This window comes from Arachis ipaensis, chromosome B4 (assembly GCF_059453495.1).
Source record: "Arachis ipaensis isolate K30076 ecotype BB chromosome B4, ASM5945349v1, whole genome shotgun sequence".
In the NCBI taxonomy this organism is placed as follows: Eukaryota; Viridiplantae; Streptophyta; class Magnoliopsida; order Fabales; family Fabaceae; genus Arachis; species Arachis ipaensis.
Genome location: NC_142439.1, coordinates 39428487 through 39500575, shown reverse-complemented (window position 1 = coordinate 39500575; position 72089 = coordinate 39428487). Strand labels below are relative to the sequence as shown.

Below are 72089 nucleotides of genomic sequence, written 5' to 3'. Positions count from 1 at the left end.
CATCTCTCTGTATCTCTCCCAGGCATCATAAAGAGATTCATTATCTCCTTGTTTAAAGCCTTGGATGTCCAGCCTTAGCTGTGTCATCCTTTTTGGAGGGAAATATTGATTCAGGAATTTTTCTGTCAGCTGTTTCCATGTTCTTATGCTGGCCTTAGGTTGGTTATTTAACCACCTCTTAGCTTGATCTTTTACAGCAAATGGAAACAGTAATAGTCTGTAGACATCGTGATCTATTTCCTTATCATGTACTGTGTCAGCAATCTGTAGAAACTGTGCCAGAAACTCTGTAGGTTCTTCCTGTGGAAGACCGGAATACTGGCAACTTTGCTGCACCATGATAATGAGCTGAGGATTCAACTCAAAGCTACTAACTCCAATGGAGGGTATGCATATGCTACTCCCACATGAAGCAGTAGAGGGTTTAGAATATGACCCCAGAGTCCTCCTGGACTGTTCATTTCCACTTATGTCCATGATGGATGTATGGATATAACTTGGACTGATTTATCTTTTTATTTATTTTATTTTATAAGAAGTAAACACTTAAATAAAATAAAATAACTAAAAAGAATTTGAATTTTGAAAATAAAATTTTTTTTTTCGTTTATATAAAAAAATTAATTAGTTAATAAAAAAGAAATTTTTGAAAAAAAGGAAGATATTTTCGAAAATTAGAGAGAGGGAGAGTTAGTTAGGTAGTTTTGAAAAAGTTAAGAAACAAACAAAAAGTTAGTTAGTTAGTTGAAACAAATTTTGAAAAGATAAGAAGTTAGGAAGTTAGAAGAGATATTTTGAAAAGATATTTTTTTGAATTTAGTAAGGAGAGAGAAAAACAATAAGATAGTACAAGATTTAAAATTTTTAGATCTAATGCTCCTTGTTTTCGAAAAATTTTGAGGGAAAACACCAAGGAACACCAAACTTAAAAATTTTAAGATCAAGACACAAGGAAACTCAAGAACACTTTGAAGACTCACAAGAAGACAAGAACATGAAGGAAGAACACCAAACTTAAAATTTTTAGAAAGCCAAACCAAAATTTTCGAAAATCAAAGGGAAATCAACAAGAAAACACCAAACTTAAAGTTTGGCACAAGATTTAATAGAAAAAATATTTTCGAAAAAGAAGGTTTTGAAAAGAGTATAAAATATTCTAACCCAATTACCAAGAACACAGATTAACGCTCTAGCCAAATGAGTTATGGGACCTTCAAAAATTTTAAGAAAGATTATTTTTGAAAACACCAAACTTAAAGTTTGGCACAGGATTTAATAGAAAAATTATTTTTGAAAAAGGTTTTAAAAAAAAAATATGATAGCCAATTATCATGAACATAAACACCACGTTCTAAATAACTGAGCTATAAAGTTAAAGTATTTTAACAAGGGATAAATAATAAAACACTCTAAACCAAAAAAAAGGAAAGATTTTTCCTAATCTAAGCAACAAAATAATCCGTCAGTTGTTCAAACACGAACAATCCCCGGCAACGGCGCCAAAAACTTGGTGCACGAATTGTGAATCACACTTTTCACAACTCGTACCACTAACCAGCAAGTGCACTGGGTCGTCCAAGTAATACCTTACGTGAGTAAGGGTCGAATCCCACGGAGATTGTTGGTTTGAAGCAATCTATGGTTATCTTATAAATCTTAGTCAGGAAGTCAATTATGTTTATCAGTTGAATTGTGAATAACCAAGAGAGCATAAATTAAAGGTTACTTGTTGTGCAGTAATGGAGAATATGTTGGAGTTTTGGAGATGCTTTGTCTTCTGAATCTTTGCTTTCCTCTGTCTTCTGATTCACGCACGCACGTCCTCCTATGGCAAGCTGTGTGTTGGTGGATCACCGTTGTCAATGGCTACCTTCCATCCTTCCAGTGAAAACTACGCTCACGCGCTCTGTCACAGCACGGCTAATCACCGGTTGGTTCTCGATCCGGTTGGAATGGGATTTACTATCCTTTTGCGTCTGTCACTAACGCCCAGCCTTCAGGAGTTTGAAGCTCGTCACAGTCATTCAATCCTTGAATCCTACTCGGAATACCACAGACAAGGTTTAGACTTTCCGGATTCTCATGAATGCCGTCATCAGTTCTAGCTTATACCATGGAGATTCTGATTAAGAAATCTCAGAGATACTCATTCAATCGGATATAGAACAGAGGTGGTTGTCAGGCACACGTTCATGGTTTGAGGAAGGTGATGAATGTCACGGATCATCACCTTCATCACAGTTAAGCGCGAATGAACATCTTAGATAGGAACAAGCGTGTTTGAATGGAAAACAGAAATACTTGAATTAATTCATCAAGACACAGCAGAGCTCCTCACCCCCAACAATGGAGTTTAGAGACTCATGCCGTCAGAGAATACAAAGTTTAGATCTGAAATGTCATGAGATACAAAATAAGTCTCTAAAAGTTGTTTAAATACTAAACTAGTAGCCTAGAGTTACAAAATGTGAGTGGACTATGATGGATGATGCAGAGATCCACTTCTGGGGCCCACTTGGTGTGCTGGGGCCCACTTGGTGTGTGCTGGGGCTGAGACTTTAAGCAATTCACGTGCGGAGGCCATTTGTGGAGTTGAACACCAGTTTTTATGCCAGTTTGGGCGTTCAACTCCAGTTTTTTATCCTTTTCTGGCGCTGGACGCCAGATTTGGGCAGAAGGTTGGCGTTGAATGCGAGTTTACGTCGTCAATTCTTGGCCAAAGTATGGACTATTATATATTGCTGGAACGCCCTGGATGTCTACTTTCCAACGCAATTGGAAGCGTGCCATTTCAAATTCTGTAACTCCAGAAAATCCACTTTGAGTGCAGGGAGGTCAGAATCCAACAGCATCAGTAGTCCTTTTTCAGCCTGAATCAAAATTTTGCTCAGCTCCTTCAATTTCAGCCAGAAAAATACCTGAAATTACAGAAAAACACACAACTCATAGTAAAGTCTAGAAATATGAATTTTTCCTAAAAACTAATAAAAATAGACTAAAAACTAACTAAAACATACTCAAAACTATATGAAATTATCCCCAAAAAGCGTATAAAATATCCGCTCATCACAACACCAAACTTAAACTGTTGCTTGTCCTCAAGCAACTAGACAAATAAAATAGAAGACTAATAGGTTGAGAAGCAATAATATCTCAGAGTTGTTGATTGAAGCTCAGATCCTAATTAGATGAGCGGGACTAGTAGCTTTTTGCTTCTGAACAGTTTTGGCACCTCACTTTATCCATTGAAGCTCAGAGTGATTGGCATCTATAGGAACTCAGAATTCAGATAGTGTTATTGATTCTCTTAGTTCAGTGTGATGATTCTTGAACATAGCTTCTTTATGAGTCTTGGCCGTGGCCCTAAGCACTTTGTTTTCCAGTATTACCACCGGATACATAAATGCCACAGACACATAATTGGGTGAACCTTTTCAGATTGTGACTCAGCTTTGCTAAAGTCCCCAATTAGAGGTGTCCAGAGTTCTTAAGCACACTCTTCTTTTTGCTTTTGACCTTGACTTTAACCGCTCAGTCTCAAGTTTCCACTTGACACCTTCACGCCACAAGCACATGGTTAGGGACAGCTTGGTTTAGCCGCTTAGACCAGGATTTTATTCCTTTAGGCCCTCCTATCCACTGATGCTCAAAGCCTTGGGATCCCTTTTATTTGCCCTTGCCTTTTGGTTTTAAGGGTTACTGGCTTTTTCTGCTTGCTTCTTTTTTTTTTTTTTTCTACAAGCTTTGTTCTTTGCTGCTTTTTCTTGCTTCAGGAATCATTTTTTTTTTATTTTTCAGATTATCAATAACATGTCTCATGTTCATCATTCTTTCAAGAGCCAACATATTTAAAAGTCTTAAACAACAAATTCAAAAGACATATGCACTATTCAAGCATTCATTCAGAAGACAGAAAGCATTGCCACCACATTTAACTAATTAGAATTTCTCTTATTAAACTCGAAATTTTATTGCCTCTTATTCAAAAGATCTACTATTTTATTCATGTTTGCTGATGATGAGAAAAATAGACTATAACTTAATTGGGGATAAAATCAAACTAGACACTAATTACTACTAATGATCATGTAATGAAGACACAGACATAGATAAGCACTTATCATAGAGAAAACGAAAAACAGAGAAAGTAAGAACAAGGAATGAGTCCACCTTAGTGATGATGGCATTTCCTTCTTGAGGCACCAATGATGTTCTTGAGCTCTTTTATGTCTCTTCCTTGCCTTTGTGGCTTGATTCCAAGTGATTTTTGGTATTTCTATCCTCAGTTGCTTCCAATAATTATGTGGAGGGAAGTGCATCCCCTGAGGTATCTCTTGATTTGCAGCCACAAGTTCTACCACTGAGCTATAGATCCTTTACATAATTGTTTTACCACACCAAACTTAGAATGTTGCTCGCCCTCGAGCAAAAGAAGAGGGAATAGATGAAGAAGAAGATGTGGAAAGAAAAAAACTAGGATTATGAGGAGGGAAGGTGGGGATCCTGTGGGGTCCACAGATCTTGAAATGATCCTGTGAGGTCCACAGATCTTGAGGTGTCAAGGCATTTACATCCCTGCACCAATGTGGGCATGCAAAATGCCCTTGCACACAACTCTGGGCGTTCAGCGCCAGGTTGGTGCCCATTTTGGGCGTTCAACGCCCATTTACTAGCCATTTCTGGCGTTGAACGCCAGAACCATGCTTGTTTTGGGCGTTCAGCGCCAGGATGTTGCCCATTTTGGGCGTTCAGCGCCAGAACCATGCTCTGTTCTGGCGTTGAACGCCAGACAGGTGCTTCCTCCAGGGTGTGATTTTTCTTCTGCCGTTTTTGATTCCGTTTTCAATTTTTAATATTTATTTTGTGACTCCACATGATCATGAACCTAATAAAACATGAAAAATCATGAGAATAAATAAAAATTGGGTTGCCTCCCAACAAGCGCTTCTTTAATGTCCTTAGCTGGACTTTGCTGAGCTTTTAATCTAGCTTCAGCCTTGAGCATTCTTGCTCATTGTTGCCTTCAAGATAATGCTTGATTCTCTGTCCATTGACAATGAACTTCTTATCAGAATCAATATCTTGAAGCTCCACATAACCATATGGTGATACACTTGTAATCACGTATGGTCCCCTCCACCGGGATTTCAGTTTCCCGGGGAATAGCCTGAGTCTAGAGTTAAACAACAGAACCTTCTGTCCTGGTTCAAAGATTCTAGATGACAGCTTTCTGTCATGCCACTTTTTTTATTTTTCTTTATATAGTTTGGCATTTTCGAAAGCTGTGAATCTGAACTCCTCTAGCTCATTTAGCTGGAGCAATCTTTTTTCTACTGCTAATTTGGCATCAAAGTTTAGGAATCTGGTTGCCCAGTAGGCCTTATGTTCCAGTTCCACGGGCAGGTGACATGCCTTACCATACACCAGTTGGTATGGAGAGGTCCCTATAGGGGTCTTGAATGCTGTTCTGTAAGCCCACAGAGCATCATCCAAGCTCCGTGCCCAATCCTTTCTACGGGTATTTACTGTCCATTCCAGGATTCTCTTTAATTCTCTATTAGAGACTTCAGCTTGCCCATTGGTTTGTGGATGATATGGAGTGGCCACCTTGTGGCGAATTCCATACCGAACCATGGCAGAGTAAAGATGTTTATTGCAGAAGTGAGTGCCCCCATCACTGATTAACACTCTAGGGACACCAAACCTGCTAAAGATATGTTTCTGGAGGAACTTCAGCACTGTTTTAGTATCATTGGTGGGTGTGGCAATAGCCTCAACCCATTTTGATACATAGTCAACTGCCACCAGAATATAAGTGTTTGAGTATGATGGTGGGAAAGGTCCCATGAAGTCAATTCCCCATACGTCAAACAACTCAATTTCCAAGATTCCTTGTTGAGGCATGGCGTAACCATGAGGCAGATTACCAGCTCTTTGGCAACTGTCACAATTACGTACAAACTCTTGGGAATCTTTATAGAGTGTGGGCCAATAGAAGCCACATTGGAGGACCTTGGTGGCTGTTCGCTCACCTCCGAAATGGCCTCCATATTGAGATCCATGGCAATGCCATAGGATTCTCTGTGCTTCCTCTCTGGGGACACACCTACGGATAATTCCGTCTGCACATCTCTTAAAGAGATAGGGTTCATCCCACAAGTAGTACTTTGCATCAGTGACTAATTTCTTCTTTTGTATTCTATTGTACTCCTTGGGTATGAACCGTGCAGCTTTATAGTTTGCAATATCGGCAAACCATGGTGCTTCCTGAATGGCAAATAGATGCTCATCAGGGAACGTCTCAGAGATCTCAAGAAAGGGGAGGGACGTCCCTTCCACTGGCTCTATCCGGGACAGATGATCAGCCACTTGGTTCTCTGTCCCTTTTCTGTCTCTTATTTCTATATCAAACTCTTGCAGAAGCAATACCCATCTGATGAGCCTGGGTTTTGAATCCTGCTTTGTGAGTAGATATTTAAGAGCAGCATGGTCAGTATACACAATCACTTTTGATCCTACTAAGTATGATCTGAACTTGTCAATGGCGTAAACCACTGCAAGTAGTTCTTTTTCTGTGGTTGTGTAATTTTTCTGGGCATCATTTAGAACGCGACTGGCATAATAAATGACATGCAGAAGCTTGTCATGCCTCTGTCCCAATACTGCACCAATGGCATGATCACTGGCATCACACATTAACTCAAATGGCAATGTCCAGTCTGGTGCAGAAATGACTGGTGCTGTGACCAACTTAGCTTTCAGCATTTCAAACTCCTGCAGGCATGCTGTGTCAAACACAAATGGCGTGTCAGCAGCTAGCAGATTGCTTAGAGGTTTTGTGATTTTTGAAAAATCCTTTATAAACCTCCTATAGAATCCTGCATGCCCCAGAAAGCTTCTGATTGCCTTAACATTGGCAGGTGGTGGTAATTTTTCAATTACCTCTATTTTTGCTTGATCCACCTCTATTCCCTTGTTTGAGATTTTATGCCCAAGAACAATTCCTTCAGTCACCATGAAGTGACACTTTTCCCAGTTTAAAACTAGGTTGGTTTCTTGGCATCTTTTCAGAACAAGTTTCAGGTGATCAAGACAGGAGCTGAATGAGTCTCCATATACTGAGAAGTCATCCATGAAAACTTCCAGAAATTTTTCCACCATGTCAGAGAAAATAGAGAGCATGCATCTCTGGAAGGTTGCAGGCGCATTACATAGCCCAAATGGCATCCTTCTATAAGCAAACACTCCAGATGGACATGTGAATGCTGTTTTCTCTTGATCCTGGGGATCCACTGCAATCTGGTTATAGCCTGAATAGCCATCCAAAAAGCAGTAATAATCATGACCTGCTAGTCTCTCTAGCATCTGGTCTATGAATGGTAAAGGAAAATGATCCTTTCTGGTGGCTGTATTGAGCCTTCTGTAGTCAATACACATGCGCCACCCTGTAACTGTTCTTGTAGGAACCAGTTCATTTTTTTCATTATGAATCACTGTCATGCCTCCCTTTATTGGGACGACTTGAACAGGGCTCACCCAGGGGCTATCAGAAATGGGATAAATAATCCCAGCCTCTAGTAATTTGGTGACTTCTTTCTGCACCACTTCCTTAATGGCTGGATTTAGCCGCCTCTGTGGTTGAACCACTGGTTTGGCGTTATCCTCCAATAGGATTTTGTGCATGCATCTAGCTGGGCTTATGCCCTTAAGGTCACCTATGGACCACCCAAGAGCTGTCTTGTGTGTCCTTAGCACTTGAATAAGTGCTTCCTCTTCCTGTGAATTTAAAGCAGAGCTTATGATCACTGGAAAAGTGTCACCTTCTCCCAGAAATGCATATTTCAAGGATGGTGGTAGTGGCTTGAGCTCGGGTTTAGGAGGTTTTTCCTCTTTCAGAAGAAAGTTCAGAGGCTCTTTCATGTCCTCTGAATCCTCCAAATCAGGCTGAACATCTTTAAAGATGTCTTCCAACTCTGATTCGAGACTCTCAGCCATGTTGATCTCTTCTACCAAAGAGTCAATGAGATCAACTTTCATGCAGTCTGTTGATGTGTCTGGATGCTGCATGGCTTTGACAGCGTTCAACTTAAACTCATCATCATTGACTCTCAGGGTTATTTCCCCCTGTTGGACATCAATGAGGGATCGTCCAGTTGCTAGGAAGGGTCTTCCTAGAATGAGAGTAGCACTCTTGTGCTCCTCCATTTCCAGCACAACAAAGTCAGTGGGAAAGGCGAATGGCCCAACTCTGACAATCATGTCCTCAATCACGCCTGATGGGTATTTAGTGGAACCATCAGCAAGTTGGAGACATATCCGGGTTGGTTTAACTTCTTCAGTTAAGCCAAGCTTCCTGATAGTGGATGCAGGTATCAGGTTGATGCTTGCTCCAAGATCGCATAAAGCTGTCTTGGTGCAATCACCTTCTAATATGCATGGTATCAGAAAACTCCCAGGGTCTTTAAGCTTTTCAGGAAAGCTTTTCAGAATGACTGCACTGCATTCTTCAGTGAGGAGAACTCTTTCTGTTTCTCTCCACTCCTTTTTATGACTCAAGATTTCTTTCATGAACTTGGCATAAGAAGGTATTTGCTCAAGTGCCTCTGCAAATGGAATCTTTATTTCAAGAGTCCTTAGATAATCTGCAAAGCGAGCAAATTGCTTATCCTGCTCCTCTTTCCGGAGTTTTTGAGGATAAGGTATCTTGGCTTTATATTCCTCAACCTTAGTGGTTAAAGAAGCCTTTTTAGAGGGGTTGTTATCAGCACTTGTGTGTGTCTGATCCCTCACTGGCAATTGAGTGCCAGAGTCAGAAGCTGGAGTGACGTTAGACGCCAGCTCACTGTCTGTTCCTGGCGCCTGAACGCCAAAAATGTGCCCATTTTGGGCGTTCAACGCTGGATTCTGCCCCATTTGGGCGTTCAACGCCAGATTCTTGCCCATTTCTGGTGTTGAACGCCAATCCTGCCTTGTTTCTGGCGTTGAACGCCAGTTTTGGGCATGGTCTGGGCGTTCAGCACCAGCCTTCCACCCATTTTCTGGCGTTTTAGTGCCAGAATTATTTTTCCCTGGGCTCTTACTGTCCTCAGGTGAATCTTTGGTGGATCGCTCATTTCTTGAATTTTTGATGCCTTGAGGTGGGGTATTTAATGTTTTCCCACTTCTTAATTGAACTGCTTGGCATTCTTCTGCTATTTGCCTTGATAGCTGCTGCTTTGTTTGCTTAAACTGTTCGTCCATATGTATATTAGCTATCCTTGTCTCCTGTAGCCTATCCTTGAATTCAGCTAGCTGCTTTGTTAGAAAATCCAATTGCTGATTGAATTCAGCAGCTTGTTTTACAGTACTGAATTCAGCAGTTACTGTTTTAACCTCTTCATTCATGGAAGGGTTGCTGCTTAGATACAGATGCTGATTCCTGGCAACTGTATCAATGAGCTCTTGAGCCTCTTCAATTGTCTTTCTCATATGGATAGATCCACCAGCTGAGTAATCTAGAGACATCTGAGCTCCTTCTGCAAGCCCATAGTAGAAGATGTCTAACTGAACCCACTCTGAAAATATTTCAGAGGGGCATTTTCGTAGCATCTCTCTGTATCTCTCCCAGGCATCATAAAGAGATTCATTATCTCCTTGTTTAAAGCCATGGATGTCCAGCCTTAGCTGTGTCATCCTTTTTGGAGGAAAATACTGATTCAGGAATTTTTCTGTCAGCTGTTTCCATGTTCTTATGCTGGCCTTAGTTTGGTTATTTAACCACCTCTTAGCTTGATCTTTTACAGCAAATGGAAACAGTAATAGTCTGTAGACATCCTGATCTATTTCCTTATCATGTACTGTGTCAGCAATTTGTAAAAATTGTGCCAGAAACTCTGTAGGTTCTTCCTGTGGAAGACCGGAATACTGGCAACTTTGCTGCACCATGATAATGAGCTGAGGATTCAACTCAAAGCTACTAACTCCAATGGAGGGTATGTATATGCTACTCCCATATGAAGCAGTAGAGGGGTTAGAATATGACCCCAGAGTCCTCCTGGACTGTTCATTTCCACTTATGTCCATGATGGATATATGGATATAACTTGGACTGATTTATCTTTTTATTTATTTTATTTTATAAGAAGTAAATACTTAAATAAAATAAAATAACTAAAAAGAATTTGAATTTTGAAATTAAATTTTTTTTTCGTAAAAGAAAATAAAAATTAATTAGTTAAAAAAAAAAGAAATTTTTGAAAAAGAGGGAAGATATTTTCGAAAATTAGAGAGAGAGAGTTAGTTAGGTAGTTTTGAAAAAGTTAAGAAACAAACAAAAAGTTAGTTGGTTAGTTGAAACAAATTTTGAAAAGATAAGAAGTTAGGAAGTTAGAAGAGATATTTTGAAAAGATATTTTTGAATTTAGTGAGGAGAGAGAAAAACAATAAGATAGTACAAGATTTAAAATTTTTAGATCTAATGCTCCTTGTTTTTGAAAATTTTGGAGGGAAAACACCAAGGAACACCAAACTTAAAAATTTTAAGATCAAGACACAAGGAAAACTCAAGAACACTTTGAAGACTCACAAGAACACAAGAACATGAAGAAAGAACACCAAACTTAAATTTTTTAGAAAACCAAACCAAAATTTTCGAAAACCAAAGGGAAATCAACAAGAAAACACCAAACTTAAAGTTTGGCACAAAATTTAATAGAGAAAATATTATTTATGAAAAATAAGGTTTTGAAAAGAATATAAAAGACTCTAACCCAATTATCAAGAACACAGATTAACGCTCTAGCCAAATGAGTTATGGAATTTTCGAAAATTTTAAGAAAGATTATTTTTGAAAACACCAAACTTAAAGTTTGGCACAGGATTTAACAGAAAAATTATTTTTGAAAAAGGTTTTTAAAAAATATGATAGCCAATTACCATGAACATAAACACCACGTTCTAATTAACTGAGCTATAAATTTAAAGTGTTTTAACAAGGGATAAATAATAAAAGACTCTAAACCAAAAAGAGAAAATTTTTCCTAATCTAAGCAACAAAATAAGCCGTTAGTTGTCCAAACACGAACAATCCCCGACAACGGCGCCAAAAACTTGGTGCACAAAATTGTTACTCTCTTACAATTTCGCACACATGACCAGCAAGTGCACTGGGTTGTCCAAGTAATACCTTACGTGAGTAAGGGTCGAATCCCACGGAGATTGTTGGTTTGAAGCAATCTATGGTTATCTTGTAAATCTTAGTCAGGAAGTCAATTATGTTTATCAATTGAATTGTGAATAACCAGTAGAGCATAAATTAAAAGTTACTTGTTGTGCAGTAATGGAGAATATGTTGGAGTTTTGGAGATGCTTTGTCTTCTGAATCTCTGCTTTCCTCTGTCTTCTTGTTCACGCACGCACGTCCCCCTATGGCAAGCTGTGTGTTGGTGGATCACCATTGTCAATGGCTACCTTCCATCCTTCCAGTGAAAACTACGCTCACGTGCTCTGTCACAGCACGGCTAATCACCGGTTGGTTCTCGATCCGGTTGGAATAGGATTTACTATCCTTTTGCATCTGTCACTAACGCCCAGCCTTCAGGAGTTTGAAGCTCGTCACAGTCATTCAATCCTTGAATCCTACTCGGAATACCACGGACAAGGTTTAGACTTTCCGAATTCTCATGAATGCCGCTATCAGTTCTAGCTTATACCACGGAGATTCTGATTAGAGAATCTAAGAGATACTCATTCAATCGGATATAGAACGGAGGTGGTTGTCAGGCACACGTTCATGGTTTGAGGAAGGTGATGATCAGTGACATCAAGCCTATAGCTAGAGGATGGTTGGAGTTTATTCAATGCTCAATCATTCCCACTAGCAACCGGTCTGAAGTTACTATAGACCGGGCCATCATGATCCATAGCATCATGATTGGAGAAGAGGTGGAAGTTCATGAGATTATACCTCAAGAACTCTACAAGGTGGCTGACAAGTCCTCCACTATGGCAAGGTTGGCCTTCCCTCACCTCATTTGCCATCTATGTTACTCAGCTGGAGCTTTCATAGAAGGAGATATCCTCATCCAAGAGGACAAGCCCATCACTAAGAAGAAGATGGAGCAAGCAAGAGAGCCCAGTCATGGAGCTCAAGAGGCGCAGGAAGCTCATCACAATGAGATCCCGGAAATGCCTCAAATGCACTTTCCTCCACAAAACTACTGGGAGCAAATCAACACCTCCCTAGAAGAATTGAATTCCCATATGGGACAATTAAGGGTGGAACATCAAGAGCACTCCATCATGCTTCATGAAATAAGAGAAGATCAAAAAGCAATGAGGGAGGAGCAACAAAGACAAGGAAGAGACATAGAAGAGCTCAAGGACATCATTGGTTCCTCAAGAAGGAAACGCCACCATCACTAAGGTGGATTCATTCCTTGTTCTTCTTTCTTCTATTTTTCATTTTCTATGTTATGTGCTTATCTATGTTTGTGTCTTCATTACATGATCATTAGTAGTTAGTAACTTTGTCTTAAAGATATGAATGTCCTATGAATCCATCACCTCTCTTAAATGAAAAATATTTTAATTCAAAAGAACAAGAAGTACATGAGTTTCGAATTTATCCTTGAACTTAGTTTAATTATATTGATGTGGTGACAATGCTTATTGTTTTCTGAATGTATGCTTGAACAGTGCATATGTCTTTTGAAGTTGTTGTTTAAGAATGTTAAATATGTTGGCTCTTGAAAGAATGATGACTAGGAAACATGTTATTTGATAATCTGAAAAATCATAAAAATGATTCTTGAAGCAAGAAAAAGCAGCAAAGAACAAAGCTTGCAGAAAAAAAAAAATAGGCGAAAAAAAAATAGAAAGAAAAAGAAAAAGCAAGCAGAAAAAGCCAATAACCCTTAAAACCAAAAGGCAAGGGCAAATAAAAAGGATCCCAAGGCTTTGAGCATCAGTGGATAGGAGGGCCTAAAGGAATAAAATCCTGGTCTAAGCGGCTAAACCAAGCTGTCCCTAATCATGTGCTTGTGGCGTGTAGGTGTCAAGTGAAAACTTGAGACTGAGCGGTTAAAGTCAAGGTCCAAAGCAAAAAAAAGAGTGTGCTTAAGAATCCTGGACACCTCTAATTGGGGACTTTAGCAAAGCTGAGTCACAATCTGAAAAGGTTCACCCAATTATGTGTCTGTGGCATTTATGTATCCGGTGGTAATACTGGAAAACAAAGTGCTTAGGGCCACGGCCAAGACTCATAAAGAAGCTGTGTTCAAGAATCATCATACTGAACTAGGAGAGTCAATAACAATATTAGAAATCTGAAGTTCCTATAGATGCCAATCATTCTGAACCTCAATGGATAAAGTGAAATGCCAAAACTATTCAAGAGGCAAAAAGCTATAAGTCCCGCTCATATGATTGAAGCTCTGTTTCATTGATGGTTTGGAATTTATAGTATATTCTCTTCTTTTTATCCTATTTGATTTTCAGTTGCTTGGGGACAAGCAACAATTTAAGTTTGGTGTTGTGATGAGTGGATAATTTATACGCTTTTCGACATTGTTTTTAGTATGTTTTTAGTAGGATCTAGTTACTTTTAGGATGTTTTCATTAGTTTTTATGTTAAATTCACATTTCTAGACTTTACTATGAGTTTGTGTGTTTTTCTGTGATTTCAGGTATTTTCTGGCTGAAATTGAGGGACTTGAGCAGAAATCAGATTCAGAGGTTGAAAAAGGACTGCTGATGCTGTTGGATTCTGACCTCCCTGCACTCAAAGTGGATTTTCTGGAGCTACAGAATTCGAAATGGCGCGCTTCCAATTGCGTTGGACAGTAGACATCCAGGGCTTTCCAGCAATATATAATAGTCCATACTTTGGCCAAGAATTGACGACGTAAACTGGCGTTCAACGCCAGCCTTTTGCCCAAATCTGGCGTCCAGCGCCAGAAAAGGATCCAAAACCAGAGTTGAACGCCCAAACTGGCACAGAAACTGGCGTTCAACTCCACAAATGGCCTCTGCACGTGCTACACTTAAGCTCAGCCCAAACACACACCAAGTGGGCCCCGGAAGTGGATTTATGCATCAATTACTTACTCATGTAAACCCTAGTGACTAGTTTATTATAAATAGGACCTTTTACTATTGTATTAGACATCTTTTGATCATCTTAGGATCTTAGGATCAGCTGGGAACGCATTGTTCTTAGACCATGGGGGCTGGCCATCTCGGCCATGCCTGGACCTTCACTTATGTATTTTCAACGGTAGAGTTTCTACACTCCATAGATTAAGGTGTGGAGCTCTGCTGTTCCTCAAAGATTAATGCAAAGTACTACTGTTTTCTATTCAATTCTTCTTATTTCGCTTCTAAGATATCCATTCGCACCCAAGAACGTGATGAAGGTGATGATTATGTGTGACGCTCATCATCCTTCTCCCTCATGAACGCGTGCCTGGCAAACACTTCTGTTCTACATGAAATAAGCTAGAATGAGTATCTCTTAGATCTCCTAACCGGAATCTTCGTGGCGTAAGCTAGAATGATGGCGGCATTCAAGAGAATCCGGAAGGTCTAAACCTTGTCTGTGGTATTCCGAGTAGGATTCAATGATTGAATGACTGTGACGAGCTCCTAACTCGCGATTGTAGGGCGTTAGTGACAGACGCAAAAGGATAGTAAATCCTATTCCGGCATGATCGAGAACCGACAGATGAATAGCCGTGCCGTGACAGGGTGCGTGAGCATATTATTCACTGAGAGGATAAGATGAAGCCATTGACAAGGGTGATGCCTCCAGACGATTAGCCGTGCCGTGATAGGGCATTGGATCATTTTCCCGCGAGATGACCGAAAGTAGCCATTGACAGTGGTGATGTATCACATAAAGCCAGCCATGGAAAGGAGTAAGACTGATTGGATGAAGATAGCAGGAAAGCAGAGGTTCAGAGGAACGAAAGCATCTCCATTCGCTTATCTGAAATCTCTACCAATAAATTACATAAGTATCTCTATCCCTATTTTATTATATAATATTCGAAAACACCATTATCACTTTATATCTGCCTGACTGAGATTTACAAGGTGACCATAGCTTGCTTCATACCAACAATCTCCGTGGGATTCGACCCTTACTCACGTAAGGTATTACTTGGACGACCCAGTGCACTTGCTGGTTAGTTGTATCGAAGTTGTGACAATCATGAATTAAGATCAGAGCACCAAGCTTTGGAGCCATTACCAGGATTTGTTCGAGCCTGGAGATCACAATTTCGTGCACCAAGTTTTTGGCGCCGTTGCCGGGGATTGTTCGAGTTTGGACAACTGACGGTTCATCTTGTTGCTCAGATTAGGTAATTTTCTTTTTGTTTTCTTTTCAAAAAATTTTTCAAAAACTCTTTCAAAACTTTTTCTTTTGTTTTCGAAAAAAAAAATGTTTTCAAAAATAAATTATTCTATGACTTCAAAATTTTTAAGAATGAATTCTAGTGTTTCAGGAAGCATGGCTGGCTGTAAAGCCATGTCTAATACAACTGTAGAGCATGTTAGACGTGTCATGTCTGAGTTACATACTAAAGCTTGGCTGGCTATTAAGCCAAGCCTGACCCTTTGATTGGAGTTTTAGAGCATAAGATTCCTGGAATTCATATTAAAAATTTTGAATCCTTATTTTTCTCTTTTTAATTTTCGAAAAATATAAAATAAAAATCCAAAAAAATTAGAAAATCATAAAAATCAAAAATATTTTGTGTTTCTTGTTTGAGTCTTGAGTCATATTATAAGTTTGGTGTCAATTGCATGTGCATCTTGCATTTTTCGAAATTTTCATGCATTCATAGTGTTCTTCATGATCTTCAAGTTGTTCTTTGTCAGTCTTCTTGTTTGATCTTGATGTTTTCCTTGTTTTGTGTCTTTTCTTGTTTTACATGTACATTTTTTATTTATTAGAGTCTAAACATGAAAGATTTCTAAGTTTGGTGTCTTGCATGTTTTCTTTGCATTAAAATTTTTTCAAAAATATGTTATTGATGTTCATCATGATATTCACGGTGTTCTTGGTGTTCATCTTGACATTCATAGCATTCTTGCACACATTCATAGTTTTGATCTAAAATTGCCATGCATTGCATCATTTTTCTTATTTTTCTCTCTCATCATAAAAATTCAAAAATCAAAAAAAAAATATCTTTCCCTTTTGCTCTCATCAAATTCGAAAATTTGGATTGACTTTTTCAAAAATTTTTAAAATCAAGTTGTTTCTTATGAGTCAAATCAAATTTTCAATTTGAAAATCTATCTTTTTCAAAATTTTTTTAAAAAATCAAATCTTTTTCAAACTTCTTAGTTATTTTCGAAAATTCCAAAAATATTTTTCAAAAATCTTTTTCTTATTTTTATACCAAATTTTTGAAAATAACAATAGCAATTAATGTTTTGATTCAAAAATTTCAAGTTTGTTACTTGCTTGTTAAGAAAGATTCAAACTTTAAGTTCTAGAATCATATCTTGTGATTTCTTGTGAATCAAGTCATTAATTGTGATTTTAAAAATTCAAATCTTTTTCAAAAACTAACTTCTATAATATCTTTTCAAAAATATCTTCTTATCTTATCTTCTTCAAAATTTGATTTCAAAATATCTTCTCTAACTTCCCAACTTCTTATCTTTTCAAATTTGTTTCAACTAACCAACTAACTTTTTGTTTGTTTCTTAACTTTTTCAAAACTACCTAACTAACTCTCTCTCTCTCTCTCTAATTTTCGAAAATATCTTTCCTCTTTTTCAAAAATTTTTTTATTAACTAATTATTTTTATTTTTGATTTTAAAAATTTTTCGAAAAAAAAAAAAAACTAACCTTTTTCAAAAACTACTTTCGAAAATCACTAACTCTTTTTCAAAAATTGTTTTCGAAAATTCACTTCCCCCTCTCATCTTCTTCTATTTGTTTATTGATATACTAACATCTTTCCTTCAACTCTCCAAAAATCCGAACCCCCTCTCTCTCTGAGTTCAGATTTTCTTCCCATCTTTTCTTCTACTAACCCAAGGATCCCTATACGGTGGTATAAAGGATCCATATTATTATTACTATTTTTTCTGTGCCCTCTTCTTTGTCATATGAGCAGGAGTAAGGATAAGAACATTCTTGTGGAAGCAGATCCAGAACCTGAAAGGACTCTGAAAAGGAAATTAAGAGAAACTAAAATACAACAATCCAGAGATAACCTTTCAGAAATTTTCAAACAGGAAGAGGAGATGGCTGCTAAAATCTCATTAGAGATGGCAGATAGTTCAAGAAAACAGGCTTATGGACAAGTAGAGGACGTGTTAGTAAAGGTTGAAGGCCTTTACATCCCTGCTGATTTCATAGTCCTGGATACTGGAAAGGAAGAGGATGAATCCATCATCCTAGGAAGACCTTTCCTGGCCACAGCAAGAGCTGTGATTGATGTTGACAGAGGGGAACTAGTCCTTCAATGGAATGAGGACTCCCTTGTGTTTAAAACTCAAGGATCTCCCTCTGCAACCATGGAGAGGAAGCATGAAAAGCTTCTCTCAAAGCAGAGTCAACCCAAGCCCCCACAGTCAAACTCTAAGTTTGGTGTTGGGAGGCCACAACCAAACTCTAAGTTTGGTGTTGAACTCCCATATCCAAACTCTAAGTTTGGTGTTGGAGAGTTTCAACAATGCTCTGAACATCTGTGAGGCTCCATGAGAGCCCACTGTCAAGCTATTGACATTAAAGAAGCGCTTGTTGGGAGGCAACCCAATCTTTATTTATCTAACTATATTCTTCTTAGTTATATGTCTTTATAGGTTCATGATCATGTGGAGTCACAAAATAAATATAAAAATTGAAAACGGAATCAAAAACAGCAGAAGAAAAATCACACCCTGGAGGAGCATCTGCCTGGCGTTCAAACGCCAGAACAGAGCATGGTTCTGGCGCTGAACGCCCAAAATGGGCAACATCCTGGCGCTGAACGCCCAGAACAAGCATGGTTCTGGCGTTCAACGCCAGAAATGGCAGCAAATGGGCGTTGAACGCCCAAAATGGGCACCAACCTGGCGCTGAACGCCCAGAGTTGTGTGCAAGGGCATTTTGCATGCCTAAATTGGTGCAGGGATGTAAAAGCCTTGACACTTCAGGATCTGTGGATCCCACAGGATCCCCACTTACCTCATCATCTCTCTTTCCATTCATGATCATCCCTTCTGTTTTCCATTTACCACTCACATCTATACACCCACTACCTTCAAAATTCAACATCTCTCCCACCCAATCCCACCCATATGGCCGAATACACACACCCATCCATCTCCTCCATATCTTCTTCTTCTTCTATTCCTTCTTCTTTTGCTCGAGGGCGAGCAACATTCTAAGTTTGGTGTGGTAAAAAGCATAGCTTTTTTGTTTTTTCCATAACCATTGATGGCACCTAAGGCCAGAGAAGCCTCTAGAAAGAGGAAAGGGAAGACAAAAGCTTCCATCAAGGGTCTATAGCTCAGTGGTAGAACATTTGACTGGAAATCAAGAGATCCCTAAGATACCTCAGGGGATACATTTTCTTCCACACAATTATTGGAAGCGACTAAGGGTGGAACATCAAGAGCACTCCATCATCTTTCATGAAGTCAGAGAAGATCTAAAAGCAATGAAGGAGGAGCAGCAAAGACAAGGAAGAGACATAGAAGAGCTCAAGGACATCACTAAGGTGGACTCATTCCTTGTTCTTACTTTTTCTGTTTTTCGTTTTCTATGTTATGTGCTTATCTATGTTTGTGTCTTCATTACATGATCGTTAGTAGTTAGTAACTTTGTCTTAAAGTTATGAATGTCCTATGAATCCATCGCCTCTCTTAAATAAAAATTGTTTTAATTTAAAAGAACAAGAAGTACATGAGTTTCGAATTTATCCTTGAACTTAGTTTAATTATATTGATGTGGTGACAATGCTTCTTGTTTTCTGAATGAATGCTTGAACAGTGCATATGTCTTTTGAAGTTGTTGTTTAAGAATGTTAAATATGTTGGCTCTTGAAAGAATGATGACTAGGAGACATGTTATTTGATAATCTGAAAAATCATAAAAATGATTCTTAAAGCAAGAAAAAGCAGCAAAGAACAAAGCTTGCAGAAAAAAAAAGAGAAAAAAATAGGCGAAAAAAAATTATAGAAAGAAAAGCAAGCAGAAAAAGCCAAAAGCTCTTAAAACCAAAAGGCAAGAGCAAAAAAAAAAAAAAAGCCAATAACCCTTAAAACCAAAAGGCAAGGGCAATAAAAAGGATCCCAAGGCTTTGAGCATCAGTGGATAGGAGGGCCTAAAGGAATAAAATCCTGGTCTAAGCGGCTAAACCAAGCTGTCCCTAACCATGTGCTTGTGGCGTGTAGGTGTCAAGTGAAAACTTGAGATTGAGCGGTTAAAGTCAAGGTCCAAAGCAAAAACAAAGAGTGTGCTTAAGAACCCTGGACACCTCTAATTGGGGACTTTAGCAAAGCTGAGTCACAATCTTAAAAGGTTCACCCAATTATGTGTCTGTGGCATTTATGTATCCGGTGGTAATACTGGAAAACAAAGTGCTTAGGGCCACGGCCAAGACTCATAAAGAAGCTGTGTTCAAGAATCATCATACTGAACTAGGAGAGTCAATAACACTATTCGAAATCTGAAGTTCCTATAGATGCCAATCATTCTGAACCTCAATGGATAAATTGAGATGCCAAAACTATTCAAGAGGCAAAAAGCTATAAGTCCCGCTCATTTGATTGGAGCTATGTTTCATTGATAGTTTGGAATTTATAGTATATTCTATTCTTTTTATCCTATTTTTATTTTCAGTTGCTTGGGGACAAGCAACAATTTAAGTTTGGTGTTGTGATGAGCGGATAATTTATACGCTTTTTGGCATTGTTTTTAGTATATTTTTAGTAGAATCTAGTTACTTTTAGGGATGTTTTTAATAGATTTTATGTTAAATTCACATTTCTGGACTTTACTATGAGTTTGTGTATTTTTCTATGATTTCAGGTATTTTCTGGCTGAAATTGAGGGACTTGAGCAAAAATCAGATTCAGAGGTTGAAGAAGGACTGCTGATGCTGTTGGATTCTGACCTCCCTGCACTCAAAGTGGATTTTCTGGAGCTACAAAACTTTAAATGGCGCGCTTCCAATTGCGTTGGAAAGTAGACATCCAGGGCTTTCCAGCAATATATAATAACCCTAGGCTACTAGTTTAGTATTTAATCAACTTTTAGAGACTTATTTTGTATCTCATGACATTTCAGATCTAAACTTTGTATTTTCTGACGGCATGAGTCTCTAAACCCCATTGTTGGGGGTGAGGAGCTCTGCTGTGTCTCGATGAATTAATGCAAGTATTTCTGTTTTCTATTCAAACACGCTTGTTCCTATCTAAGATGTTCATTCGCGCTTAACTGTGATGAAGGTGATGATCAGTGACATTCATCACCTTCCTCAAACCATGAACATGTGCCTGACAACCACCTCTGTTCTATATCCGATTGAATGAGTATCTCTTAGATTCTCTAATCAGAATCTCCGTGGTATAAGCTAGAACTGATAGCGGCATTCATGAGAATCCGGAAAGTCTAAACCTTGTCCGTGGTATTCCGAGTAGGATTCAAGGATTGAATGACTGTGACGAGCTTCAAACTCCTGAAGGCTGGGCGTTAGTGACAGATGCAAAAGGATAGTAAATCCTATTCCAACCGGATCGAGAACCAACCGGTGATTAGCCGTGCTGTGACAGAGCACGTGAGCGTAGTTTTCACTGGAAGGATGGAAGGTAGCCATTGACAACGGTGATCCACCAACACACAGCTTGCCATAGGGGGACGTGCGTGCGTGAACAAGAAGACAGAGGAAAGCAGAGATTCAGAAGACAAAGCATCTCCAAAACTCCAACATATTCTCCATTACTGCACAACAAGTAACTTTTAATTTATGCTCTACTGGTTATTCACAATTCAATTGATAAACATAATTGACTTCCTGACTAAGATTTACAAGATAACCATAGATTGCTTCAAACCAACAATCTCCGTGGGATTCGACCCTTACTCACGTAAGGTATTACTTGGACGACCCAGTGCACTTGCTGGTCATGTGTGCGAAATTGTAAGAGAGTAACAATTTTGTGCACCAAGTTTTTGACAAAAACTTGGTGCACGAAATTGTGATGTCCAGGCTCAAACAATCCCTGGTAATGGCTCCAAAGCTTGGTGCTTTGATCTTAATTCATAATTGTCACAACTTCGATACAACTAACCAGCAAGTGCACTGGGTCGTCCAAGTAATACCTTACGTGAGTAAGGGTCGAATCCCACGGAGATTGTTGGTATGAAGCAAGCTATGGTCACCTTGTAAATCTCAGTCAGGCAGATATAAAGTGATAATGGTGTTTTCGAATTTAATATAATAAGATAGGGATAGAAATACTTATGTAAATCATTGGTAGGAATTTCAGATAAGCGAATGGAGATGCTTTTCGTTCCTCTGAACCTCTGCTTTCCTGCTATCTTCATCCAATCAGTCTTACTCCTTTCCATGGCTGGCTTTATGTGATACATCACCACTGTCAATGGCTACTTTCGGTCATCTCTCGGGAAAATGATCCAATGCCCTGTCACGGCACGGCTAATCGTCTGGAGGCATCACCCTTGTCAATGGCTTCATCTTATCCTCTCAGTGAATAATATGCTCACGCACCCTGTCATGGCACGGCTATTCATCTGTCGGTTCTCAATCATGCTGGAATAGGATTTACTATCCTTTTGCGTCTGTCACTAACGCCCTGCAATCGCGAGTTAGGAGCTCGTCACAGTCATTCAATCATTGAATCCTACTCGGAATACCATGGACAAGGTTTAGACTTTTCGGATTCTCTTGAATGCCGCCATCATTCTAGCTTACGCCACGAAGATTCTGGTTAGGAGGTCTAAGAGATATTCATTCTAGCTTAATTCATGTAGAACAGAAGTGTTTGTCAGGTACGCGTTCATAAGGGAGAAGGATGATGAGCGTCACACATAATCATCACCTTCATCACGTTCTTGGGTGCGAATGGATATCTTAGAAGCGAAATAAGAAGAATTGAATAGAAAACAGAAGTACTTTGCATTAATCTTTGAGGAACAGCAGAGCTCCACACCTTAATCTATGGAGTGTAGAAACTCTACAGTTAAAAATACATAAGTGAAGGTCCAGGCATGGCCGAGAGGCCAGCCCCTCTGATCTAAGAACCAGACGTCCAAAGATGCCTAATACAATAGTAAAAGGTCCTATTTATAATAAACTAGTCACTAGGGTTTACATGAGTAAGTAATTGATGCATAAATCCACTTCCGGGGCCCACTTGGTGTGTGTTTGGGCTGAACTTGAGTGTAGCACGTGCAGAGGCCATTTGTGGAGTTGAACGCCAGTTTCTGTGCCAGTTTGGGCGTTCAACTCTGGTTTTGGATCCTTTTCTGGCGCTGGACGCCAGATTTGGGCAGAAGGCTGGCGTTGAACGCCAGTTTACGTCGTCAATTCTTGGCCAAAGTATGGACTATTATATATTTCTGGAAAGCCCTGGATGTCTACTTTCCAACGCAATTGGAAGCGCGCCATTTCGAATTCTGTAGCTCCAGAAAATGCATTTTGAGTGCAGGGAGGTCAGAATCCAACAGCATCAGCAGTCCTTTTTCAACCTCTGAATCTGATTTTTGCTCAAGTCCCTCAATTTCAGCCAGAAAATACCTGAAATTACAGAAAAACACACAAACTCATAGTAAAGTCCAGAAATGTGAATTTAACATAAAAACTAATGAAAGCATCCCTAAAAGTAACTAGATCCTACTAAAAATATACTAAAAACAATGTCAAAAAGCGTATAAATTATCCGCTCATCACAACACCAAACTTAAATTGTTGCTTGTCCCCAAGCAACTGAAAATCAAAATAGGATAAAAAGAATAGAATATACTATAAATTCCAAACTATCAATGAAACAGAGCTTCAATCATATGAGCGGGACTTATAGCTTTTTGCCTCTTGAATAGTTTTGGCATCTCACTTTATCCATTGAGGTTCAGAATGATTGGCATCTATAGGAACTCAGAGTTCGAATAGTGTTATTGACTCTCCTAGTTCAGTATGATGATTCTTGAACACAACTTCTTTATGAGTCTTGGCCGTGGCCCTAAGCACTTTGTTTTCCAGTATTACCACCGGATACATAAATGCCACAGACACATAATTGGGTGAACCTTTTCAGATTGTGACTCAGCTTTGCTAGAGTCCCCAATTAGAGGTGTCCAGGGTTCTTAAGCACACTCTTTTTTTTTTTGCTTTGGACCTTGACTTTAACCGCTCTGTCTCAAGTTTTCACTTGACACCTACACGCCACAAGCACATGGTTAGGGACAGCTTGGTTTAGCCGCTTAGACCAGGATTTTATTCCTTTAGGCCCTCCTATCCACTGATGCTCAAAGCCTTGGGATCCCTTTTATTTTGCCCTTGCCTTTTGGTTTTAAGGGTTATTGGCTTTTTCTGCTTGCTTTTTCTTTTTCTTTCTTTCTTTTTTTTTCTATTTTTTTTTTCGCCCCTTTTTTTTTCTGCAAGCTTTGCTCTTTGCTGCTTTTTCTTGCTTCAAGAATCATTTTTATGATTTTTCAGATTATCAAATAACATGTCTCCTAGTCATCATTCTTTCAAGAGCCAACATATTTAACATTCTTAAACAACAACTTCAAAAGACATATGCACTGTTCAAGCATACATTCAGAAAACAAGAAGCATTGTCACCACATCAATATAATTAAGCTAAGTTCAAGGATAAATTCGAAACTCATGTACTTCTTATTCTTTTGATTTAAAACAGTTTTTATTTAAGAGAGGTGATGGATTCATAGGACATTCATATCTTTAAGACAAAGTTACCACTACTAATGATCATGTAATGAAGAAACAAACATAGATAAGCACATAATACAGAAAACGAAAAACAGAGAAAGTAAGAACAAGGAATGAGTCCACCTTAGTGATGTCCTTGAGCTCTTCTATGTCTCTTCCTTGCCTTGGCTGCTCCTCTTTCATTGCTTTTAGATCTTCTCTGATTTCATGAAGGATGATGGAGTGCTCTTGATGTTCCACCCTTAGTTGCTTCCAATAATTGTGTGGAAGAAAATGTATCCCCTGAGGTATCTCAGGGATCTCTTGATTTGCAGTCAAATGTTCTACCACTGAGCTATAGACCCTTGATGGAAGCTTTTGTCTTCCCTTTCCTCTTTCTAGAGGTTTCTCTGGCCTTAGGTGCCATCAATGGTTATGAAAAAAAAACAAAAAAGCTATGCTTTTACCACACCAAACTTAGAATGTTGCTCGCCCTCGAGCAAAAGAAGAAAGAATAGAAGAATAAGAAGAAGATATGGAGGAGATGGATGGGAGTGTGTATTCGGCCATATGGGTGGGATTGGGTGGGAGAGAGATGTTGAATTTTGAAGGTAGTGGGTGTATGGATGTGAGTGGTAAAGGGTTAAGAGTGTTTGTTGGGAATAGAGGATGATTGAGAAGAGAGAAGAGAGTGAGTGGAGGTAGGTGGGGATCCTGTGAGGTCTACAGATCCTGAGATGATCCTGTGAGGTCCACATATCTTGAGGTGTCAAGGCATTTACATCCCTGCACCAATTTAGGCATGCAAAATTCCCTTGCACACAACTCTGGGCGTTCAGCGCCAGGTTGGTGCCCATTTTGGGCGTTCAACGCCCATTTGCTACCATTTCTAGCGTTGAACGCCAGAACCATGCTTGTTCTGGGCGTTCAGCACCAGGATGCTCCCATTCTGGGCGTTCAGCGCCAGAACTATGCTCTGTTCTGGCGTTTGAACGCCAGACAGATGCTCCTCCAGGGTGTGATTTTTCTTCTGCTGTTTTTGATTCCGCTTTTGAATTTTTTGTTTATTTTGTGACTCCACATGATCATGAACCTAAGAAAACATGAAAAACAATAAAAATAAGAATTAGATAAACATTGGGTTGCCTCCCAACAAGCGCTTCTTTAATGTCAATAGCTTGACAGTGGGCTCTCATGGAGCCTCACAGATGTGCAGAGCTTTGTTGAGACTCTCCAACACCTAACTTAGAGTTTGGATATGGGAGTTCAGCACCAAACTTAGAGTTTGGTTGTGGCCTCCCAACACCAAACTTAGAGTTTGACTGTGGGGGCTCTGGTTGACTCTGCTTTGAGAGAAGCTTTTCAAGCTTCCTCTCCATGGTTGCAGAGGGAGATCCTTGAGTTTTGAATACAAGGGAGTTCTCATTCCATTGAAGGACTATTTCACCTCTGTCAACATCAATCACAGCTCTTGCTGTGGCCAGGAAAGGTCTTCCTAGGATGATGGATTCATCCTCTTCCTTTCCAGTATCCAGGACTATGAAATCAGCAGGGATGTAAAGGCCCTCAACCTTTACTAATACATCTTCTACTTGTCCATAAGCCTGTTTTCTTGAGCTGTCTGCCATCTCTAGTGAGATTTTAGCAGCTTGCACCTCATAGATTCCCAGTTTCTCCATTATAGAGAGGGGCATGAGGTTTATTCCTGAACCAAGGTCACACAGAGCCTTAAAGATCATGGTGCCTATGGTACAGGGTATTATGAACTTTCCAGGATCCTGTCTCTTCTGAGGCAATGTCAGTTGATCCAGATCACTAAGTTCATTGATGAACAAGGGAGGTTCAACTTCCCAAGTATTAATACCAAATAATTTGGCATTCAGCTTCATGATTGCACCAAGAAACTTGGCAGTTTGCTCTTCAGTGACATCCTCATTCTCTTCAGAAGAGGAATACTCATCAAAGCTCATGAAGGGCATAAGGAGGTTCAATGGAATCTCTATGGTCTCTAGATGAGCCTCAGAGTCCTTTGGTTCCTCAGAGGGAAGCTCCTTATTGATCACTGGACGTCCCAGGAGGTCTTCCTCCTTGTGATTCACGTCCTCTCCTCTTCTCACAGGTTCGGCCATGGCGCTTATGTCAATGGCCTTGCACTCTCCTTTTGGGTTCTCTTCTGTATTGCTTGGGAGAGTACTAGGAGGAATTTCAGTGATCCTTTTACTCAGCTGGCCCACTTGTGCTTCCAAATTTCTAATGGAAGACCTTGTTTCATTCATGAAACTTACAGTGGCCTTAGATAGATCAGAGACTAGAATTGCTAAATTAGAAGCATTTTGTTCAGAGTTCTCTGTCTGTTGCTGAGTGGATGATGGAAAAGGCTTGCTATTGCTAAACCTGTTTCTTCCACCATTATAAAAGCCTTGTTGGGGCTGTTGATCCTTCCATGAGAAATTTGGATGATTTCTCCATGTTGAGTTATAGGTGTTTCCATAAGGTTCACCTAAGTAATTTACCTCTGCTATTGCAGGGTTCTCAGGATCATAAGTTTCTTCTTCAGAAGAAGCTTCTTGAGTACTGTTGGATGCAGCTTGCATTCCATGCAGACTCTGAGAGATCATATTGACTTGCTGAGTCAATATTTTATTCTGAGCCAATATGGCATTCAGAGTATCAACTTCAAGAACTCCCTTCTTCATAGGCGTCCCATTACTTACAGGATTCCTTTCAGAAGTGTACATGAACTGGTTATTAGCAACCATGTCAATGAGTTCTTGAGCTTCTGCAGGCGTTTTCTTTAGGTGAATGGATCCACCTGCAGAAGTGTCCAGTGACATCTTTGATAGCTCAGATAAACCATCATAGAATATATCCAGGATGGTTCATTCTGAAAGCATGTCAGAAGGACACTTTTTGGTCAACTGTTTGTATCTTTCCCAAGCTTCATAGAGAGATTCACCTTCTTTCTGTCTGAAGGTTTGAACATCAGCTCTAAGCTTGCTCAACTTTTGAGGAGGAAAGTACTTGGCTAAGAAAGCCGTGACCAGCTTATCCCAAGAGTTCAGGCTGTCTTTAGGTTGAGAATCCAACCATAATCTAGCTCTGTCTCTTACAGCAAAAGGGAAAAGCATGAGCCTGTAGACTTCAGGATCTACTCCATTAGTCTTAACAGTATCACATATCTGTAAGAATTCAGTTAAGAACTGAAAAGGATCTTCAGATGGAAGTCCATGAAACTTGCAGTTCTGCTGCATCAGAGAAACTAATTGAGGTTTCAGCTCAAGTTGTTTGCTCCAATGGTAGGAATGGAGATGCTTCTTCCATGTAAATTGGAATTAGGTGCAGTAAAGTCACCAAGCATCTTCCTTACATTATCGTTATTTTCGGCTGCCAACTCCTCTGCCTGTTCGAAAATTTCTGAAAGGTTATCTCTGGATTGTTGTATTTTAGCTTCTCTTAATTTTCTCTTCAGAGTCCTTTCAGGTTCTGGATCTGCTTCCACAAGAATGTTCTTGTCCTTGCTCCTGCTCATATGACAAAGAAGAAGGCACAGAAAAATAATAATAATAATAGAGATCCTTTATACCACAGTATAGGGATCCCTTTGTGAGTGGAAGAAAAGAGGGGGAGACAAAGAATGTGATGTAAAGGAAGAAACACAACTGTACGTATGGAAGAGATGTGAGATGAGATGTTAGGATATGAATGAATAAATTGAATGAGATGGGGGATGGATAATTTTCGAAAATTATTTTGAAAAAGAGTTAGTGATTTTCGAAAATGGTTTTTGAAAATTGTTAGTATTTTTTTTCGAAAATTTTTGAAATCAAAAATAAAAATAAAAATAATTAGTTAATTAAAAAGAAATTTTTTGAAAAAGGGGGAGATATTTTCGAAAATTAGAGAGAGAGAGTTAGTTAGGTAGTTTTGAAAAAGTTAAGAAACAAGCAAAAAGTTAGTTAGTTAGTTGAAACATATTTTGAAAAGATAAGAAGTTAGGAAGTTAGAAAAGATATTTGGAAAAGATATTTTTGAAAAAGATAAGATAAGAAGATATTTTTGAAAAGATATGATAGGAATTAGTTTTTGAAAAAGATTTGATTTTTAAAATCACAATTAATGACTTGATTCATAAGAAATCACAAGATATGATTCTAGAACTTAAAGTTTGAATCTTTCTTAACAAGCAAGTAACAAACTTCAAATTTTTGAATCAAAACATTAATTGATTATGTTATTTTCGAAAAATTGGTATAAAAATAAGAAAAAGATTTTTGAAAAATATTTTTGAGATTTTCGAAAATAACTTAGAATTTTGAAAAAGATTTGATTTTTGAAAAAGATTTTGAAAAAGATAAGATTTTCAAATTGAAAATTTGATTTGACTCATGAGAAACAATTTGATTTTTTAAAAATTTTTGAAAAAGTCAACTCAATTTTCGAATTTGATGAGAGAAAAAGGGAAAGATATTTTTTTGATTTTTGAATTTTTTTTATGAAAAACATGAAAATTATGCAATGCATGAAATTTTTAGATCAAAAGAATGAATGCATGCAAGAATGCTATGAATGTCAAGATGAACACCAAGAACACTATGAATGTCAAGATGAACATCATAGACACAATTTTGAAAAATTTTTAATGCAAATAGAACATGCAAGACACCAAACTTAGAAATTTTTCATATTTAGACTCTAACAAATGAAAAATGCACATGAAAAACAACTAAAGATGCAAAACAAGAAAACATCAAGATCAAACAAGAAGACTTACCAAGAACAACTTGAAGATCATGAAGAACACTATGAATGCATGATATTTTCGAAAAATGCAAGATGCATATGCAATTGACACCAAACTTATGATATGACTCAAGACTCAAACAAGAAACAAGAAAATATTTTTGATTTTTATGATTTTCTAATTTTTTTGGTAATTAATTTTTTTTTATGTTTTTCAAAAAATAATTTTGAAAAAGAAAATAAGGATTCCAAAATTTTTAATATGAATTCCAGGAATCTTATGCTCTAAAGCTCCAATCAAAGGGTCAGGCATGGCTTAATAGCCAGCCAAGCTTTAGTATGTAACTCAGACATGACACGCCTGACATTCCTTACATTCAACAGCCAATTGGCTAAGAAAGATAAAGAAGCTCTTCTCTTGAGTATAAGAATTGAGACATGGCTTTACAGCCAGCCAGGCTTCAACATGCTCCATGAAACTCTAGAATTCATTCTTAAAAATTCTGAAAGGAAAATATATTTTTGAAAACATTTTTATTTTAAAAAAATTTTTTTTTTTTTCGAAAACAAAGGAAGAATTTTTGAAAAAAAATTTTTGAAAAGAAAACAAAAAGAAAATTACCTAATCTGAGCAACAAGATGAACCGTCAGTTGTCCAAACTCAAACAATCCCCGGCAACGGCACCAAAAACTTGGCGTTGTTGCCGGATCAGACTTGGCACTGACGTTACCGGACCAAAAGCTTGCCGAAAACTCAAACAATCCCCGGCAACGGCGCCAAAAACTTGGTGCACGAAATTGTGATGTCCAGGCTCGAACAATCCCTGGTAATGGCTCCAAAGCTTGGTGCTTTGATCTTAATTCATAATTGTCACAACTTCGATACAACTAACCAGCAAGTGCACTGGGTCGTCCAAGTAATACCTTACGTGAGTAAGGGTCGAATCCCACGGAGATTGTTGGTATGAAGCAAGCTATGGTCACCTTGTAAATCTCAGTCAGGCAGATATAAAGTGATAATGGTGTTTTCGAATTTAATATAATAAGATAGGGATAGAAATACTTATGTAAATCATTGGTAGGAATTTCAGATAAGCGAATGGAGATGCTTTTGTTCCTCTGAACCTCTGCTTTCCTGCTATCTTCATCCAATCAGTCTTACTCCTTTCCATGGCTGGCTTTATGTGATACATCACCACTGTCAATGGCTACTTTCGGTTATCTCTCGGGAAAATGATCCAATGCCCTGTCATGGCACGGCTAATCGTTTGGAGGCATCACCCTTGTCAATGGCTTCATCTTATCCTCTCAGTGAATAATATGCTCACGCACCCTGTCACGGCACGGCTATTCATCTGTCGGTTCTCAATCATGCTGGAATAGGATTTACTATCCTTTTGCGTCTGTCACTAACGCCCTGCAATCGCGAGTTAGGAGCTCGTCACAGTCATTCAATCATTGAATCCTACTCGGAATACCACGGACAAGGTTTAGACTTTCCGGATTCTCTTGAATGCCGCCATCATTCTAGCTTACGCCACGAAGATTCTGGTTAGGAGGTCTAAGAGATATTCATTCTAGCTTATTTCATGTAGAACAGAAGTGTTTGTCAGGCACGCGTTCATAAGGGAGAAGGATGATGAGCGTCACACATAATCATCACCTTCATCACGTTCTTGGGTGCGAATGGATATCTTAGAATAGCTCAGATAGACCATCATAGAATATATCCAGGATGGTCCATTCTGAAAGCATGTCAGAAGGACACTTTTTGGTCAACTGTTTGTATCTTTCCCAAGCTTCATAGAGGGATTCACCTTCTTTCTGTCTGAAGGTTTGAACATCAGCTCTCAGCTTGCTTAGCTTTTGAGGAGGAAAGTACTTGGCTAAGAAAGCCGTGACCAGCTTATCCCAAGAGTTCAGGCTGTCTTTAGGTTGAGAATCCAACCATAATCTAGCTCTGTCTCTTACAGCAAAAGGGAAAAGCATGAGCCTGTAGACTTCAGGATCTATTCCATTAGTCTTAACAGTATCACATATCTGCAAGAATTCAGTTAAGAACTGAAAAGGATCTTCAGATGGAATTCCATAAAACTTGCAGTTCTGCTGCATCAGAGAAACTAATTGAGGTTTCAGCTCAAAGTTGTTTGCTCCAATGGCAGGAATGGAGATGCTTCTTCCATGTAAATTGGAATTAGGTGCAGTAAAGTCACCAAGCATCTTCCTTGCATTATTATTATTTTCGGCTGCCATCTCCTTTGCCTGTTCGAAAATTTCTGAAAGGTTATCTCTGGATTGTTGTATTTTAGCTTCTCTTAATTTTCTCTTCAGAGTCCTTTCAGGTTCTGGATCTGCTTCCACAAGAATGTTCTTATCCTTGCTCCTGCTCATATGACAAGGAAGAATGGCCAGAAAAATGATAATAATAATAGAGATCCTTTATACCACAGTATAGGGATCCCTTTGTGAGTGGAAGAAAAGAGGGGGAGATAAAGAATGTGATGTAAAGGAAGAAACACAACTGTGAGAATGGAAGAGATGTGAGATGAGATGTTAGGATATGAATGAATAAATAGAATAGGATGTGGGAGGTATAATTTTCGAAAATTATTTTGAAAAGGAGTTAGTGATTTTTGAAAATTGGTTTTTGAAAATTTGTTAGTATTTTTCGAAATTTTTTTTTTGAAATAAAATTAAAAATAAAAATAATTAGTTAATTAAAAAGAAATTTTGAAAAAGGGGAGAGATATTTTCGAAATTGAGAGAGAGAGAGTTAGTTAGGTGGTTTTGAAAAAGATAAGAAACAAACAAAAAGTTAGTTAGTTAGTTGAAACAAATTTTGAAAAGATAGGAAGTTAGGAAGTTAGAGGAGATATTTTGAAAAGATATTTTTGAACAAGATAAGATAAGAAGATATTTTGAAAAGATATGATAGGAATTAGTTTTTTTGAAAAAGATTTGATTTTTAAAATCACAATTAATGACTTGATTCATAAGAAATCACAAGATATGATTCTAGACTTTAAAGTTTGAATCTTTCTTAACAAGCAAGTAACAAACTTCAAATTTTTGAATCAAAACATTAATTGTTTATGTTATTTTCGAAAATTTGGTATAAAAATAAGAAAAAGATTTTTGAAAAATATTTTTGAAATTTTCGAAAATAACTAAGAATTTTGAAAAAGATTTGATTTTTGAAAAAGATTTTGAAAAAGATAAGATTTTCAAATTTGAAAATTTGATTTGACTCATAAGAAACAATTTGATTTTAAAAATTTTGAAAAAGTCAATCCAAATTTTCGAATTTGATGAGAGAAAAAGGGAAAGATATTTTTTTGATTTTTGAAATTTTTATGAAAAACATGAAAAATATGCAATGCATGAAATTTTTTTAGATCAAAACAATGAATGCATGCAAGAATGCTATGAATGTCAAGATGAACACCAAGAACATTATGAAGATCATGATGAACATCAAGAACACAATTTTGAAAAATTTTTAATGCAAAGAAAACATGCAAGACACCAAACTTAGAATTCTTTAATGCTTACGCACTAAGAATTCAAGAATGCATATGATAAACATGAAAAGACACAAAACAAAAAATCATCAAGATCAAACAAGAAGACTTACCAAGAACAACTTGAAGATCATGAAGAACACTATGAATGCATGATATTTTCGAAAAATTGCAAGATGCATATGCAAGTGACACCAAACTTATGATATGACTCAAGACTCAAACAAGAAACACAAAATATTTTTGATTTTTATGATTTTCTAATTTTTTTGGATTTTTTCTTATTTTTCGAAAATTAATTGAAAAAGGAAAATAAGGATTCCAAAATCTTTAACATGAATTCCAGGAATCTTGCATTCTTAGTCTAAAGCTTCAGTCCAGGAATTAGACATGGCTCACTAGCCAGCCAAGCTTTCAAAGAAAGCTCCAGTCCAAAACACTAGACATGGCCAATGGCCAGCCAAGCTTCAGCATGTAATTCAGATATGACATGCCTGACATACTCATTACCAAAGGAATAGACATGGCTTTACAGCCAGCCAGGCTTCACATGCTTCATGAAACACTAGAAAAACTTGGTGGACGAAATTGTGATCCTCAAAGTTAGTCTCTTTGTATTTGTATGAAATCAAAAATACCCCAAAGAGATCATGGTGTAATGAATTGGGATCTTAATAATCCCTGGTAATGGCACGTGCGATCACAACTCCATTCAACTAACCAGCAAGTGCACTGGGTCGTCCAAGTCATACCTTACGTGAGTAAGGGTCGAATCCCACGGAGATTGTTGGTATGAAGCAAGCTATGGTCACCTTGTAAATCTCAGTCAGGCAGATATAAAGTGATAATGGTGTTTTCGAAAATTATATAGTAAAATAGGGATAGAGATACTTATGTAAATCATTGGTAGGAATTTCAGATAAGCGAATGGAGATGCTTTCCATTCCTCTGAACCTCTGCTTTCCTACTATCTTCATCCAATCTGTCTTACTCCTTTCCATGGCTGGCTTTATGTGATACATCACCACTGTCAATGGCTACTTTCGGTCATCTCACGGGAAAATGATCCAATGCCCTGTCACGGCACGGCTAATCGTCTGGAGGCATCACCCTTGTCAATGGCTTCATCTTATCCTCTCAGTGAATAATATGCTCACGCACCCTGTCATGGCACGGCTATTCATCTGTCGGTTCTCGATCATGCCGGAATAGGATTTACTATCCTTTTGCGTCTGTCACTAACGCCCTGCAATCGCGAGTTCGGAGCTCGTCACAGTCATTCAATCATTGAATCCTACTCGGAATACCACAGACAAGGTTTATTCTTTCTGGATTCTCTTGAATGCCGCCATCATTCTAGCTTACGCTACGAAGATTCCGGTTAGGAGATCTAAGAGATATTCATCCTAGCTTATTTCATGTAGAACGGAAGTGTTTGTCAGGCACGTGTTCATAGAGGAGATGGTGATGAGCGTCACACATAATCATCACCTTCATCACGTTCTTGAGTGCGAATGGATATCTTAGAAGCGAAATAAGATGAATTGAATAGAAAACAGTAGTACTTTGCATTAATCTTTGAGGAACAGCAGAGCTCCACACCTTAATCTATGGAGTGTAGAAACTCTACCGTATGAAAATACATAAGTGAAGGTCCAGGCATGGCCGAGATGGCCAGCCCCCTCTTGTGATCTAAGATAGCATACAACTGATCAAAAGATGCCTAATACAATAGTAAAAGGTCCTATTTATAATAAACTAGTCACTAGGGTTTACATGAGTAAGTAATTGATGCATAAATCCACTTCCGGGGCCCACTTGGTGTGTGTTTGGGCTGAGCTTAAGTGTAGCACGTGCAGAGGCCATTTGTGGAGTTGAACGCCAGTTTCTGTGCCAGTTTGGGCGTTCAACTCTGGTTTTGGATCCTTTTCTGGCGCTGGACGCCAGATTTGGGCAGAAGGCTGGCGTTGAACGCCAGTTTATGTCGTCAATTCTTGGCCAAAGTATGGACTATTATATATTGCTGGAAAGCCCTGGATGTCTACTTTCCAACTCAATTGGAAGCTCGCCATTTCGAGTTTTGTAGCTCCAGAAAATCCACTTGGAGTGCAGGGAGGTCAGAATCCAACAGCATCAGCAGTCCTTTTTCAACCTCTGAATCTGATTTCTGCTCAAGTCCCTCAATTTCAGTCAGAAAATACCTGAAATCATAGAAAAACACACAAACTCATAGTAAAGTCCAGAAATGTGAATTTAACACAAAATCTCTTAAAAACATCCCTAAAAGTAACTAGATCCTACTAAAAACATACTAAAAACAATGTCAAAAAGCGTATAAATTATCCGCTCATCACAACACCAAACTTAAATTGTTGCTTGTCCCCAAGCAACTGAAAATCAAAATAGGATAAAAAGAATAGAACATACTATAAATTCCAAACTATCAATGAAACATAGCTCCAATCACATGAGCGGGACTTATAGCTTTTTGCCTCTTGAATAGTTTTGGCATCTCACATTATTGATTGAGGTTCAGAATGATTGGCATCTATAGGAACTTCAGATTTCGATTAGTGTTATTGACTCTCCTACTTCAGTATGATGATTCTTGAACACAGCTTCTTTATGAGTCTTGGCCGTGGCCCTAAGCACTTTGTTTTCCAGTATTACCACCGGATACATAAATGCCACAGACACATAATTGGGTGAACCTTTTCAGATTGTGACTCAGCTTTGCTAAAGTCCCCAATTAGAGGTGTCCAGGGTTCTTAAGCACACTCTTTTTTTGCTTTGGACCTTGACTTTAACCGCTCAGTCTCAAGTTTTCACTTGACACCTACACGCCACAAGCACATGGTTAGGGACAGCTTGGTTTAGCCGCTTAGACCAGGATTTTATTCCTTTAGGCCCTCCTATCCACTGATGCTCAAAGCCTTGGGATCCTTTTTATTTGCCCTTGCCTTTTGGTTGTAAGGGTTATTGGCTTTTTGCTCTTGCCTCTTGGTTTTAAGAGCTTTTGGCTTTTTCTGCTTGCTTTTTCTTTATCTTTCTAATTTTTTTTTTCGCCTATTTTTTTTTCTATTTTTTTTCTGCAAGCTTTGTTCTTTGCTGCTTTTTCTTGCTTCATGAATCATTTTTATGATTTTTCAGATTATCAAATAACATGTCTCCTAGTCATCATTCTTTCAAGAGCCAACATATTTAACATTCTTAAACAACAACTTCAAAAGACATATGCACTGTTCAAGCATACATTCAGAAAACAAGAAGCATTGTCACCACATCAATATAATTTAACTAAGTTCAAGGATAAATTCAAAACTCATGTACTTCTTGTTTTTTTGAATTAAAACATTTTTTTAAGAGAGGTAATGGATTCATAGGACATTCATAAGTTTAAGACATAGTTACTACTACTAATGATCATGTAATGAAGACACAAACACAGATAAGCACATAACATAGAAAACGAAAAACAGAAGAAATAAGAACAAGGAATGAATCCACCTTAGTAATGGTGGCGTTTCCTTCTTGAGGAACCAATGATGTCGTTGAGCTCTTCTATGTCTCTTCCTTGTCTTTGTTGCTCCTCCTTCAGTGCTTTTAGATCTTTTCTGATTTCATGAAGGATGATGGAGTGCTCTTGATGTTCCACCCTTAGTTGCTTCCAATAATTGTGTGGAAGAAAACGTATCCCCTGAGGTATCTCAGGGATCTCTTGATTTGCAGTCAAATGTTCTACCACTGAGCTATAGACCCTTGATGGAAGCTTTTGTCTTCCCTTTCCTCTTTCTAGAGGCTTCTCTGGCCTTAGGTGCCATCAATGGTTATGGAAAAAACAAAAAAGCTATGCTTTTTACCACACCAAACTTAGAATGTTGCTCGCCCTCGAGCAAAAGAAGAAAGAATAGAAGAATAAGAAGAAGATATGGAGGAGATGGAGGTAGGTGGGGATCCTGTGGGGTCCACAGATCCTGAGGTGATCCTGTGAGGTCCACAGATCTGGAGGTGTCAAGGCATTTACATCCCTGCACCAATTTAGGCATGCAAAATGCCCTTGCACACAACTCTGGGCGTTCAGCGCCAGGTTGGTGCCCATTTTGGGCGTTCAACGCCCATTTGCTGCCATTTCTGGCGTTGAACACCAGAACCATGCTTGTTCTGGGCGTTCAGCGCCAGGATGCTCCCATTCTGGGCGTTCAGCGCCAGAACTATGCTCTGTTCTGGCGTTTGAACGCCAGACAGGTGCTCCTCCAGGGTGTGATTTTTCTTCTGCTGTTTTTGATTCCGTTTTTGAATTTTTTTGTTTATTTTGTGACTCCACATGATCATGAACCTAAGAAAACATGAAAAACAATAAAAATAAGAATTAGATAAACATTGGGTTGCCTCCCAACAAGCGCTTCTTTAATGTCAATAGCTTGACAGTGGGCTCTCATGGAGCCTCACAGATGTGCAGAGCTTTGTTGAGACTCTCCAACACCAAACTTAGAGTTTGGATATGGGAGTTCAACACCAAACTTAGAGTTTGGTTGTGGCCTCCCAACACCAAACTTAGAGTTTGACTGTGGGGGCTCTGGTTGACTCTGCTTGGAGAGAAGCTTTTTCTGCTTCCTCTCCATGGTTGCAGAGGGAGATCCTTGAGTTTTAAACACAAGGGAGTTCTCATTCCATTGAAGGAATATTTCACCTTTGTCAACATCAATCACAGCTCTTGCTGTGGCCAGGAAAGGTCTTCCTAGGATGATGGATTCATCCTCTTCCTTTCCAGTATCCAGGACTATGAAATCAGCAGGGATGTAAAGGCCCTCAACCTTTACTAACACGTCCTCTACTTGTCCATAAGCCTGTCTTCTTGAGCTGTCTGCCATCTCTAATGAGATTTTAGCAGCTTGCACCTCATAGATTCCCAGTTTCTCTATTACAGAGAGGGGCATGAGGTTTATTCCTGAACCAAGGTCACACAGAGTCTTAAAGATCATGGTGCCTATGGTACAGGATATTATGAACTTTCCAGAATCCTGTCTCTTCTGAGGCAATGTCAGTTGATCCAGATCACTTAGTTCATTGATGAACAAGGGAGGTTCAACTTCCCAAGCATCAATGCCAAATAATTTGGCATTCAGCTTCATGATTGCACCAAGAAACTTGGCAGTTTGCTCTTCAGTGACATCCTCATTCTCTTCAGAAGAGGAATACTCATCAGAGCTCATGAAGGGGCATAGGGAGGTCCAATGGAATCTCTATGGTCTCTAGATGAGCCTCAGAGTCCTTTGGTTCCCCAGAGGGAAGCTCCTTATTGATCACTGGTCGTCCCAGGAGGTCCTCCTCCTTGGGATTCACGTCCTCTCCTCTCCTCAGAGGTTCGGCCATGGCGCTTATGTCAATGGCCTTGCACTCTCCTTTTGGGTTCTCTTCTGTATTGCTTGGGAGAGTACTAGGAGGGATTTCAGTGATCCTTTTACTCAGCTGGCCCACTTGTGCTTCCAGATTTCTAATGGAAGACCTTGTTTCATTCATGAAACTTACAGTGGCCTTAGATAGATCAGAGACTAGATTTGCTAAATTAGAAGCATTTTGTTCAGAGTTCTCTGTCTGTTGCTGAGTTGATGATGGAAAAGGTTTGCTATTGCTAAACCTATTTCTTCCACCATTATTAAAGCCTTGTTGAGGCTTTTGATCCTTCCATGAGAAATTTGGATGATTTCTCCATGTTGAGTTATAGGTGTTTCCATAAGGTTCACCTAAATAATTTACCTCTGCTATTGCAGGGTTCTCAGGATCATAGGCTTCCTCTTCAGAAGATGCCTCTTGAGTACTGTTGGATGCAGCTTGCATTCCATGCAGACTCTGAGAAATCATATTGACTTGCTGAGTCAATATTTTGTTCTGAGCCAATATGGCATTCAGAGTATCAACTTCAAGAACTCCCTTCTTCATAGGCGTCCCATTGCTTACAGGATTCCTTTCAGAAGTGTACATGAACTGGTTATTAGCAACCATGTCAATGAGTTCTTGAGCTTCTGCAGGCGTTTTCTTTAGGTGAATGGATCCACCTGCAGAGGTATCCAATGACATCTTAGATAGCTCAGATAGACCATCATAGAATATATCCAGGATGGTCCATTCTGAAAGCATGTCAGAAGGACACTTTTTGGTCAACTGTTTGTATCTTTCCCAAGCTTCATAGAGAGATTCACTTTCCTTCTGTCTGAAGGTTTGAACATCAGCTTTAAGCTTGCTCAGCTTTTGAGGAGGAAAGTACTTGGCTAAGAAAGCCGTGACCAGCTTATCCCAAGAGTTCAGGCTGTCTTTAGGTTGAGAATCCAACCATAATCTAGCTCTGTCTCTTACAGCAAAAGGGAAAAGCATGAGCTTGTAGACTTCAGGATCTATTCCATTAGTCTTAACAGTATCACATATCTGCAAGAATTCAGTTAAGAACTGAAAAGGATCTTCAGATGGAAGTCCATAAAACTTGCAGTTCTGCTGCATTAGAGAAACTAATTGAGGTTTCAGCTCAAAGTTGTTTGCTCCAATGGCAGGAATGGAGATGCTTCTTCCATGTAAATTGGAATTAGGTGCAGTAAAGTCACCAAGCATCCTCCTTTCATTATTTTCGGCTGCCATCTCCTCTGCCTGTTCGAAATTTTCTGAAAGGTTATCTCTGGATTGTTGTATTTTAGCTTCTCTTAATTTTCTCTTCAGAGTCCTTTCAGGTTCTGGATCTGCTTCCACAAGAATGTTCTTATCCTTGCTCCTGCTCATATGACAAGGAAGAATGGCCAGAAAAATGATAATAATAATAGAGATCCTTTATACCACAGTATAGGGATCCCTTTGTGAGTGGAAGAAAAGGGGGAGACAAAGAATGTAATATAAAGGAAGAAACACAACTGTGAGAATGGAAGAGATGTGAGATGAGATGTTAGGATATGAATGAATAAATAGAATAGGATGGGGGAGGTATAATTTTTGAAATTTATTTTGAAAAGGAGTTAGTGATTTTTGAAAATTGGTTTTTGAAAATTTGTTTAGTATTTTTCGAAAATTTTTTTTTTGAAATAAAAATAAAAATAAAAATAATTAGTTAATTAAAAAGAAATTTTTGAAAAAGGGGGAGATATTTTCGAAAATTAGAGAGAGAGAGTTAGTTAGGTAGTTTTGAAAAAGTTAAGAAACAAACAAAAAGTTAGTTAGTTAGTTGAAACAAATTTTGAAAAGATAAGAAGTTAGGAAGTTAGAAAAGATATTTTTGAACAAGATAAGATAAGAAGATATTTTGAAAAGATATGATAGGATTAGTTTTGAAAAAGATTTGATTTTTAAAATCACAATTAATGACTTGATTCACAAGAAATCACAAGATATGATTCTAGAACTTAAAGTTTGAATCTTTCTTAACAAGCAAGTAACAAACTTCAAATTTTTGAATCAAAACATTAATTGTTTATGTTATTTTCGAAAATTTGGTATAAAAATAAGAAAAAGATTTTTGAAAAATATTTTTGGAATTTTCAAAAATAACTAATAATTTTGAAAAAGATTTGATTTTTGAAAAAGATTTTGAAAAAGATAAGATTTTCAAATTGAAAATTTGATTTGACTCATGAGAAACAATTTGATTTTCAAAAAATTTTTGAAAAAGTCAATCCAAATTTTCGAATTTGATGAGAGAAAAGAGGAAAGATATTTTTTTGATTTTTGAAATTTTTATGAAAAACATGAAAATTATGCAATGCATGAAATTTTTAGATCAAAACATGTGATGCATGCAAGAATGCTATGAATGTCAAGATGAACACCAAGAACACTTTGAATGTCAAGATGAACATCATAGACATAATTTTGAAAAATTTTTAATGCAAAGAAAACATGCAAGACACCAAACTTAGAATTCTTTAATGCTTAGACACTAAGAATTCAAGAATGCATATGATAAACATGAAAAGACACAAAACAAAAAATCATCAAGATGCATATGCAATTGACACCAAACTTATAACATGACTCAAGACTCAAACAAGAAACACAAAAATATTTTTTTTTTATTTTTATGATTTTCTAATTTTTTTTTGGATTTTTATTTTATATTTTTCGAAAAGTTATTTAGAAAAAGGAAAAATAAGGATTCCAAAATTTTTAATATGAATTCCAGGAATCTTACCATGTTAGTCTTAAAGCTCCAATCAAAGGGTCTGGCATGGCTTAACAGCCAGCCAATCTTTAACATATAATTACATGGGCTGGGGTGATTAGTTGAATACCAATCCCAAAGTAGTTTGGGTATGGCTTTACAGCTAGATATGATTCAACATATTTCATGAAACACTAGAATTCATTCTTAAAAATTTTGAAGCCATAGAATAATTTATTTTTGAAAACATTATTTTTAGTAAAAATTTTTTTTTTTTCGAAAACAAGTGAGGAATTTTTGAAAGATTTTTGAAAAATTTTTGAAAACAAAACAAAAAGAAAATTACCTAATCTGAGCAACAAGATGAACCGTCAGTTGTCCATACTCGAACAATCCCCGGCAACGGCGCCAAAAACTTGGTGGACGAAATTGTGATCCTCAAAGTTAGTCTCTTTGTATTTGTATGAAATCAAAAATACCCCAAAGAGATCATGGTGTAATGAATTGGGATCTTAATAATCCCTGGTAATGGCACGTGCGATCACAACTCCATTCAACTAACCAGCAAGTGCACTGGGTCGTCCAAGTAATACCTTACGTGAGTAAGGGTCGAATCCCACGGAGATTGTTGGTATGAAGCAAGCTATGGTCACCTTGTAAATCTCAGTCAGGCAGATATAAAGTGATAATGGTGTTTTCGAATATTATATAGTAAAATAGGGATAGAGATACTTATGTAAATCATTGGTAGGAATTTCAGATAAGTGAATGGAGATGCTTTCCGTTCCTCTGAACCTCTGCTTTCCTGCTATCTTCATCCAATCTGTCTTACTCCTTTCCATGGCTGGCTTTATGTGATACATCACCACTGTCAATGGCTACTTTCGGTCATCTCACGGGAAAATGATCCAATGCCCTGTCACGGCACGGCTAATCGTCTGGAGGCATCACCCTTGTCAATGGCTTCATCTTATCCTCTCAGTGAATAATATGCTCACGCACCCTGTCACGGCACGGCTATTCATCTGTCGGTTCTCGATCATGCCGGAATAGGATTTACTATCCTTTTGCGTCTGTCACTAACGCCCTGCAATCGCGAGTTCGGAGCTCGTCACAGTCATTCAATCATTGAATCCTACTCGGAATACCACAGACAAGGTTTAGACTTTCCGGATTCTCTTGAATGCCGCCATCATTCTAGCTTACGCCACGAAGATTCCGGTTAGGAGATCTAAGAGATATTCATCCTAGCTTATTTCATGTAGAACGGAAGTGTTTGTCAGGCACGTGTTCATAGAGGAGATGGTGATGAGCGTCACACATAATCATCACCTTCATCACGTTCTTGAGTGCGAATGGATATCTTAGAAGCGAAATAAGATGAATTGAATAGAAAACAGTAGTACTTTGCATTAATCTTTGAGGAACAGCAGAGCTCCACACCTTAATCTATGGAGTGTAGAAACTCTACCGTATGAAAATACATAAGTGAAAGTCCAGGCATGGCCGAGATGGCCAGCCCCCTATTGTGATCTAAGATAGCATACAACTGATCAAAAGATGCCTAATACAATAGTAAAAGGTCCTATTTATAATAAACTAGTCACTAGGGTTTACATGAGTAAGTAATTGATGCATAAATCCACTTCCGGGGCCCACTTGGTGTGTGTTTGGGCTGAGCTTAAGTGTAGCACGTGCAGAGGCCATTTGTGGAGTTGAACGCCAGTTTCTGTGCCAGTTTGGGCGTTCAACTCTGGTTTTGGATCCTTTTCTGGCGCTGGACGCCAGATTTGGGCAGAAGGCTGGCGTTGAACGCCAGTTTACGTCGTCAATTCTTGGCCAATGTATGGACTATTATATATTTCTGGAAAGCTCTGGATGTTTACTTTCCAACGCAATTGAAAGCGCGCCATTTCGAGTTCTGTAGCTCCAGAAAATCCACTTTGAGTGCAGGGAGGTCAGAATCCAACAGCATCAGCAGTCCTTTTTCAACCTCTGAATCTGATTTCTGCTCAAGTCCCTCAATTTCAGCCAGAAAATACCTGAAATCACAGAAAAACACACAAACTCATAGTAAAGTCCAGAAATGTGAATTTAACATAAAAACTAATGAAAACATCCCTAAAAGTAACTAGATCCTACTAAAAACATACTAAAAACAATGCCAAAAAGCGTATAAATTATCCGCTCATCATTTTTATGTTAAATTCACATTTCTGGACTTTACTATGAGTTTGTGTGTTTTTCTGTGATTTCAGATATTTTCTGGCTGAAATTGAGGGACTTGAGCAGAAATCAGATTTAGAGGTTGAAAAAGGACTGCTGATGCTGTTGGATTCTGACCTCCCTGCACTCAAAGTGGATTTTCTGGAGCTACAGAACTCGAAATAGTGCGCTTCCAATTGCGTTGGAAAGTAGACATCCAGGGATTTCCAGCAATATATAATAGTCCATACTTTGGCAAGAATAGACGACGTAAACTGGCGTTCAACGCCAGCTTTCTACCCAAATCTGGCGTCCAGCGCCAGAAAAGGATCCAAAACCAGAGTTGAACGCCCAAACTGGCACAGAAACTGGCGTTCAACTCCACAAATGGCCTCTGCACGTGTAACACTCAAGCCCAAGCCCAAGCACACACCAAGTGGGCCCCGGAAGTGGATTTATGCATCAATTACTTACTCATGTAAACCCTAGTGACTAGTTTATTATAAATAGGACCTCTTACTAATCTTTTTGACCATCTCTGGATTGTATTTTGATCCTGTGATCACGTTTTAGGGGGCTGGCCATCTCGGCCATGCCTGGACCTTCACTTATGTATTTTCAACGGTAGAGTTTCTACACTCCATAGATTGAGGTGTGGAGCTCTGCTGTTCCTCAAAGATTAATGCAAGTACTACTGTTTTCTATTCAATTCTTCTTATTTCGCTTCTAAGATATCCATTCGCACCCAAGAACATGATGAAGGTGATGATTATGTGTGACGCTCATCATCCTTCTCCCCTATGAACGCGTGCCTGACGAACACTTCCGTTCTACATGAAATAAGCTAGAATGAATATCTCTTAGATCTCCTAACCAGAATCTTCGTGGCGTAAGCTAGAATGATGGCGGCATTCAAGAGAATCCGGAAGGTCTAAACCTTGTCTGTGGTATTCTGAGTAGGATTCAATGATTGAATGACTTTGACGAGCTTCAAACTCGCGATTGTTGGGCGTTAGTGACAGACGCAAAAGGAGGGTGAATCCTATTCCAGCATGATCGGGAACCGACAGATGAATAGCCGTGCCGTGACAGGGTGCGTGAGCATATTATTCACTGAGAGGAGGGGATTGTAGCCACTGACAACGGTGATGCCCTTGCATAAAGCCAGCCATGGAAAGGAGTAAGACTGATTGGATGAAGATAGCAGGAAAGCAGAGGTTCAGAGGAACGAAAGCATCTCCAGTCGCTTATCTGAAATTTCTACCAATGATTTACATAAGTATCTCTATCTCTATTCTATTATTTAATTTCGAAAACTCCATTATCACTTTATATCTGCCTGACTGAGATTTGCAAGGTGACCATAGCTTGCTTCATACCAACAATCTCCGTGGGATTCGACCCTTACTCACGTAAGGTATTACTTGGATGACCCAGTGCACTTGCTGGTTAGTTGTATCGAAGTTGTGACAATTATGAATTAAGATCAGAGCACCAAGCTTTGGAGCCATTACCAGGATTTGTTCGAGCCTGGAGATCACAATTTCGTGCACCAAGTTTTTGGCGCCGTTGCCGGGGATTGTTTGAGTTTGGACAACTGACGGTTCATCTTGTTGCTCAGATTAGGTAATTTTCTTTTTATTTTCTTTTCAAAAATTTTTCAAAAATATTTTCAAAAATCTCTCATCTGTTTTCGAAAAAAAAATTTTTTAAATGTTTTCAAAAATTTATTCAAAATTTTTAAGAATGAATTCTAGTGTTTCATGAAGCATGTGAAGCCTGGCTGGCTGTAAAGCCATGTCTCTTCCTTTGGTAATGAGTATGTCAGGCATGTCATATCTGAATTACATGCTGAAGCTTGGCTGGCCATTGGCCATGTCTAGTGTTTTGGACTGGAGCTTTCTTTGAAAGCTTGGCTGGCTAGTGAGCCATGTCTAATTCCTGGACTGAAGCTTTAGACTAAGAATGCAAGATTCCTGGAATTCATGTTAAAGATTTTGGAATCCTTATTTTCCTTTTTCAATTAATTTTCGAAAAATAAGAAAAAATCCAAAAAAAAATTAGAAAATCATAAAAATAAAAAATATTTCATGTTTTCTTGTTTGAGTCTTGAGTCATGTTATAAGTTTGGTGTCAATTGCATGTGCATCTTGCATTTTTCGAAAATTTCATGCATTCATAGTGTTCTTCATGATCTTCAAGTTGTTCTTTGTCAGTCTTCTTGTTTGATCTTGATGTTTTTCTTGTTTTGTGTCTTTTCTTGTTTTACATGTACATTTTTTATTTATTAGAGTCTAAACATGAAAGATTTCTAAGTTTGGTGTCTTGCATGTTTTCTTTGCATATAAAATTTTCCAAAAATATGTTCTTGATGTTCATCATGATATTCACAGTGTTCTTGGTGTTCATCTTGACATTCATAGCATTCTTGCACACATTCATAATTTTGATCTAAAATTGCCATGCATTGCATCATTTTTCTTGTTTTTCTCTCTCATCATAAAAATTCAAAAATAAAAAAAAATATCTTTCCCTTTTTTTCTCTCATCAAATTCGAAAATTTGATTTGACTTTTTCAAAAAATTTTTAAAATCAAATTGTTTCTCATGAGTCAAATCAAATTTTCAATTTGAAAATCTTATCTTTTTCAAAATCTTTTTCAAAAATCAAATCTTTTTCAAAATTCTTAGTTATTTTCGAAAATTCCAAAAATATTTTTCAAAAATCTTTTTCTTATTTTTATACCAAATTTTCGAAAATAACATAAACAATTAATGTTTTGATTCAAAAATTTGAAGTTTGTTACTTGCTTGTTAAGAAAGATTCAAACTTTAAGTTCTAGAATCATATCTTGTGATTTCTTATGAATCAAGTCATTAATTGTGATTTTAAAAATCAAATCTTTTTCAAAACTAATTTCAATCATATCTTTTCAAAAATATCTACTTATCTTATCTTTTTCAAAAAATATCTTTTCAAAATATCTTTTCTAACTTCCTAACTTCTTATCTTTTCAAAATTTGTTTCAACTAACTAACTAACTTTTTGTTTGTTCCTTAACTTTTTCAAAACTACCTAACTAATTCTCTCTCTCTCATTTTTCGAAAATATCTTCCCCCTTTTTCAAAATTTCTTTTTAATTTATTAATTATTTTAATTTTAAATCTTAATTTTCGAAAATTACTAACATTTTTCAAAAACTATTTTCAAAAATCACTAACTCTTTTTCAAAAATTATTTTCGAAAATTCTCTTCTCTCTCATCTCCTTCTATTTTATTCATCTACTAACATCTCTCCCTCATTCAAAAAAAAAAAGGATCTCTATTATTATTATTTTTCTGTGCCTTCTTCTTTGTCATATGAGCAGGAGCAAGGACAAGAATATTCTTGTTGAAGCAGATCCAGAACCTGAAAGGACTCTGAATTACAACTAACCAGTAAGCACCTGTTAGGAATTTTCAAACAAGAAGAGGAGATGGCAGCCGAAAATAATAATAATGCAAGGAGGATGCTTGGTGACTTTACTGCACCTAATTCCAATTTACATGGAAGAAGCATCTCTATTCCTGCCATTGGAGCAAACAAATTTGAGCTGAAACCTCAATTAGTTTCTCTGATGCAGCAGAACTGCAAGTTTCATGGACTTCCATCTGAAGATCCTTTTCAGTTCTTAACTGAATTCTTGCAGATATGTGATACTGTTAAGACTAATGGAGTAGATCCTGAAGTCTACAGACTCATGCTTTTCCCTTTTGCTGTAAGAGACAGAGCTAGATTATGGTTGGATTCTCAACCCAAAGACAGCCTGAACTCTTGGGATAAGCTGGTCACGGCTTTCTTAGCCAAGTACTTTCCTCCTCAAAAGCTGAGCAAGCTTAGAGCTGATGTTCAAACCTTCAGACAGAAAGAAGGTGAATCCCTCTATGAAGCTTGGGAAAGATACAAACAGTTGACCAAAAAGTGTCCTTCTGACATGCTTTCAGAATGGACCATCCTGGATATATTCTATGATGCTTTTTTCTGAGCTATCAAAGATGTCACTGGACACTTCTGCAGGTGGATCCATTCACCTAAAGAAAACGCCTGCAGAAGCTCAAGAACTCATTGACATGGTTGCTAATAACCAGTTCATGTACACTTCTGAAAGGAATCCTGTGAGTAATGGGACGCCTATGAAGAAGGGAGTTCTTGAAGTTGATACTCTGAATGCCATATTGGCTCAAAATAAAATATTGACTCAGCAAGTCAATATGATCTCTCAGAGTCTGCATGGAATGCAAGCTGCATCCAACAGTACTCAAGAGGCTTCTTATGAAGAAGAAGCTTATGATCCTGAGAACCCTGCAATAGCAGAGGTGAATTACTTAGGTGAACCTTATGGAAACACCTATAACTCATCATGGAGAAATCATCCAAATTTCTCATGGAAGGATCAAAAGCCTCAACAAGGCTTTAATAATGGTGGAAGAAACAGGTTTAGCAATAGCAAGCCTTTTCCATCATCAACTCAGCAACAGACAGAGAACTCTGAACAAAATGCTTCTAATTTAGCAAATCTGGTCTCTGATCTATCTAAGGCCACTGTAAGTTTCATGAATGAAACAAGGTCTTCCATTAGAAATCTGGAAGCACAAGTGGGCCAGCTGAGTAAAAGGATCACTGAATCCCTCCTAGTACTCTCCCAAGCAATATAGAAGAGAATCCAAAAGGAGAGTGCAAGGCCATTGACATAAGCGCCATGGCCGAACCTGTGTGGAGAGGAGAGGACGTGAATCCCAAGGAGGAAGACCTCCTGGGACGTCCAGTGGTCAATAAGGAGCTTCCCTCTGAGGAACCAAAGGACTCTGGGGCCCATCTAGAGACCATAGAGATCCCATTGAACCTCCTTATGCCCTTCATGAGCTCTGATGAGTATTCCTCTTCTGAAGAGAATGAGGATGTTACTGAAGAGCAAACTGCCAAGTTTCTTGGTGCAATCATGAAGCTAAATGCCAAATTATTTGGCATTGATACTTGGGAAGTTGAACCTCCCTTGTTCATCAATGAACTAAGTGATCTGGATCAACTGACATTGCCTCAGAAAAGACAGGATCCTGGAAAGTTCATAATACCCTGTACCATAGGCACCATGATCTTTAAGGCTCTGTGTGATCTTGGTTCAGGAATAAACCTCATGCCCCTCTCTGTAATAGAGAAACTGGGAATCTATGAGGTGCAAGCTGCTAAAATCTCATTAGAGATGGCAGACAGCTCAAGAAGACAGGCTTATGGACAAGTAGAGGACGTGTTAGTAAAGGTTGAAGGCCTTTACATCCCTGCTGATTTCATAGTCCTGGATACTGGAAAGGAAGAGGATGAATCCATCATCCTAGGAAGACCTTTCCTGGCCACAGCAAGAGCTGTGATTGATGTTGACAGAGGTGAAATATTCCTTCAATGGAATGAGAACTCCCTTGTGTTTAAAACTCAAGGATCTCCCTCTGCAACCATGGAGAGGAAGCAGAAAAAGCTTCTCTCCAAGCAGAGTCAACCAGAGCCCCCACAGTCAAACTCTAAGTTTGGTGTTGGGAGGCCACAACCAAACTCTAAGTTTGGTGTTGAACTCCCATATCCAAACTCTAAGTTTGGTGTTGGAGAGTCTCAACAAAGCTCTGCACATCTGTGAGGCTCCATGAGAGCCCACTGTCAAGCTATTGACATTAAAGAAGCGCTTGTTGGGAGGCAACCCAATGTTTATCTAATTCTTATTTTTATTGTTTTTCATGTTTTCTTAGGTTCATGATCATGTGGAGTCACAAAATAAACAAAAAATTCAAAAACGGAATAAAAAATAGCAGAAGAAAAATCACACCCTGGAGGAGCATCTGTCTGGCGTTCAAACGCCAGAACAGAGCATAGTTCTGGCGCTGAACGCCCAGAATGGGAGCATCCTGGCGCTGAACGCCCAGAACAAGCATGGTTCTGGCGTTCAACGCCAGAAATGGCAGCAAATGGGCGTTGAACGCCCAAAATGGGCACCAACCTGGCACTGAACGCCCAGAGTTGTGTGCAAGGGCATTTTGCATGCCTAAATTGGTGCAGGGATGTAAATGCCTTGACACCTCAAGATCTGTGGACCTCACAGGATCACCTCAGGATCTGTGGACACCACAGGATCCCCACCTACCTCATCATCTCTCTTCCCATTCATGATCATCCCTTCTGTTTTCCATTTACCACTCACATACATACAACCACTACCTTCAAAATTCAACATCTCTCTCCCATCCAATCCCACCCATATAGCCGAATACACACAGCCATCCATCTCCTCCATATCCTCTTCTTCTTCTATTCTTTCTTCTTTTGCTCGAGGGCGAGCAACATTCTAAGTTTGGTGTGGTAAAAGCATAGCTTTTTTGTTTTTCCATAACCATTGAAGGCACCTAAGGCCAGAGAAGCCTCTAGAGAGAGGAAAGAGAAGAGAAAAGCTTCCATCAAGGGTCTATAGCTCAGTGGTAGAACATTTGACTGCAAATCAAGAGATCCCTGAGATACCTCAGGGGATACATTTTCTTCCACACAATTATTGGAAGCAACTAAGGGTGGAACATCAAGAGCACTCCATCATCCTTCATGAAATCAGAGAAGATCTAAAAGCAATGAGGGAGGAGCAACAAAGACAAGGAAGAGACATAGAAGAGCTCAAGGACATCACTAAGGTGGACTCATTCCTTGTTCTTACTTTCTCTGTTTTTCGTTTTCTATGTTATGGTGCTTATCTATGTTTGTGTCTTCATTACATGATCATTAGCAGTTAGTAACTATGTCTTAAAGTTATAAATGTCCTATGAATCCATCACCTCTCTTAAATAAAAAATGTTTTAATTCAAAAGAACAAGAAGTACATGAGTTTCGAATTTATCCTTGAACTTAGTTTAATTATATTGATGTGGTGACAATGCTTCTTGTTTTCTGAATGTATGCGTGAACAGTGCATATGTCTTTTGAAGTTGTTGTTTAAGAATGTTAAATATGTTGGCTCTTGAAAGAATGATGACTAGGAGACATGTTATTTGATAATCTGAAAAATCATAAAAATGATTCTTGAAGCAAGAAAAAGCAGCAAAGAACAAAGCTTGCAGAAAAAAAAAAGGCGAAAAAAAAAAATATAGAAAGAAAAAGAAAAAGCAAGCAGAAAAAGCCAAAGCTCTTAAAACCAAGAGGCAAGAGCAAAAAGCCAATAACCCTTAAAACCAAAAGACAAGGGAAATAAAAAGGATCCCAAGGCTTTGAGCATCAGTGGATAGGAGGGACTAAAGGAATAAAATCCTGGTCTAAGCGGCTAAACCAAGCTGTCCCTAACCATGTGCTTGTGGCGTGTAGGTGTCAAGTGAAAACTTGAGACTGAGCGGTTAAAGTCAAGGTCCAAAGCAAAAAAAAAGAGTGTGCTTAAGAACCCTGGACACCTCTAATTGGGGACTTTAGCAAAGTTGAGTCACAATCTGAAAAGGTTCACCCAATTATGTGTCTGTGGCATTTATGTATCCGATGGTAATACTGGAAAACAAAGTGCTTAGGGCCACGGCCAAGACTCATAAAGAAGCTGTGTTCAAGAATCATCATACTGAACTAAGAGAGTCAATAACACTATTCGAAATCTGAAGTTCCTATAGATGCCAATCATTCTGAACCTCAATGGATAAAGTGAGATGCCAAAACTATTCAAGAGGCAAAAAGCTATAAGTCTCGCTCATATGATTGAAGCTCTGTTTCATTGATAGTTTGGAATTTATAGTATATTCTCTTCTTTTTATCCTATTTGATTTCCAGTTGCTTGGGGACAAGCAACAATTTAAGTTTGGTGTTGTGATGAGCGGATAATTTATACGCTTTTTGGCATTGTTTTTAGTATGTTTTTAGTAGGATCTAGTTACTTTTAGGGATGTTTTCATTAGTTTTTATGTTAAATTCACATTTCTGGACTTTACTATGAGTTTGTGTGTTTTTCTGTGATTTCAGGTATTTTCTGGCTGAAATTGAGGGACTTGAGCAGAAATCAGATTCAGAGGTTGAAAAAGGACTGCTGATGCTGTTGACTTCTGACCTCCCTGCACTCAAAGTGGATTTTCTGGAGCTACAGAACTCGAAATGGTGCGCTTCCAATTGCGTTGGAAAGTAGACATCCAGGGCTTTCCCGCAATATATAATAGTCCATACTTTGGCCAAGAATAGATGACGTAAACTGGCGTTCAACGCCAGCTTTCTACCCAAATCTGGCGTCCAGCGCCAAAAAAGGATCCAAAACCAGAGTTGAACGCCCAAACTGGCACAGAAACTGGCGTTCAACTCCACAAATGGCCTCTGCACGTGTAACACTCAAGCCCAAGCCCAAGCACACACCAAGTGGGCCCCAGAAGTGGATTTATGCATCAATTACTTACTCATGTAAACCCTAGTGACTAGTTTATTATAAATAGGACCTCTTACTAATCTTTTTGACCATCTCTGGATTGTATTTTGATCCTGTGATCACGTTTTAGGGGGCTGGCCATCTCGGCCATGCCTGGACCTTCACTTATGTATTTTCAACGGTAGAGTTTCTACACTCCATAGATTGAGGTGTGGAGCTCTGCTGTTCCTCAAAGATTAATGCAAGTACTACTGTTTTCTATTCAATTCTTCTTATTTCGCTTCTAAGATATCCATTCGCACCCAAGAACATGATGAAGGTGATGATTATGTGTGACGCTCATCATCCTTCTCCCCTATGAACGCGTGCCTGACGAACACTTCCGTTCTACATGAAATAAGCTAGAATGAATATCTCTTAGATCTCCTAACCAGAATCTTCGTGGCGTAAGCTAGAATGATGGCGGCATTCAAGAGAATCTGGAAGGTCTAAACCTTGTCTGTGGTATTCTGAGTAGGATTCAATGATTGAATGACTGTGACGAGCTTCAAACTCGCGATTGTTGGGCGTTAGTGACAGCCGCAAAAGGAGGGTGAATCCTATTCCAGCATGATCAGGAACCGACAGATGAATAGCCGTGCCGTGACAGGGCATTGGATCCTTTTCCCGTGAGATGACCGAAAGTAGCCATTGACAGTGGTGATGTATCACATAAAGCTAGCCATGGAAAGGAGTAAGACTGATTGGATGAAGATAGCAGGAAAGCAGAGGTTCAGAGGAACGAAAGCATCTCCATTCACTTATCTGAAATTTCTACCAATGATTTACATAAGTATCTCTATCCCTATTCTATTATTTACTATTCGAAAACTCCATTATCACTTTATATCTTCCTGACTGAGATTTGCAAGGTGACCATAGCTTGCTTCATACCAACAATCTCCGTGGGATTCGACCCTTACTCACGTAAGGTATTACTTGGACGACCCAGTGCACTTGCTGGTTAGTTGAACGGAGTTGTGTCCACACATAGAGCCACAATGAGGATTCAATACAATTATATATTGTTAATCATACACAAGTACAAAGAATGTGTAATCACAATTTCGTACACCAAGTTTTTAAAAAAACTTGATGCACGAAATTGTGATGTCCAGGCTCGAACAATCCCTGGCAACGTGAGCAACTTGGTGCGCGTAATCGTGATTACACACTCATAATTTGTCACAACTTCTTTACAACTAACCAGCAAGTGCACTGGGTCGTCCAAGTAATACCTTACGTGAGGAAGGGTCGAATCCCACGGAGATTGTTGGTATGAAGCAAGCTATGGTCACCTTGTAAATCTCAGTTAGGTAGATATAAATGGATAATGGTGTTTTCGAATAATAAATAATAGAATAGGGATAGAGATACTTATGTAAATCATTGGTAGGAATTTCAGATAAGCGAATATAGATGCTTTTCATTCCTCTGAACCTCTGCTTTCCTGCTATCTTCATCCAATCTGTCTTACTCCTTTCCATGGCTGGCTTTATGCAAGGGCATCACCGTTGTCAGTGGCTACATCCCCTCCTCTCAGTGAAAGATATGCTCACATGCTCTGTCACAGCACGGCCAATCATCTGTCGGTTCTCGATCATGCTGGAATAGGATTCACCCTCCTTTTGCGTCTGTCACTAACGCCCAGCACTCGCGAGTTTGAAGCTCGTCACAGTCATTCAGTCATTGAATCCTACTCGGAATACCACAGACAAGGTTTAGACTTTCCGGATTCTCTTGAATGCCGCCATCATTCTAGCTTACACCACGAAGATTCCGGTTAGGAGATCTAAGAGATATTCATTCTAGCTTATTTCATGTAGAACGGAAGTGTTTGTCAGGCACGCGTTCATAAGGGAGAAGGATGATGAGCGTCACACATAATCATCACCTTCATCATGTTTTTGGGTGCGAATGGATATCTTAGAAGCGAAATAAGAAGAATTGAATAGAAAACAGTAGTACTTTGCATTAATCTTTGAGGAACAGCAGAGCTCCACACCTTAATCTATGGAGTGTAGAAACTCTACCGTTGAAAATACATAAGTGAAAGGTCCAGGCATGGCCGAGAAGGCCAGCCCCCTAAACGAGATCAATAGTCTCCTAAGATGAATAATGGATTAAAACTGAGACCAAAGATAATCCAAAGATAATCCAAAGATGCCTAATACAATAGTAAGAGGTCCTATTTATAATAAACTAGCTACTAGGGTTTACATGAGTAAGTATTTGATGTATAAATCCACTTCCGGGGCCTACTTGGTGTGTGTTTGGGCTGAGCTTAAGTGTTGCACGTGCAGAGGCCATTTGTGGAGTTGAACGCCAGTTTTTGTGCCAGTTTGGGCGTTCAACTCTGGTTTTGGATCCTTTTCTGGCGCTGGATGCCAGATTTGGGTAGAAAGCTGGCGTTGAACGCCAGTTTACGTCGTCTATTCTTGACCAAAGTATGGACTATTATATATTTCTGGAAAGCCCTGGATGTCTACTTTCAAACGCAATTGGAAGCGCGCCATTTCGAGTTCTGTAGCTCCAGAAAATCCACTTTGAGTGCAGGGAGGTCAGAATCCAACAGCATCAGCAGTCCTTTTTCAACCTCTGAATCTGATTTTTGCTCAAGTCCCTCAATTTCAGCCAGAAAATACCTGAAATCATAGAAAAAACACAAACTCATAGTAAAGTCCAGAAATGTGAATTTAACACAAAATCTATTAAAAACATCCCTAAAAGTAACTTAAATTGTTGCTTGTCCCCAAAAACATACTAAAAACATACTAAAAACAATGTCAAAAAGCGTATAAATTATCCGCTCATCACAACACCAAACTTAAATTGTTGCTTGTCCCCAAGCAACTGAAAATCAAAATAAGATAAAAAGAATAGAATATACTATAAATTCCAAACTATCAATGAAACAGAGCTTCAATCAAATGAGCGGGACTTATAGCTTTTTGTCTCTTGAATAGTTTTGGCATCTCACTTTATCCATTGAGGTTCAGAATGATTGGTATCTATAGGAACTTCAGATTTCGAATAGTGTTATTGACTCTCTTAGTTCAGTATGATGATTCTTGAACACAGCTTCTTTATGAGTCTTGGCCGTGGCCCTAAGCACTTTGTTTTCCAGTATTACCACCGGATACATAAATGCCACAGACCATAATTGGGTGAACCTTTTCAGATTGTGACTCAGCTTTGCTAAAGTCCCCAATTAGAGGTGTCCAGGGTTCTTAAGCACACTCTTTGTTTTTGCTTTGGACCTTGACTTTAACCGCTCAGTCTCAAGTTTTCACTTGACACCTACACGCCACAAGCACATGGTTAGGGACAGCTTGGTTTAGCCGCTTAGACCAGGATTTTATTCCTTTAGGCCCTCCTATCCACTGATGCTCAAAGCCTTGGGATCCTTTTTATTTGCCCTTGCCTTTTGGTTTTAAGGGTTATTGGCTTTTTCTTCTTGCTTTTTCTTTCTATATATATATATATTTTTTTTCTGCAAGCTTTGTTCTTTGCTGCTTTTTCTTGCTTCAAGAATCATTTTTATGATTTTTCAGATTATCAAATAACATGTCTCCTAGTCATCATTCTTTCAAGAGCAAACATATTTAACATTCTTAAACAACAACTTCAAAAGACATATGCACTGTTCAAGCATACATTCAGAAAACAAGAAGCATTGTCACCACATCAATATAATTAAACTAAGTTCAAGGATATATTCAAAACTCATGTACTTCTTGTTCTTTTTGAATTAAAACAGTTTTTATTTAAGAGAGGTGATGGATTCATAGGACATTTATATCTTTAAGACAAAGTTACTAACTACTAATGATCATGTAATGAAGACACAAACATAGATAAGCACATAACATAGAAAACGAAAAACAGAAAAAGTAAGAACAAGGAATGAGTCCACCTTAGTGATGTCCTTGAGCTCTTCTATGTCTCTTCCTTGTCTTTGCTGCTCCTCCTTCATTGCTTTTAGATCTTCTCTGATTTCATGAAGGATGATGGAGTGCTCTTGATGTTCCACCCTTAGTTGCTTCCAATAATTGTGTGGAAGAAAATGTATCCCCTGAGGTATCTCAGGGATCTCTTGATTTGCAGTCAAATGTTCTACCACTGAGCTTTAGACCCTTGATGGAAGCTTTTGTCTTCCCTTTCCTCTTTCTAGAGGCTTCTCTGGCCTTAGGTGCCATCAATGGTTATGGAAAAAACAAAAAAAACTATGCTTTTTACCACACCAAACTTAGAATGTTGCTCGCCCTCGAGCAAAAGAAGAAAGAATAGAAGAATAAGAAGAAGATATGGAGGAGATGGAGGGAGATGTGTATTCGGCCATATGGGTGGGATTGGGTGGGAAAGAGATGTTGAATTTTGAAGGAAAGTGGGTGTTTGGATGTGAGTGGTAAAGAGTTAATAGGGAAGAGTGTTTATTGGGAATAGAGGATGATTGAGAAGAGAGAAGAGAGTGAGTGGAGGTAGGTGGGGATCCTGTGGGGTCCACAGATCTTGAGGTGATCCTGTGAGGTCCACAGATCTTGAGGTGTCAAGGCATTTATATCCCTACACCAATTTAGGCATGCAAAATGCCCTTGCACACAACTCTGGGCGTTCAGCGCCAGGTTGGTGCCCATTTTGGGCGTTCAACGCCCATTTGCTGCCATTTCTGGCGTTGAACGCCAGAACCATGCTTGTTCTGGGCGTTCAGCGCCAGGATGCTCCCATTCTGGGCGTTCAGCGCCAGAACTATGCTCTGTTCTGGCGTTTGAACGCCAGACAGATGCTCCTCCAGGGTGTGATTTTTCTTCTGCTATTTTTGATTCCGTTTTTGAATTTTTTGTTTATTTTGTGACTCCACATGATCATGAACCTAAGAAAACATGAAAAACAATAAAAATAAGAATTAGATAAACATTGGGTTGCCTCCCAACAAGCGCTTCTTTAATGTCAATAGCTTGATAGTGGGCTCTCATGGAGCCTCACAGATGTGCAGAGCTTTGTTGAGACTCTCCAACACCAAACTTAGAGTTTGGATATGGGAGTTCTACACCAAACTTAGAGTTTGGTTGTGGCCTCCCAACACCAAACTTAGAGTTTGACTGTGGGGGCTCTAGTTGACTCTGCTTGGAGAGAAGCTTTTTCTGCTTCCTCTCCATGGTTACAGAGGGAGATCCTTGAGTTTTAAACACAAGGGAGTTCTCATTCCATTGAAGGAATATTTCACCTCTGTCAACATCAATCACAGCTCTTGCTGTGGCCAGGAAAGGTCTTCCTAGGATGATGGATTCATCCTCTTCCTTTCCAGTATCCAGGACTATGAAATCAGCAGGGATGTAAAGGCCTTCAACCTTTACTAACACGTCCTCTACTTGTCCATAAGCCTGTCTTCTTGAGCTGTCTGCCATCTCTAATGAGATTTTAGCAGCTTGCACCTCATAGATTCCCAGTTTCTCTAGTACAGAGAGGGGGCATGAGGTTTATTTCTGAACCAAGATCACACAAAGCCTTAAAGATCATGGTGCCTATGGTACAGGTTATTATGAACTTTCCAGGATCCTGTCTCTTCTGAGGCAATGTCAGTTGATCCAGATCACTTAGTTCATTGATGAACAAGGGAGGTTCAACTTCCCAAGCATCAATGCCAAATAATTTGGCATTCAGCTTCATGATTGCACCAAGAAACTTGGCAGTTTGCTCTTCAGTGACATCCTCATTCTCTTCAGAAGAGGAATACTCATCAAAGCTCATGAAGGGCATAAGGAGGTTCAATGGAAGCTCTATGGTCTCTAGATGAGCCTCAGAGTCCTTTGGTTCCCCAGAGGGAAGCTCCTTATTGATCACTGGACGTCCCAGGAGGTCTTCCTCCTTGGGATTCACGTCCTCTCCTCTCCTTACAGGTTCGGCCATGGTGCTTATGTCAATGGCCTTGCACTCTCCTTTTGGGTTCTCTTCTGTATTGCTTGGGAGAGTACTAGGAGGGATTTCAGTGATCCTTTTACTCAGCTGGCCCACTTGTGCTTCCAGATTTCTAATGGAAGACCTTGTTTCATTCATGAAACTTACAGTGGCCTTAGATAGATCAGAGACTAGATTTGCTAAATTAGAAGCATTTTGTTCAGAGTTCTCTGTCTGTTGCTGAGTTGATGATGGAAAAGGTTTGCTATTGCTAAACCTGTTTCTTCCACCATTATTAAAGCCTTGTTGGGGCTTTTGATCCTTCCATGAGAAATTTGGATGATTTCTCCATGTTGAGTTATAGGTGTTTCCATAAGGTTCACCTAAATAATTTACCTCTGCTATTGCAGGGTTCTCAGGATCATAGGCTTCCTCTTCAGAAGATGCCTCTTGAGTACTGTTGGATGCAGCTTGCATTCCATGCAGACTCTGAGAAATCATATTGACTTGCTGAGTCAATATTTTGTTCTGAGCCAATATGGCATTCAGAGTATCAACTTCAAGAACTCCCTTCTTCATAGGCGTCCCATTGCTTACAGGATTCCTTTCAGAAGTGTACATGAACTGGTTATTAGCAACCATGTCAATGAGTTCTTGAGCTTCTGCAGGCGTTTTCTTTAGGTGAATGGATCCACCTGCAGAGGTATCCAATGACATCTTAGATAGCTCAGATAGACCATCATAGAATATATCCAGGATGGTCCATTCTGAAAGCATGTCAGAAGGACACTTTTTGGTCAACTGTTTGTATCTTTCCCAAGCTTCATAGAGGGATTCACCTTCTTTCTGTCTGAAGGTTTGAACATCAGCTCTCAGCTTGCTCAGCTTTTGAGGAGGAAAGTACTTGGCTAAGAAAGCCGTGACCAGCTTATCCCAAGAGTTCAGGCTGTCTTTAGGTTGAGAATCCAACCATAATCTAGCTCTGTCTCTTACAGCAAAAGGGAAAAGCATGAGCCTGTAGACTTCAGGATCTATTCCATTAGTCTTAACAGTATCACATATCTGCAAGAATTCAGTTAAGAACTGAAAAGGATCTTCAGATGGAAGTCCATGAAACTTGCAGTTCTGCTGCATCAGAGAAACTAATTGAGGTTTCAGCTCAAAGTTGTTTGCTCCAATGGCAAGAATGGAGATGCTTCTTCCATGTAAATTGGAATTAGGTGCAGTAAAGTCACCAAGCATCTTCCTTGCATTATTATTATTTTCGGCTGCCATCTTCTTTGCCTGTTCGAAAATTTCTGAAAGGTTATCTCTGGATTGTTGTATTTTAGCTTCTCTTAATTTTCTCTTCAGAGTCCTTTCAGGTTCTGGATCTGCTTCCACAAGAATGTTCTTATCTTTGCTCCTGCTCATATGACAAGGAAGAATGGCCAGAAAAATGATAATAATAATAGAGATCCTTTATACCACAGTATAGGGATCCCTTTGTGAGTGGAAGAAAAGAGGGGGAGATAAAGAATGTGATGTAAAGGAAGAAACACAACTGTGAGAATGGAAGAGATGTGAGATGAGATGTTAGGATATAAATGAATAAATAGAATAGGATGTGGGAGGTATAATTTTCGAAAATTATTTTGAAAAGGAGTTAGTGATTTTTGAAATTTGGTTTTTGAAAATTTGTTAGTATTTTTCGAAAATTTTTTTTTTGAAATAAAATTAAAAATAAAAATAATTAGTTAATTAAAAAGAAATTTTGAAAAAGGGGAGAGATATTTTCGAAATTAAGAGAGAGAGAGTTAGTTAGGTGGTTTTGAAAAAGATAAGAAACAAACAAAAAGTTAGTTAGTTAGTTGAAACAAATTTTGAAAAGATAGGAAGTTAGGAAGTTAGAGGAGATATTTTGAAAAGATATTTTTGAACAAGATAAGATAAGAAGATATTTTGAAAATATATGATAGGAATTAGTTTTTTTGAAAAAGATTTGATTTTTAAAATCACAATTAATGACTTGATTCATAAGAAATCACAAGATATGATTCTAGACTTTAAAGTTTGAATCTTTCTTAACAAGCAAGTAACAAACTTCAAATTTTTGAATCAAAACATTAATTGTTTATGTTATTTTCGAAAATTTGGTATAAAAATAAGAAAAATATTTTTGAAAAATATTTTTGAAATTTTCGAAAATAACTAAGAATTTTGAAAAAGATTTGATTTTTGAAAAAGATTTTGAAAAAGATAAGATTTTCAAATTTGAAAATTTGATTTGACTCATAAGAAACAATTTGATTTTAAAAATTTTGAAAAAGTCAATCCAAATTTTCGAATTTGATGAGAGAAAAAGGGAAAGATATTTTTTTGATTTTTGAAATTTTTATGAAAAACATGAAAAATATGCAATGCATGAAATTTTTTTAGATCAAAACAATGAATGCATGCAAGAATGCTATGAATGTCAAGATGAACACCAAGAACATTATGAAGATCATGATGAACATCAAGAACACAATTTTGAAAAATTTTTAATGCAAAGAAAACATGCAAGACACCAAACTTAGAATTCTTTAATGCTTACGCACTAAGAATTCAAGAATGCATATGATAAACATGAAAAGACACAAAACAAAAAATCATCAAGATCAAACAAGAAGACTTACCAAGAACAACTTGAAGATCATGAAGAACACTATGAATGCATGATATTTTCGAAAAATTGCAAGATGCATATGCAAGTGACACCAAACTTATGATATGACTCAAGACTCAAACAAGAAACACAAAATATTTTTGATTTTTATGATTTTCTAATTTTTTTGGATTTTTTCTTATTTTTCGAAAATTAATTGAAAAAGGAAAATAAGGATTCCAAAATCTTTAACATGAATTCCAGGAATCTTGCATTCTTAGTCTAAAGCTTCAGTCCAGGAATTAGACATGGCTCACTAGCCAGCCAAGCTTTCAAAGAAAGCTCCAGTCCAAAACACTAGACATGGCCAATGGCCAGCCAAGCTTCAGCATGTAATTCAGATATGACATGCCTGACATACTCATTACCAAAGGAATAGACATGGCTTTACAGCCAGCCAGGCTTTACATGCTTCATGAAACACTAGAATTCATTCTTAAAAATTTTGAATAAATTTTTGAAAACATTTTAAAATTTTTTTTTTCGAAAACAGATGAGAGATTTATTAAAATATTTTTGAAAAATTTTTGAAAAGAAAATAAAAAGAAAATTACCTAATCTGAGCAACAAGATGAACCGTCAGTTGTCCAAACTCAAACAATCCCCGGCAACGGCGCCAAAAACTTGGTGCACGAAATTGTGATCTCCAGGTTCGAATAATCCCTGGTAATGGCTCCAAAGCTTGGTGCTCTGATCTTAATTCATAATTGTCACAACTTCGATACAACTAACCAGCAAGTGCACTGGGTCGTCCAAGTAATACCTTACGTGAGTAAGGGTCGAATCCCACGGAGATTGTTGGTATGAAGCAAGCTATGGTCACCTTGTAAATCTCAGTCAGGCAGATATAAAGTGATAATGGTGTTTTCGAATATTATATAATAAAATAGGGATAGAGATACTTATGTAATTCATTGATAGGAATTTCAGATAAGCGAATGGAGATGCTTTTGTTCCTCTGAACCTCTGCTTTCCTGCTATCTTCATCCAATCAGTCTTACCCCTTTCCATGGCTGGCTTTATGTGATACATCACCACTGTCAATGGCTACTTTCGGTCATCTCTCGGGAAAATGATCCAATGCCCTGTCACGGCACGGCTAATCGTCTGGAGGCATCACCCTTGCCAATGGCTTCATCTTATCCTCTCAGTGAATAATATGCTCACGCACCCTGTCACGGCACGGCTATTCATCTGTCAGTTCTCGATCATGCTGGAATAGGATTTACTATCCTTTTGCGTCTGTCACTAACGCCCTGCAATCGCGAGTTAGGAGCTCGTCACAGTCATTCAATCATTGAATCCTACTCGGAATACCACAGACAAGGTTTAGACTTTCCGGATTCTCTTGAATGCCGCCATCATTCTAGCTTACGCCACGAAGATTCTGGTTAGGAGATCTAAGTGATATTCATTCTAGCTTATTTCATGTAGAACAGAAGTGTTTGTCAGGCACGCGTTCATAGGGGAGATGGTGATGAGCGTCACACATAATCATCACCTTCATCACGTTCTTGGGTGCGAATGGATATCTTAGAATCGAAATAAGATGAATTGAATAGAAAACAGTAGTACTTTGCATTAATCTTTGAGGAACAGCAGAGCTCCACACCTTAATCTATGGAGTGTAGAAACTCTACCGTTGAAAATACATAACTGGAAGGTCCAGGCATGGCCGAGATGGCCAGCCCCCTAAAACGTGATCAAAGGATCATAAGGTAATCCAAAGATACCTAATACAATAGTAAAAGGTCCTATTTATAATAAACTTGTCACTAGGGTTTACATGAGTAAGTAATTGATGCATAAATCCACTTCCGGGGCCCACTTGGTGTGTGTTTGGGCTGAGCTTAAGTGTAGCACGTTCAGAGGTCATTTGTGGAGTTGAACGCCAGTTTCTGTGCCAGTTTAGGCGTTCAACTCTGGTTTTGGATCCTTTTCTGGCGCTGGACGCCAGATTTGGGCAGAAGGCTGGCGTTGAACGCCAATTTACTTCGTCAATTCTTGGCCAAAGTATGGACTATTATATATTGCTGGAAAGCCCTGGATGTCTACTTTCCAACGCAATTAGAAGCGCGCCATTTCGAGTTCTGTAGCTCCAGAAAATCCACTTTGAGTGCAGGGAGGTCAGAATCCAACAGCATCAGCAGTCCTTTTTCAACCTCTGAATCTGATTTCTGCTCAAGTCCCTCAATTTCAGCCAGAAAATACCTGAAATCACAGAAAAAAACACAAACTCATAGTAAAGTCCAGAATTGTGAATTTAACATAAAAACTAATGAAAACATCCCTAAAATTAACTAGATCCTACTAAAAACATACTAAAAACAATGTCAAAAATAAGCGGATATTTTATACGCTTTTTGGGGATAATTTCATATAGTTTTGAGTATGTTTTAGTTAGTTTTTAGTCTATTTCCAGTAGTTTTTAGGAAAAATTCATATTTCTGGACTTTACATAAGTTGTGTGTTTTTTTGTAATTTCAGGTATTTTTCTGGCTGAAATTGAAGGAGCTGAGCAAAAATCTGATTCAGGCTGAAAAAGGACTGCTGATGCTGTTGGATTCTGACCTCCCTGCACTCAAAGTGGATTTTCTGGAGCTACAGAACTCGAAATGGCGTGCTTCCAATTGCGTTGGAAAGTAGACATCCAGGGCTTTCCAGCAATATATAATAGTCTATACTTTGCATAAGAATAGACGACGTAAACTGGCGTTCAACGCTAGTCCTCTGCCCAATTCTGGCGTCCAGCGCCAGAAAAGGATAAAAAACTGGAGTTGAACGCCCAAACTGGCATAAAAACTGGCGTTCAACTCCACAAATGGCCTCTGCACGTGACTCATTTAAATCTCAGCCCCAGCACACACCAAGTGGGCCCTAGAAGTGGATATCTGCATCATCCATCATAGTCCACTCATATTTTGTAACCCTAGGCTACTAGTTTAGTATTTAAACAACTTTTAGAGACTTATTTTGTATCTCATGACATTTTAGATCTAAACTTTGTATTCTCTGATGGCATGAGTCTCTAAACCCCATTGTTGGGGGTGAGGAGCTCTGCTGCGTCTCGATGAATTAATGCAAGTATTTCTGTTTTCCATTCAAACACGCTTGTTCCTATCTAAGATGTTCATTCGCGCTTAACTGTGATGAAGGTGATGATCTGTGACATTCATCACCTTCCTCAAACCACGAACGTGTGCCTGACAACCACCTCCGTTCTACATATGATTGAATGAGTATCTCTTAGATTCCTTAATCAGAATCTCCGTGGTATAAGCTAGAACTGATGGCGGCATTCATGAGAATCCGGAAAGTCTAAACCTTGTCTGTGGTATTCCGAGTAGGATTCAAGGATTGAATGACTGTGACGAGCTTCAAACTCCTGAAGGCTGGGCATTAGTGACAGACGCAAAAGGATAGTAAATCCTATTCCAACCGGATCGAGAACCAACCGGTGATTAGCCGTGCTGTGACAGAGCGCGTGAGCGTAGTTTTCACTGGAAGGATGGAAGGTAGCCACTGACAACTGTGATCCACCAACACACAGCTTGCCATAGGAGGACGTGCGTGCGTGAATCAGAAGACAGAGGAAAGCAGAGATTCAGAAGACAAAGCATCTCCAAAACTCCAACACATTCTCCATTACTGCACAACAAGTAAACTTTAATTTATGTTCTCTTGGTTATTCACAATTCAACTGATAAACATAATTGAATTCCTGACTAAGATTTACAAGATAACCATAGATTGCTTCAAACCAACAATCTCCGTGGGATTCGACCCTTACTCACGTAAGGTATTACTTGGACGACCCAGTGCACTTGCTGGTTAGTGGTACGCGTTGTGAAAAGTGTGATTCACAATTCGTGCACCAAGTTTTTGGCGCCGTTGCCGGGGATTGTTCGTGTTTGAACAACTGACGGATTACTTTGTTGCTTAGATTAGGAAAAATCTTTCTTTTTTTTTTTGGTTTAGAGTCTTTTATTAATTACCCCTTGTTAAAATACTTTAAACTTATAGCTCAGTTATTTAGAACGTGGTGTTTATGTTCATGATAATTGGCTATCATATTTTTAAAAAAAAAAACCTTTTTCAAAAATAATTTTTCTATTAAATCCTGTGCCAAACTTTAAGTTTGGTGTTTTCAAAAATAATCTTTCTTAAAATTTTTTGAAGGTCCCATAACTCATTTGGCTAGAGCATTAATTTGATTGGGTTAGAATCTTTTATACTCTTTTCAAAACCTTCTTTTTCAAAAATATTTTTTTCTATTAAATCTTGTGCCAAACTTTAAGTTTGGTGTTTTCTTGTTGATTCCCCTTTGATTTTCGAAAATTTTGGTTTGGTTTTCTAAAAATTTTAAGTTTGGTGTTCTTCCTTCATGTTCTTGTGTTCTTGTGAGTCTTCAAAGTGTTCTTGAGTTTCCTTGTGTCTTGATCTTAAAATTTTTAAGTTTGGTGTTCCTTGGTGTTTTCCCTCCAAATTTTTCGAAAACAAGGAGCATTAGATCTAAAAATTTTAAATCTTGTACTATCTTATTGTTTTTCTCTCTCCTCACTAAATTCAAAAAAATATCTTTTCAAAATATCTCTTCTAACTTCCTAACTTCTTATCTTTTCAAAATTTGTTTCAACTAACTAACTAACTTTTTGTTTGTTTCTTAACTTTTTCAAAACTACCTAACTCTCTCTCTCTAATTTTCGAAAATATCTTCCCTCTTTTTCAAAAATTTCGTTTTTTTAACTAATTATTTTTAATTTTTTTTTTACGAAAAAAAAAAATTTTATTTCAAAATTCAAATTCTTTTTAGTTATTTTATTTTATTTAAGTATTTACTTCTTATAAAATAAAATAAATAAAAAGGTAAATCAGTCCAAGTTATATCCATAGATCCATCATGGACATAAGTGGAGATGGACAGTCCAGGAGGACTTTGGGGTCATATTCTAACCCCTCTACTGCTTCGTATGGGAGTAGCATATGCATACCCTCCATTGGAGTTAGTAGCTTTGAGTTGAATCCTCAGCTCATTATCATGGTGCAGCAAAGTTGCCAGTATTCCGGTCTTCCACAGGAAGAACCTACAGAGTTTCTGGCACAATTTTTACAAATTGCTGACACAGTACATGATAAGGAAATAGATCAGGATGTCTACAGACTATTACTGTTTCCATTTGCTGTAAAAGATCAAGCTAAAAGGTGGTTAAATAACCAACCTAAGGCCAGCATAAGAACATGGAAACAGCTGACAGAAAAATTCCTGAATCAACATTTCCCTTCAAAAAGGATGACACAGCTAAGGCTGGACATCCAAGGCTTTAAACAAGGAGATAATGAATCTCTTTATGATGCCTGGGAGAGATACAGAAAGATGCTACGAAAATGCCCCTCTGAAATGTTTTCAGAGTGGGTTCAGTTAGACATCTTCTACTATGGGCTTGCAGAAGGAGCTCAGATGTCTTTAGATTACTCAGCTGGTGGATCTATCCATATGAGAAAGACAATTGAAGAAGCTCAAGAGCTCATTGATACAGTTGCCAGGAATCAGCATCTGTATCTAAGCAGCAACCCTTCCATGAATGAAGAGGTTAAAACAGTAACTGCTGAACTCAGTACTGTAAAACAAGCTGCTGAATTCAATTAGCAATTAGATTTTCTAACAAAGCAGCTAGCTGAATTCAAAGACAGGTTACAGGAGACAAGGATAGCTAATATACATATGGAAGAACAGTTTAAGCAAACAAAGCAGCAGCTATCAAAGCAAATAGCAGAAGAATGCCAAGCAGTTCAATTAAGAAGTGGGAAAACATTAAATGCCCCACCTCAAGGCATCAAAAATTCAAGAAATGAGCAACCCACCAAATATTCCCCTGAGGACAGTAAGAGCCCAGGGAAAAATAATTCTGGCACTAAAACGCCAGAAAATGGGTGGAAGGCTGGCGCTGAACGCCCAGACCATGCCCAAAACTGGCGTTCAGCGCCAGAAACAAGGCAGGATTGGCGTTCAACGCCAGAAATGGGCAAGAATCTGGCGCTGAACGCCCAACAGGGGCACATTTCTGGCGTTCAGGCGCCAGGAACAGACAGTGAGTTGGCATCTAACGTCACTCCAGCCTTTGACTCTGGTACTCAATTGCCAGTGAGGGATCAGACACACACAAGTGCTGATAACAACCCCTCTAAAAAGGCTTCTTTAACCACTAAGGTTGAGGAATATAAAGCCAAGATACCTTATCCTCAAAAACTCCGGAAAGAGGAGCAGGATAAGCAATTTGCTCGCTTTGCAGATTATCTAAGGACTCTTGAAATAAAGATTCCTTTTGCAGAGGCACTTGAGCAAATACCTTCTTATGCCAAGTTCATGAAAGAGATCTTGAGTCATAAAAAGGAGTGGAGAGAAACAGAAAGAGTTCTCCTCACTGAAGAATGCAGTGCAGTCATTCTGAAAAGCTTTCCTGAAAAGCTTAAAGATCCTGGGAGTTTTCTGATACCATGCATATTAGAAGGTGATTGCACCAAGACAGCTTTATGTGATCTTGGGGCAAGCATCAACCTGATACCTGCATCCACTATCAGGAAGCTTGGCTTAACTGAAGAAGTTAAACCAACCCAGATATGTCTCCAACTTGCTGATGGTTCCACTAAATACCCATCAGGCGTGATTGAGGACATGATTGTCAGAGTTGGGCCATTCGCCTTTCCCACTGACTTTGTTGTGCTGGAAATGGAGGAGCACAAGAGTGCTACTCTCATTCTAGGAAGACCCTTCCTAGCAACTGGACGATCCCTCATTGACGTCCAACAGGGGGAAATAACCCTGAGAGTCAACGATGACGAGTTCAAGTTGAACGCTGTCAAAGCCATGCAGCATCCAGCACATCAACAGACTGCATGAAAGTTGACCTTATTGACTCTTTGGTAGAAGAGATCAACATGGCTGAGAGTCTCGAATCAGAGTTGGAAGACATCTTTAAAGATGTTCAGCCTGATTTGGAGGATTCAGGGGACATGAAAGAGCCTCTGAACTTTCTTCTGAAAGAGGAAAAACCTCCTAAACCAGAGCTCAAGCCACTGCCACCATCCTTGAAATATGCATTTCTAGGAGAAGGTGACACTTTTCCAGTGATCATAAGCTCTGCTTTAAATTCACAGGAAGAGGAAGCACTTATTCAAGTGCTAAGGACACACAAGACAGCTCTTGGGTGGTCCATAGGTGACCTTAAGGGCATAAGCCCAGCTAGATGCATGCACAAAATCCTATTGGAGGATAATGCCAAACCAGTGGTTCAACCACATAGGCGGCTAAATCCAGCCATGAAGGAAGTGGTGCAGAAAGAGGTCACCAAATTACTGGAGGCTGGGATTATTTATCCTATTTCTGACAGCCCCTGGGTGAGCCCTGTTCAAGTCGTCCCAAAAAAGGGAGGCATGACAGTGATTCATAATGAAAAAAATGAACTGGTTCCTACAAGAACAGTTACAGGGTGGCGCATGTGTATTGACTACAGAAGGCTCAATACAGCCACCAGAAAGGATCATTTTCCTTTACCATTCATAGACCAGATGCTAGAGAGACTAGTAGGTCATGATTATTACTGCTTTTTGGATGGCTACTCAGGCTATAACCAGATTGCAGTAGATCCCCAGGATCAAGAGAAAACAGCATTCACATGTCCATCCGGAGCGTTTGCTTATAGAAGGATGCCCTTTGGGCTATGCAATGCACCTGCAACCTTCCAGAGATGCATGCTCTCTATTTTCTCTGACATGGTGGAAAAATTTCTGGAAGTCTTCATGGATGACTTCTCAGTATATGGAGACTCATTCAGCTCCTGTCTTGATCACCTGAAACTTGTTCTGAAAAGATGCCAAGAAACCAACCTAGTTTTAAACTGGGAAAAGTGTCACTTCATGGTGACTGAAGGAATTGTTCTTGGGCATAAAATCTCAAACAAGGGAATAGAGGTGGATCAAGCAAGAATAGAGGTAATTGAAAAATTACCACCACCTGCCAATGTTAAGGCAATCAGAAGCTTTCTGGGGCATGCAGGATTCTATAGGAGGTTTATAAAGGATTTTTCAAAAATCGCAAAACCTCTAAGCAATCTGCTAGCTGCTGACACGCCATTTGTGTTTGACACAGCATGCCTGCAGGCGTTTGAAACGCTGAAAGCTAAGCTGGTCACAGCACCAGTCATTTCTGCACCAGACTGGACATTGCCATTTGAGTTAATGTGTGATGCCAGTGATCATGCCATTGGTGCAGTATTGGGACAGAGGCATGACAAGCTTCTGCATGTCATTTATTATGCCAGTCGCGTTTTAAATGATGCCCAGAAAAATTACACAACCACAGAAAAAGAACTACTTGCAGTGGTTTACGCCATTGACAAGTTCAGATCATACTTAGTAGGATCAAAAGTGATTGTGTATACTGACCATGCTGCTCTTAAATATCTACTCACAAAGCAGGATTCAAAACCCAGGCTCATCAGATGGGTATTGCTTCTGCAAGAGTTTGATATAGAAATAAGAGACAGAAAAGGGACAGAGAACCAAGTGGCTGATCATCTGTCCCGGATAGAGCCAGTGAAAGGGACGTCCCTCCCCTTTCTTGAGATCTCTGAGACGTTCCCTGATGAGCATCTATTTGCCATTCAGGAAGCACCATGGTTTGCCGATATTGCAAACTATAAAGCTGCAAGGTTCATACCCAAGGAGTACAATAGAATACAAAAGAAGAAATTAGTTACTGATGCAAAGTACTACTTGTGGGATGAACCCTATCTCTTTAAGAGATGTGCAGACGAAATTATCCGTAGGTGTGTCCCCAGAGAGGAAGCACAGAGAATCCTATGGCATTGCCACGGATCTCAATATGGAGGCCATTTCGGAGGTGAGCGAACAGCCACCAAGGTCCTCCAATGTGGCTTCTATTGGCCCACACTCTATAAAGATTCCCGAGAGTTTGTACGTAATTGTGACAGTTGCCAAAGAGCTGGTAATCTGCCTCATGGTTACGCCATGCCTCAACAAGGAATCTTGGAAATAGAGTTGTTTGATGTATGGGGAATTGACTTCATGGGACCTTTCCCACCATCATACTCAAACACTTATATTCTGGTGGCAGTTGACTATGTATCAAAATGGGTTGAGGCTATTGCCACACCCACCAATGATACTAAAACAGTGCTGAAGTTCCTCCAGAAACATATCTTTAGCAGGTTTGGTGTCCCTAGAGTGTTAATCAGTGATGGGGGCACTCACTTCTGCAATAAACAGCTTTACTCTGCCATGGTTCGGTATGGAATTCGCCACAAGGTGGCCACTCCATATCATCCACAAACCAATGGCCAGGCTGAAGTCTCTAACAGAGAATTAAAGAGAATCCTGGAACGGACAGTAAATACCCGTAGAAAGGATTGGGCAAGGAGCTTGGATGATGCTCTGTGGGCTTACAGAACAGCATTCAAGACCCCTATAGGGACCTCTCCATACCAACTCGTGTATGGTAAGGCATGCCACTTGCCCGTGGAACTGGAACATAAGGCCTACTGGGCAACTAGATTCCTAAACTTTGATGCCAAATTAGCAGGAGAAAAACGATTGCTCCAGCTAAATGAGCTAGAGGAATTCAAATTCACAGCTTTCGAAAATGCCAAGCTTTATAAAGAAAAATAAAAAAAATGGCATGACAAGAAGCTGTCATCTAGAATCTTTGAACCAGGACAAAAGGTCCTGTTGTTTAACTCTAGACTCAGGCTATTCCCCGGGAAACTGAAATCCCGGTGGAAAGGACCATACGTGATTACAAGTGTGTCACCATATGGTTATGTGGAGCTTCAAGATATTGATTCTGATAAGAAGTTCATTGTCAATGGACAGAGAATCAAGCATTATCTTGAAGGCAACATTGAGCAAGAATGCTCAAGGCTGAAGCTAGATTAAAAAGCTCAGCAAGGTCCAGCTAAAGACAATAAAGAAGCGCTTGCTGGGAGGCAACCCAGCCATGGGGCAACAATCCTCTAAGCATTTTGCCCTATTTCTCTTTTTTATTTGTTTATATAAAGTTTACTGACACTAAGGTAAAGAATCAATTGCATAAGTTTACAGGGTTACAGAAGGAATTTGCACACAAAACAGAGAAAAAGAGCTCAACGGCAAGAAGACGCCAGTAAAGGGGCATTTTGGGCGTTCAGCGCCCAAAATGGGCATCCAGTGGGCGCTGAACGCCAGTAAGGATAGCTATCTGGCGTTCAAACGCCAGAAAAGGGCAACAACTGGGCGTTGAACGCCCAGGAGAGCAGCATTTGGGCATTGAACGCCCAAAACAGACAGTGTTTGGGCGTTCAAACGCCAGGATGGTGAGGAGGAGCTCTCCTTCTACCCATCTCCTTTCTTTTCTTTTGCTTGAGGACAAGCAAAGCTCTAAGTTTGGTGTGCTTATCCGTGATCACTAAGATCATGGGCCCTAAAGGAAAACAACCCACTCCAAGAAGCAAGGACCAAGCACCTCACAGACTAGAGGAACATCCACTTCCAAACCTCAAGGTTGTTGAGTTCTAATCTTAGCCTTAACTCTATGATAATTGTTCTTATTTTAGTTTTACCTTAGGAGTCATATAATAGTAATTAGTATCTATTTTGATTTTATCTCCAATTAACTTATAGTCTATTTTTCTCATCATCATTAAACATGAATAAAATAGTAGATCTTTTGAATAAGAGGCAATAAAATTTCGAGCTTTTAATAAGAGAAATTCTAATTAGTTACATGTGGTGGCAATGCTTTCTGTCTTCTGAATGAATGCTTGAACAGTGCATATGTCTTTTGAATTTGTTGTTTAAGACTGTTAAATATGTTGGCTCTTGAAAGAACAATGAACATGAGACATGTTATTGATAATCTGAAAAATCATAAAAATGATTCTTGAAGCAAGAAAAAGCAGCAAAGAACAAAGCTTGCAGAAAAAAAAAAAAGGCAAAAGCTCTTAAAACCAAAAGGCAAGGGCAAATAAAAAGGATCCCAAGGCTTTGAGCATCAGTGGATAGGAGGGCCTAAAGGAATAAAATCCTGGTCTGAGCGGCTAAACCAAGCTGTCCCTAACCATGTGCTTGTGGCGTGTAGGTGTCAAGTGAAAACTTGAGACTGAGCGGTTAAAGTCAAGGTCCAAAGCAAAAAGAAGAGTGTGCTTAAGAACTCTGGACACCTCTAATTGGGGACTTTAGCAAAGCTGAGTCACAATCTGAAAAGGTTCACCCAGTTATGTGTCTGTGGCATTTATGTATCCGGTGATAATACTGGAAAACAAAGGGCTTAGGGCCACGGCCAAGACTCATAAAAAAAGCTGTGTTCAAGAATCATCACACTGAACTAAGAAAATCAATAACACTATCTGAATTTTGAGTTCCTATAGATGCCAATCACTCTGAGCTTCAATGCCAAAACTGTTCAGAAGCAAAAAGCTACTAGCCCCGCTCATCTAATTAGAATCTGAGCTTCATTCAAAAACTCTGAGATATTATTGCTTCTCAACCTATTAGTCTTCTATTTTATTTGTCTAGTTGCTTGAGGACAAGCAACAGTTTAAGTTTGGTGTTGTGATGAGCGGATATTTTATACGCTTTTTGGGGATAATTTCATATAGTTTTGAGTATGTTTTAGTTAGTTTTTAGTCTATTTCCAGTAGTTTTTAGGAAAAATTCATATTTCTAGACTTTACATAAGTTGTGTATTTTTCTGTAATTTCAGGTATTTTTCTGGCTGAAATTGAAGGAGCTGAGCAAAAATCTGATTCAGGCTGAAAAAGGACTGCTGATGCTGTTGGATTCTGACCTCCCTGCACTAAAAGTGGATTTTCTGGAGCTACAGAACTCGATATGGCGTGCTTCCAATTGCGTTGGAAAGTAGACATCCAGGGATTTCCAGCAATATATAATAGTCCATACTTTGCATAAGAATAGACGACGTAAACTGGCGTTCAACGCTAGTCCTCTGCCCAATTCTGGCGTCCAGCGCCAGAAAAGGATAAAAAACTGGAGTTGAACGCCCAAACTGGCATAAAAACTGGCGTTCAACTCCACAAATGGCCTCTGCACGTGACTCATTTAAATCTCAGCCCCAGCACACACCAAGTGGGCCCCAGAAGTGGATATCTGCATCATCTATCATAGTCCACTCATATTTTGTAACCCTAGGCTACTAGTTTAGTATTTAAACAACTTTTAGAGACTTATTTTGTATCTCATGACATTTTAGATCTAAACTTTGTTTTCTCTGACGGCATGAGTCTCTAAACCCCATTGTTGGGGGTGAGGAGCTCTGCTGCGTCTCGATGAATTAATGCAAGTATTTCTGTTTTCCATTCAAACACGCTTGTTCCTATCTAAGATGTTCATTCGCGCTTAACTGTGATGAAGGTGATGATCTGTGACATTCATCACCTTCCTCAAACCACGAACGTGTGCCTGACAACCACCTCCGTTCTACATATGATTGAATGAGTATCTCTTAGATTCCTTAATCAGAATCTCCGTGGTATAAGCTAGAACTGATGGCGGCATTCATGAGAATCCAGAAAGTC

At 38.8% G+C, this 72089-nt stretch overlaps 4 non-coding genes across 4 annotated transcripts; 3 read left to right on the top strand and 1 right to left on the bottom strand.

Annotated features, from left to right (window-relative positions):
- Window positions 1-26771: 26771 nt before the first annotated feature.
- On the top strand, window positions 26772-26879 carry LOC148567265 (small nucleolar RNA R71). Its single transcript, XR_015882568.1, has one exon. It is a non-coding gene; the product is annotated as a small nucleolar RNA R71 (small nucleolar RNA).
- Window positions 26880-30372: 3493 nt separating this feature from the next.
- LOC148567264 (small nucleolar RNA R71) lies at window positions 30373-30480 on the top strand. The gene has a single exon (XR_015882483.1). It is a non-coding gene; the product is annotated as a small nucleolar RNA R71 (small nucleolar RNA).
- A 15878-nt stretch (window positions 30481-46358) lies between these two features.
- Window positions 46359-46466, bottom strand: LOC148567263 (small nucleolar RNA R71). The gene has a single exon (XR_015881800.1). It is a non-coding gene; the product is annotated as a small nucleolar RNA R71 (small nucleolar RNA).
- Window positions 46467-57587: 11121 nt separating this feature from the next.
- Window positions 57588-57695, top strand: LOC148567262 (small nucleolar RNA R71). Its single transcript, XR_015882484.1, has one exon. It is a non-coding gene; the product is annotated as a small nucleolar RNA R71 (small nucleolar RNA).
- The last annotated feature ends 14394 nt before the right edge of the window (window positions 57696-72089 follow it).